Source organism: Argentina anserina, chromosome 5, assembly GCF_933775445.1.
Source record: "Argentina anserina chromosome 5, drPotAnse1.1, whole genome shotgun sequence".
NCBI classification, from domain to species: Eukaryota; Viridiplantae; Streptophyta; class Magnoliopsida; order Rosales; family Rosaceae; genus Argentina; species Argentina anserina.
The window spans coordinates 22217941-22290029 of NC_065876.1; the positions used below are offsets into that span (position 1 = coordinate 22217941).

At 37.8% G+C, this 72089-nt stretch overlaps 6 protein-coding genes across 6 annotated transcripts in view; 3 read left to right on the forward strand and 3 right to left on the reverse strand.

The window, feature by feature from the left end:
• LOC126794984 (pumilio homolog 12-like) overlaps positions 1-3636 on the reverse strand; it is a 6952-nt gene extending 3316 nt beyond the window's left edge. Inside the window, exons 1-2 of the mRNA XM_050521791.1 lie at positions 3374-3636; positions 776-1634 (exon numbers count right to left, since the gene is read on the reverse strand). Coding sequence (XP_050377748.1) covers positions 776-1503 — 728 coding nt within the window. The 5' untranslated portion in view covers positions 1504-1634; positions 3374-3636. The remainder of the gene's footprint in view (positions 1-775; positions 1635-3373) is intronic.
• Positions 3637-12129: 8493 nt separating this feature from the next.
• Positions 12130-17663, forward strand: LOC126794982 (BRASSINOSTEROID INSENSITIVE 1-associated receptor kinase 1-like). The gene is made up of 11 exons (XM_050521789.1): positions 12130-12511; positions 12604-12736; positions 12827-12898; positions 13028-13171; positions 14337-14408; positions 14554-14625; positions 14730-14809; positions 15600-15728; positions 15817-16158; positions 16329-16723; positions 17229-17663. The coding sequence occupies exons 1-11, from the start codon at positions 12424-12426 to the stop codon at positions 17541-17543; spliced, it is 1842 nt and encodes a 613-aa protein (XP_050377746.1). The 5' UTR covers positions 12130-12423; the 3' UTR covers positions 17544-17663.
• A 415-nt stretch (positions 17664-18078) lies between these two features.
• Positions 18079-24594, reverse strand: LOC126794987 (protein RAE1). Its single transcript, XM_050521796.1, has 11 exons — positions 24449-24594; positions 24248-24334; positions 23981-24058; positions 23215-23411; positions 22733-22874; positions 22390-22470; positions 20829-20957; positions 19873-19950; positions 19500-19571; positions 18480-18560; positions 18079-18385 (listed from the first exon to the last, which is right to left on the reverse strand). Exons 1-11 carry the CDS (start codon positions 24497-24499, stop codon positions 18335-18337), a joined length of 1047 nt encoding a protein of 348 aa, XP_050377753.1. The 5' UTR covers positions 24500-24594; the 3' UTR covers positions 18079-18334.
• Positions 24595-32695: 8101 nt separating this feature from the next.
• LOC126794871 (LL-diaminopimelate aminotransferase, chloroplastic-like) lies at positions 32696-36313 on the forward strand. Its single transcript, XM_050521664.1, has 10 exons — positions 32696-32827; positions 32952-32977; positions 33059-33126; positions 33567-33683; positions 34117-34179; positions 34428-34532; positions 34702-34752; positions 35201-35521; positions 35619-35825; positions 35969-36313. The coding sequence occupies exons 1-10, from the start codon at positions 32757-32759 to the stop codon at positions 36260-36262; spliced, it is 1323 nt and encodes a 440-aa protein (XP_050377621.1). The 5' UTR covers positions 32696-32756; the 3' UTR covers positions 36263-36313.
• A 460-nt stretch (positions 36314-36773) lies between these two features.
• On the reverse strand, positions 36774-39258 carry LOC126793923 (F-box/kelch-repeat protein At1g22040-like). Its single transcript, XM_050520554.1, has 2 exons — positions 39092-39258; positions 36774-38635 (listed from the first exon to the last, which is right to left on the reverse strand). Exon 2 carries the CDS (start codon positions 38575-38577, stop codon positions 37147-37149), a length of 1431 nt encoding a protein of 476 aa, XP_050376511.1. The 5' UTR covers positions 38578-38635; positions 39092-39258; the 3' UTR covers positions 36774-37146.
• Positions 39259-40760: 1502 nt separating this feature from the next.
• Positions 40761-44363, forward strand: LOC126795977 (uncharacterized). Its single transcript, XM_050522710.1, has 3 exons — positions 40761-41168; positions 42778-42853; positions 44095-44363. The coding sequence occupies exons 1-3, from the start codon at positions 40791-40793 to the stop codon at positions 44217-44219; spliced, it is 579 nt and encodes a 192-aa protein (XP_050378667.1). The 5' UTR covers positions 40761-40790; the 3' UTR covers positions 44220-44363.
• Positions 44364-72089: the final 27726 nt, after the last annotated feature.

Below are 72089 nucleotides of genomic sequence, written 5' to 3' on the forward strand. Positions count from 1 at the left end.
GAGCTAAACCTCAATCAAAGCACAAGTATTACAAAGAGGCAGAGCAGATCCATTTGCCTTGCAATGGTACCGAATGAAATAAAGCATGCAATAACAACAAGAAAAATTAAATACAGCATATAAGGCTTTTGAGCTTCCAAAAATAACTTTAATCTTAACAATTGGTTCTTAAACAGAATACAAAAACAAATGTGAGATCACTTCAATAACAGCTTGTCACAGCCACATTTTCATCACAGCAGAATGAACACGAATGATACAATGGAGTGCCAGAAGAGATACAAACACCTAAAGCTAACACTCTTGACGTTGAGAGTATATCCTCTAGTCACATAAAAACAGACACATTCGGGTGCAGATTGATTATCGTCCTTTGATCAGCACATTTAAATCTAGGAGATCCCATTGTCATGGCAAGATCAAATAAATAAAGCAGCATATAACCTGAAATTTTCAATGAAAATTAACTAATTAAATTGTAGAACTGCTACGCAACCCTGCCCAATGACATTATCTGATATATAAAAAGTTACCAAAGAAACAAATCCCATAAATGATAGTCTGACTGTAAAACGTCTCTCCATCGAAGCGGAAAATAAACTGCACCTCGAAACGATTAATGTAGCATAATAGTGATCAGGAAAGTTCTGAAAATAAAATACTACGCAATTTAGCAGAAATAAAGCAAAGTCACAGTTAACAACACAGTATTAACAAAAAATAAGGGAAATTTATTTCAACACGTGTCCAGAATAAGATATATTCAGAACAGTACCCATGATGATCATTGCACAGATCCTTAAGTTTTCTCTCATCACTCATGACCGCATCAAGCATTTTGGCCCGTCCTTCCCTATTAGTCCCCTCCACAAGTTTCTGAATAAAGTCAGTCCCAAATTGATCTACCATTAGCTCGTGCAAATGGTCATGGCCCTCATTCATAACTTCATTAAAAATCATGTCAATCTCTTCCGTCTTACCCTCCTCAATCTTCTTTCGCAAAAACCTACATCCAACGTGATCTTTGGCCACAAAAGCAATTTTTCCCCTCAACTCTTCCAAAGGGACAGAGTAATAACTTGGTATATGCTGCCGAGTTGACCCATTGCCGGGCCTTTGATTTTTGGTGGACATCAAGTTCAGGCCTTGGCCCCTCTCCTCTTGCCCGAAACGTTGTCTCCCCACCCCATTAGCAAACCTTGATCCAGTAGCAAATCTTGACCCCCTGTTAACTCCATTCCGCTGAGAAGAACTAGACCTAATTTGATTAATCTCACGACCCAATTGATCCCCAAAAATCGATTGACTACTGGTCCTACTACTATTGCTGTTATTCCGATTCCAACTATGGGGATTGAGTATTCCACTGTTAGCAGTATTGAGATTAGACTGCCTCATGTATTGCTCGGCCATCAAGAAAGCATATTGGTTTAACCTCTCCGAATAATACTCCTGCTCTAGAGTACTTAACCCACCATCGCCTACAATTGTAGAACTAGGCATGAAGTTGTTACTCTGATAGGATGTCGGCACTGAACTGCCATTATTGGATAAGCTCAGCCGATACAATGAAGCAGCCAGTTGATCATGATTCAGAGTCTGATCAGTAGAAAAATCATGAGGACCTCCCCCACCTGTTCCAAATCCCAATGTGGAAAAACCATTGTTACTATCAAACCCTAATGTCGAAAAACCACTAGTACAGTTGATCACATTGTTGGTACTGTTGTTTGCAGGAGAGAGAAGATGATCAAAGTTGGGATTAGTGTTTTGATGGAAGAGAGGGTTTTGCAAGATTGGTGGGTTTTGAAGAACGAGATTGGGCAACATCGGATCCCAATACATTTGATTTTGAGAGTGATGGGGAAGGTTCTGATTTTGAGAGGGATGGTATTCCGGAAAGGAATTAGTGGTATTGTTACGGCCACTCTGAGAATTCTGATTTTCTGGCAAGTCTACAGTATTAAACCACTGATGAAGTTGAGTATAGTCCTCCCATTCTCTCTTCCTTTCCATACCTTCTCTCTTCCTCTCCATTGATATCAGTGTAACCGATCCCAAAGCAATAAAAGAAAGTGATCAGATGAACGGAGAGTCTTCAATACGGAATTAAAGGAGAGGCTGAAGGGTTTCTGAGAGAGAGAGAGAGAGAGAGAGAGAGAGAGAGAGGGTTTAAGACTCTCAAAACAAGTTTGGCACGTTTTGATATTGAGATCATTAAGATAAAATATTTAGCATTGATGGAAAAGATTTACCGGACCAGAGAATATATGGGGAAGGTGTTAGAGTAATATAAGGAATCAGAAGATTAGAAGTGTTAGAGTAATATAAGGAATGTTTTTGGTCAAGAAGTTAAGAGAGGAGTGTGTTTAGGTTTAAGGTTTTATATAGGGAGCCACAGGGATCAACTGATGCTGTCGTGTTGGCATAACAAGCTCAGTCATAATTTAGAAAACAATTTAAAATTTATTAAGAAAGGATGGTGATTTGTTACGTTGGCGTATATAATTCTCTAAATTCCTAATACAGCAACTTGTGGGAGACCAAAGTAGAACGCTCGCAGTTAGTATGATCCTTCACTATGAGCCTACTGTTATGAAAGCTACAAGCTTTGTGGGGCTGGTGAAGCCTCTTAGAAGTCAGGCCTTGAACTACCTTTCAAGTCATCGACGGCTATTCGATCAGCATTCGCCCCTTGAATGTGTGCACTACAGATTTAAGGAAATACACTATATTGGCATAACAAGGTTCCATCATGCAATACGGATTAAGAAAATTTCAAATTAATTAAGATAAAGGATGAGAAGATATATCTAATAGATCTATACTATCATTTTCTAGATCTTAATACTGCAACTGTTGGGACACCGATGTGGCAATGTAGTCTAGCTTCGTGGGGTGTTGTGAAGGCTACAAGCTAGCTTCGAAGAGATAGTGAAGCCTGAAGCCAGGCACACTAGTCGATCATCAATGACTTTTCGATAAACATTCCCCTCATAGTTCTGATACTATCTGCGCTACACGGGCAACACGGCTCCTACACAGTTCTAAAATTCCATTCTCGAGCCTCGATCAGTACTAAAATTCCGGTAATTCCAATTGGAAACGGGGGAAGGTGGCCTGGGAATAAGAATGGTCCATTCTTATCCGCTTAATAAACCAATCTATATTCCTAGTCATTGCTCCTGAAATTCAGTCAACACTAGTGTCTTTCAAAGACTGACCCCGAAACTGACTCGGAATCTTTCGGGCCTCAGAATCGAATCAATAAACAGAAAATTTACAAGCTAGGCTCTATTATTGGTTTCAATTCATCATAAAAAAGCATGGAAGTGATGGAACAAGAGATGTGGGAAAGAAAATGGGGACTTACCATGATCAACTGGAAGGCCCAGTGGGTCATTGATTACCACATCTGCTGGCTTTGGCTTGAATCTGGCAGTGGAATACTGGGAAAGCCAGCTCTCAGCTGAAACCCCAGCAGCTTATTCTGAGGCATATTGCAGAGCTTTACTCTGTGCTGCTTCCAGACCCGCTCAAGTTTTCTGGGATTGGATTCCTTGCAGTGGGTCTTGACTCTTGAGAGACCACCATCCTCGTCTATGGTTCTTCTAAGGAAATGGAGCTAAATCTCAGAGTCTCGGAGTCTCAACTCGGTTCGCGTTTGATGTTTAATTTCCTTTTTCTGTCTGAAACTCTGAACTAGGTGGAGGCTTGCTTTTCATCACGTGGCAATCACATGTTCTTCTTTATGAAATCAAAGAGTTCCGTGCACGGCACGCTACCATCGTCTTACAGAGTTTTTCCACATACCACTATAACACAGGTCAATCCAAATGCTCAACAAATTTGATGCAGGGTCCTGCGCTCGATATGGCTGGCCTATCGATCGGATCTAAGTCTTCTCCAGGCAAACTCCCCTAGTTGGGAGTGAAGGACCGTGTTTTTGGTTCACATGTGGAAGAGGTGGAGGTTGCTAGGGCTGCCGAGGCTCAACTGGTTGTGCATTTGTTCCCACATGCTCTAGGTCTTGCGTCTTCTTCGTGTCATGAGATGGAGATGCCGGTTTCAGAGGTGGTTGGGGAAATGGAGGTGGATAGGAGTCTTGTGAGGTCGGAGGATAGGGTTTCTAACCCTAAGCCTTTTAGGATGCACAAGTGATTTTGGAAACCGTGGGGCCTACAACTTTTTTAAGGCTGTGGATCCGGTACCATCTTTGGTGAATCACCTCAAGCGGCTTGCTACCACGGTGTTGCGTCGTCCATGGAAGAGGTACATGTAGAGGATATGTCGATTGTGGTACAACACAAAAATGGAAAGCTTTAGGTTTCTCCCAAGGCCAAGGCTAAATGCGGCCGTCCCAAAGGAAGTACAAATCGACATAAAGTTGCCAGAGAATTGGTTTTGGAGGAAAAAACTGAAACCAAGACTTATAAGAGGAAGTTAGCTGCAAAGAAGAAGAGAACCAAGGTAGTATTCATGCCACTGGTGGTTGAAGGATCATCTAAACAGGAATGTGTGGTTCAGAAGGAGGAATATATGGTATCGGAAGGAGTGAAGTCAGCAGTGATTTCTCCGGTGGGTGTTACACCACAGCAGGAGTCCGCTCCTTCTACTGATCAAGCATAAATTGAATCGGGTCGCAGTCTTACAATGATATGGTTGTGAAACATTTATCATGTATTCTATATCATTTGTATTATGTTAGTTTTTGTGCTTCATCGCCATGAAAATATGGGTGAATCTTGGCTTTATTAGCTAGTTTTATCTAAAAATTCTAGTTGTTGGCTAGTTTCTTAGGGATAACTAATTTGTTTAGTCATAAGAGATAACTCTTATTGTTAGTCTTTGGGCGTGTTATCTTGGTTATGCTTGCCAAAATACATTTAGTTGGACCTTCGATTAAAAGAAGCATACAAAATATGGTACACCTTATAGGGCCAATAATAAGAATTACTTTTTATGATCGAGTACCCGGTAATTAGCTGCCTATATCCCAAATAAACAGACGTACATTCATTTTTTAAGACTGCTTATAACACCTTTATTTTAATAGTCTTGAAACACTTTGAAAAAAAATTTAAGATATTAGCCAAGCTAATCAAGACTACCCTGGCCTCCATTCAAATTAGTTATTTGGCTAGTTATAAAAATTCAGCCCACCCAAAACGTAAGACCACCTTTCAGCATATCAAGCCCAAACTAAGTCTATTCCACAAAAAACATACCAAACGCGGACCCAAAACTAAAAAAGACTAACAATAACATATCTAGTGGTTTAGCCAACTAGTGCCACCATTGAGAACACGTTTCGGCCAACCTTTGTCATCATCGACCTCAAAATTGTCGACAACATGATACCACCATAAACCAACACCCACATCTCCATCATCACCTTTCAGAAAGCTCGCCGATGATCACCACCAAGATTGCCGATCTAGTATCATCACATTGTCCAGATCAAAATGGCATAAAAAACACCAACTGATCTCGTACCCCCAAATCAAAACCAAGTCACCAAATCACCAATCTAGCCTTACTCAGCCAATTCTATCATCGACCTAACGCATCTCATTAGCAAGAGGGCTTGATGGTCTTCTACTGCCACCACCAAGAAAACTCCAAAATAAGGGAGGCCTTCTCCACCAGAGATGCAATACCATCCCATCAATCAAACAAGAATACGATAACTCTTATTTATATCACACATTTCTATTTTATTATATAGCATTTAGTCATATGAATTAAATTTGCAAACTTGGAAGTTATATTTCATTATATTGAGAGAGATGCAACTAAACAACCCACCAACTGTTGCTCATTCTAAAGATTCATACCTCACTTTTGGAAATTATCATGAGGTACTAATGATACTTTACCTCAGGTCTAGTTTGGTTTCTTCCATCCATTATCACCATCAGTTGTTTAATTTCTCATCAATTTAAGGGGTAGTTTTGTCTATTCAATTCCCTCCAATTTCAAGTGTTGTGCTAATTAGTGAGTCTCCAAACAAGTTATATTACCACAATCAAGTTCATAAATACTAATATTAAAAATAGTTGGATTCACTACTAGGATTATGCCAATACCATACATCATTTTCTGGCTGATGTTAATAAAAAAATTAATGGCTTAGAGGGTAATGTCTAAAATCATAAATATTGAGGCATCGATTTTTAACCAATGTTAAAAATGACTTTAGACATCAGTTTTTGAAGGCAGATCTCATGAACAGTCTCCCCAAAAGCAGTGGAGTTGTCTCCAAGGGTGATACCTCCATGTCTAGCACATGAAAATCTGCAGGAAAAATCAAGTGACTGACCTGCACAATGACATCCTCAACATACCCCTTAGGGTACTTGGTAGATCAATATGCTAATTGGATAATCACATTATCATTCTTCAAAGGTCCTAATCCTAGTGATTAATAAACATTATATGGCATGACATTTATCGAAGCACCTAGATCAATCATAACATTATCAGATAATGTGTTACCAATTTTACATGGGACAGAAAAACTTCCCGGATCCTTCATCTTAGGGGGTAGCTTCCTTTGGATGACAGCTGAAACTATCTCATTCATCTTCACTACATTCTCTTTCCTAATTTGTCTTCATGAAGTGCAAAGCTATTTAAGAAATTTCACATATTTAGGGATCTTCTTGATACACTCCAACAATGGAAGGTTAACTTGCACCTTCCTAAAGAACTCTAACACCTCCTCATCAGATTTATCCTTCTTGCTCTTTGCAAACTTAGAAGGGAAAAGTACATACGAAATATGATTAGTTTTAACTAATTCATTTGAGTTAGCATTTGTACCTTTGTGTGCTTCATGGATCGGCACACTCTCCTTCTTGGAGGTAGCTAGATCTTTCTCCAAGACATTCATCATAGTCATCTCGTCATCCTCCTCAAGAACATGGGCCGTTTGGGCCTTCCTAGCAACACTAGGCCGCTCCTTTAGGTCGAGCCCACTCCTTGTCATGATAGCTTGGGCTTGCTCATTCTTTGGGTTAGGTATAACACCACTTGGCAACTTCCCTTGCTCAGAAAAATGGCCCATGAAGTCTACTACCTGGCCCATATGCGTTTTTAGCTCCGCAATGTTCTTGCTATTCGCTTGTTGACCCATCACTAAAGTTTGAGTCACGTTATTCAATTGACTTTGTCCAGCAACTAAAGATTTCAACATCTCATCATAATTAGGAGTACTAGCCACGTTGGGAGGTGGAACATTGAGTAGTGGAGCTTGTGGTCTAAACACACTAGCCGGACGAGGCCCAAGTTACATAGCATTCTGATGTGGCCTTAGTATATTCTCATTATTGGACCACCGAAAGTTTCGATGATCACGTAGGCAGAGTTGTAGGTATTCGAAAATGGATTGTACCTCTGACCTCCTTGATAACCAAGGGTATTGACTTCCTCATACACTCCACTAGAAGCAACTTGAGGACACTGATCAATAGGGTGCCCATCCGTACAGATTCCACAAACTTAAGCTCCACTAGTCTTCATGAAATGACTCATCATCTTGGACAACTTATCAACCTTGTCCTCTAGAGCAGAGCTTGAACTCGAGTTGGTCTCATGTACCTGCCGAGTAGAACTATCAGCTGTTCCAAATTGTTGGTTGTTCATAGCTCTCTTCTCCAAAAGATCATTTGCTACTACATTGCTCTTGTCCAAAAATGATCCACCAGTAGCTGAATCAAGGAACTTTCTTTCCATATGTAGCAATCCTTCATAGAAAATACTGAAGCAACATACCTTCTCTAATCTCATGGGATGGGCATGATGCTACAAGAGATTTGAACCTCTTATAGTAATTATAAAATGACTCATCCAGCCCTTACTTGATACCAGTTATCTGCTTCCTTATGTGAGTCACCTTTGAAGATGGAAAGTATTTTGACAGAAACTTGTTTACCATTGTTGTCTATGAAGTAATCTTACTAGCTGGCACCTCAAATAACCACTTTTGAGCTCGATTCTCTAATGAATATGGAAACTCTCTCATCTTCACTATCTGAATATCAACTCCTCTGGGGTCTCACAGTTGAACTGGAACAAAGTGAGATGTTGATTGTGGTGATCTCCTGAGAGTCCATGGAACTTAGGCAAATATGTAGGAATCCACTCTTCAACTCAAAATCACTCATCTTGCCCTCCTCTGGAACAAGGTACGCTATGTTAGAGGATGATGTCCCCCCAACTGCTCCTTCTACTTGGCCATTCTACTCTCTGATCGATACCATTTCTGGTTTTGAAACTGGGTTTTCCTCTGTTCGGCTTTAAACTGTGGGCACTGGATCAGGTAAATCGAAATTCAATTGGCCTAAAGGACACAAACTTGTCAACAATTCTAACTCTGGATCCTCAAAGAACAATGGATTAAGCCCACTGCAACTTGATGAACCTGGAAATGGCGAAATGAACCCAAAGTCTCTCTCTTCGTGAAATGAATCTGACTCAATGGAAACGTTATCAAACTGAGCTTGAGGTTGAATTCTTTTCAGGCGTGCACTAAACTCTTTGGACCAACCACTAATCTTGGACATTCATGAGCTTGAAAAGAACAATTATTAGTAACTTTACAAAGTATGAAATACAAGTCTAAGTAAATACAAACTTTTCTTTCTTTCACTTTCATTTTTTTTCACTTTCGTTTTCTTTTCTTTGTTTGTTACGGATTGATTGTTTTTTTTTTGTTTTTTTTCCGAAATTTACAATTGTAAAGTATTACTAAGTCTAATTGATTTTATTCACACACAATCCTAACATTTAAGGTACGTAGAGCAGAGGAGCTAATTGTGAAATTGCTGAAACAGTCCCAAGTAATGGTCTTGCTTTATCCGATATACCTTAAAAGTTACAATATCATTTTCTTTTGAAACTATATACATCTATTTATACAAAGTTATTTTCTAAGTTATAAAGCGAGGTGGAGGTGCGGCCTAAGTACGCCATCTAGACACAAACTCATTACGTTGTTTCAGAAGGCTGGATAGTTATAATCAGAGATAGTCACAAGGCATGACTTATTTATTAGACACCACGGGGGCCACATCCTCGAAATGATGCTTTCCCAATCGACTCCATCACCGAGATGTATGTCAGTTTATGGGCCTCTGAGATCTAATTTTCTAAACCTTGAACCAGGGTAATGAAAATAACATGCCCCTTACTCAGTTTAGAATAACTGTGTGTTAGACTGGTCCTAAAGTGATAATAAAAGCCGCCCTCAACCCTAAGTGACCTTAGCAAGGTATAAATTGAGGCTTAAGACAAATATTAACAAAATGAAGTTTACTTATTCAGTTCACTTTATAACTTACAATAAACTAAGCATAAATAAACATTTAGCTTCCTTAAAAATGTATCTAAGTGTAACAAATTTTTTTTACAAAGTTACTGTGTGTATTTTACTGTTACCGATTACTGTTCACATAAATTTATTATTATTACTTTTTACCAATGTTCTAAAAATCGCCGCCTAGGTGCCCGGAAACCCTTGGCCGCCGTGATTTTGGAATAAACGGCGGTGTTAGGCGGCTGGCCGATTTTTGCCCACCTATGCGGCTGGGCGGATCCTGGACCGATTTTGTCCCACCTAGGCGGCTGGGCGAATCCAGGGCGGCTATGTTTTTTTTTTTTTTTTAGTTTGTGATTTTGAGTTTGATTCGGATACAAAAGAAGTACTTGAATGATATGGAGAAGAAGAATTTGATGAGCTCCGAGGGATTATGCTTGCAAAAATGCATTCCCGTTGTTTGAATTATTTTTCTTATTTTCCAAAGGGTTGGTAAATTGTGTTTCTTATTATTGATTTTCCTAAGTTCATTGTTGTTGAATTGTATTTCTTTTTTTTCCTAAGAGGCTAGGATCATTAGATCAATATTGTTGAACATTTCTAAAGATTAAGAACATATGTATTTTCAGTATTCTAGACATTATATATTTTTTAACATTTATTTCATGCATTATATTCTTATTTTAATTGTATTTATATAATTATTTGTTATTAAAAATTTAAAATATATACAAAAATACAAATCCGATTAATTCCCGATTAATCCTCTGGGCGCTGGTTTTTAGCTGTCCGCCCGATTAACGCCTAGCGTTTTTTAGAACCGCAAGTTTTACTGTACACAAAATTAATTTTTACAAAGATAAAGTTTTTTTATAATTTACAAGTATTTTTACATTTTTACACTTTATAAAAAAAAGTAAAAAAAAATTTACAGAGATTTACTTTTTTTTAAGATGTAAAAATACTTATAATTGTTTTTACTGGATTTCACTGTTCACCGTACTGTTCACATAATTTATTTTTACAAATATACAATATAGTACAAAATGAACACTTCAAAGAATTGAGATTTTCTCAATTCCTCGACAACGCGCTAAAATGATAGAACGTTAATTAAAACGTCTATAATTAACCCTGTAAAACATCATCGTTAGTATATAATAAGCAAGGATCGTTCAGTCCGGGGAATTGAAGGGAACTCTAAACTTTTAGTGTTAACAAATAATGGGGGGTTTGAGATTGATTATTAACTACTAAAATAAAACCTAAATTACTATTTACATGATCGACTTCTCTTTAACAAACTTAAATCAAATTTACCATTACACCACAAAATTACAAGTTCAAACCTATCATGCATTCTAATTTGACCAATTACATACTTTTTAGACACCAATACAATTAGAGCCTTAAGAGATCATCTAATCATGCAAGATTTCAATTAACATCTAGATTGACTTAGTGCCTAATCTAAATTTGCATGCAATCGAATTCAATAACACTTAGAGTAGAAATCAAATAAGATTACATTTAAGCACAAAATCTTTGTTTGAGACATGTTTCATGTATGACGTCACCCACCATGGTTTCACATGCAAATTCCAAAAAAAGGATTCCTAATGCAAGAAGGACTCTCAAGATATCGCCAATGAGACCAAAACGTAGAAAGATGAAGACTCATAATCCAATTAGGTTTCCTAGTCCTACAAAGATTCATACTCAAAGTAGAACTCTTTACAACAATAAGGGCTAAACAAAGTACAAATTGAGGTAAAAACATGTTAAAAACGTCGCATAAAGTGATTCTATCAAGTAGTGTTAACCACATATATGTTGTGGTGTCCTCTCGGGGTCGAGCCACATATATTATCAAATTTTGAGTTGACACCCTACAAAAAAATTGAGCAAAGGCCACAAATATTTTGTGGGCAGGGTATTGCTTAAAATCCCATAAAATTCATACAAATGTGACATTTTGATTATTATAATATTTAAATGCCACAATTGTTTGAGTTTTTGAGATTTTAAGCAATAATCACCCACCAAAGACCATAAATTGCTCTTTTGTGGCCTTTGCTCAAATTTTTTGTAGCGACAACATCATATGCTTGAGGGTCTCACACACTATCCCCGGTCAATGGTCAATTAAAGTTAAAACCAAGAGCTATTCTTGACGGGGCTGCAGTGCCGGGAGCTCCGCGACTCCAACCTCAAAATCAGAGAATTACTCCACCAGAAATCTGGGTTGAATGGTTTGATGAATCATTGGCTTGAAGCGGAAACACAAACAATTATGTCTACCGTCAGTGTGTGAATAATTTTGAAGTTCCGTTATAACTCTTTAGTTCATCTCGGTGAAAGCTGAATTTACCTACTCACTGAAGTTACAACTATGCCCTTCCGTCTAAACCCATGTCTTCGGCGCCGGAGTGTTGCGGCGTATTCTATAATTGTCCGTGAGTTTTTTGTGTTTTGATCTTTTTTTTTTGTAGTAGAATGTCATTTTCTAGCAAATGTGAGTGGTGTATCTCTGCACCACTCCAAGTAAACGAGACACAACGATAGTGAGAAGGCGGCGAGAGGGTGGTGCCCGGAGCCCTCGGCCAGTGATGTAAAGTAGTGGCTTGTGGGCCCCTCCTTGCTCGTGCGTGCTTCCCTGGACCCCCTCCCCCGGCTAGCCCAGGTCTTCCCCTTCCTTACCCGAAACACTTTTAAAAATAGAAATACCAACTTTCAACGAAAATGAAAAGTAAAGAAAAACCCGAAGAAGAAAAAGAAATTTCTAAAGCGGTGGGCGCTGCTGCAACTTTGACCCAGACCCATTCACCTCTCTCTCTCTCGCTCTTTACTTTTCTTACTTTCTCCCCCGAGCTCGAACTCGAAGTCGTCGTCGGCGTCGTCTTCTTCCTTCTTCTTCCACATCTTCACTCTCAGTCACCAATCCGGCGGCCCGTGGAGGACGAACCGCGGCGGTGGAATCTTCGAGTATCCGGTCAGCGAAGGCCGGCAGGGGTTTTGATCGGTCAACGCCGCCGCGATTTGGGAAATTTAGGGATTCGCGCTTTTTTATGAGGAGGAAGACGACTCTCTGAGCGCGGCGGGAAATGATGTTCTCGGCGAGCAAGGCCGGGGTGGTTCTACTAGTCTCGGCCTTTCTTCTTCAAATTTACAAGCTCTCCGCCAACGTCGAAGGTCTGTGTGCTCTTTCTGCTCTGCTCTCTCTCTCTGGTTTTGGTTATTGACTTTGTGGTGACTCGTTGACTCACACTCTCTGAGTTGAGCAGGTGACGCACTGAACGCGTTGAAGAGCAGCTTGGCGGATCCTAACAATGTGCTGCAGAGCTGGGATCCTACTCTGGTCAATCCCTGCACCTGGTTTCACGTCACCTGCAATAGCGAGAACAGCGTCACCAGAGTGTGAGTAGTACAACCTAGCTAGCCTTGTTTGTCTTGTTCCGTTGCGAAAAGAGATGTATTGATTTATATGTGCTTGTGTTCTGTAATCAGTGATCTCGGAAATGCTAATCTCTCTGGTACGCTGGTGACGCAGCTCGGCTCGCTCCCCAACTTACAGTACTTGTGAGTTTGTTTTCAGCTCTAATTGTTTGAATATGTGTTTTATTTTTCGAAATTATGTGCATCGGAGTCGATTTGTTTTGCTTGGAATGTGGAACTGATTTGTAGATTTGAATGGCTCTTGGTTGACAGGGAGCTGTATAGCAATAACATAACTGGACCTATTCCAGTCGAGCTTGGCAGTTTGCAAAACTTGGTCAGTTTGGATCTTTACTTGAACAAATTAGATGGTGGCATTCCGGACACACTTGGAAATCTTGGAAAGCTGCGTTTCCTGTATGATCTCACTTCCTTTCTCTCAAAATTAGAACAGATGCCATAAATATAGCTAGCTTATTTCCATTGTCATATTGCGTTAAAATTTATAATGTAAATGGCCAAGGATGCAAAGTTGAGTTGAGTAATACCAGCATCTCCCCTCTCTGTGTTGTAAGTAGAATTAGTGAGGAAAGTAGGCAAAAGTTGATGTGTTACAGAAAGGAAAATATTATTTAGAAAATCTGTTGTGAGTGGTTGGATCATACTAGATGGAATCTTAGTTTTAGGTCATCTCTATGGGGATCAATGTCTTCAGAATTTTCTGGCTATACCATATCTATATGTTTTGCATATTCGAGACCTGCCTTTCTTTGAAATTCAGTTTTAAACTTTGCAACTAGGGACTTTTTCTGTGTTACTGTCATTGGAGAGCTAGTCCATTATGACTGTAGCTTCTATTCGTGGTTTGAATTGTGAGAGCTTTACTGTAATTATTGCAATTCAACTTTGGCTGCGCTTGTAGCACATTGGTCAGGTTGAAGCATCCACTATTAATCAGGAGACTTGCTTAATTTTTCGTGTATTGATTATTTTTCCATAGAACATCTCTTCTGTTTTCAGTAAGCTATTGTGCCATGATCTTTAGTAGGCTCAAGCACTCACAATTACAACTCACAATTACAATTCCTTATTAGTAAACTCACTTTCTTTGGAACGTGTCCTAACTCCTAAGTAAAGAAGTTGCCTATTTAAGCCGTAAGCTCTAGAAGGATGGATATCTTGAGAGATTTGTAGGTCCTTATCCTTGTTTGTTTGGACACAATTTGCAAATATTACTCGTTTTTATGTTGTGACAAAAAAAAGTGAAATATCTAATGTAGCCTACACTATGTTATATTATCTGACAATATTTTTTCTTTTTATTATTTTTGTTTTTTGTTTTTACATTTACTGTGAAGAACTTGCCACTCGGTTATGGGATTATTTGAGTACTCAATTGAATATCTCTATGAACACCGATATATGTTTACTGGGAAAGACGAGTAATAATATTCTATAGATAGATGCTCAGTATAAGGAAAGAAAAGTAATTATATACAATCTGTTCATTCCCAGTACTCTATGGAATGTCTTTGTCATATTGTGATTATATAGGTATAACGGTTGTTTTTCTATGATTTAGGCGTCTCAACAACAATACTTTGATGGGGAAAATTCCCTATTCGCTGACTAAAATTGGATCATTGCAAGTCCTGTAAGTGGTGTATAATTCTATTTGATCTCCTTTCATATTTTAAAATAGAAATGTATGAGAGAGAAAGTGAGAGAGAGGGAGAGTTATAATTTGATCCTCCACTTTTAAAAGTAGGCTATTTACAGAGTTTTTACACACAATGCAGGGATCTTTCAAACAACAATCTTACTGGAGATATTCCGGTCGATGGTTCCTTTTCACTCTTTACTCCTATCAGGTTTGATGAAGAAAGTTTATTTTTGTCTACCTTTTTTCGACAGTGGTCGTCTCTATTTACCTAGCAAAATGATAAACTAAGCACTATAATTATTCATCCTGCAGTTTTGCAAATAATCCTAATTTGAAGGATCTTCCAGCTACTCCACCTCCTGCTGTTACTCCTCCACCTAGTTCTTTTTCAGGTTTTTACAATATTATTACTGTGCTTGTTTATTTCAGGTAGATGTTGAGATTTGGATCTAAATTGTTTCAGCAATTTGTTGCTTTGAATCTTGACACTATATTTTATTATTTGCATTATCATGCCCTTTTCCATCATTCATGAAGCACTCTTTCTTTGTATACAACCTGTTGAATCAGAGTGTAAAAAGTGAAGCTAGAAACGTCAAGGAATCCATTTTCATTTTGTCTGAAACTTTCTGCAGTTTGCCCCATCTGTGATGCAAAAACAAGTTAAGAATTTTGTAAACAATTTCATTCCCTTTACCTTAACTAATCTAAATTTTGAAACTATAGTATGTTGAATCAGGAGGTTGTGATTAGGTTTACCATTGAAATTCTTTGTCATTCAACTCTTTTTGGGGTATGTCTTAACTCTTTTGGCGTGGTAGTGGGTGAATTTTTTCTAAGCAATTTTATCATCTTTTGCACAATTAATCGTGTGTTTGAAACTATATTACGTTGAAGTAGGAGGTTGTAATTGGGTAATTTGTTGAAATTGCTGTAGTTTCTCATGTAACTCTTTGGGGATGGTAGTGGGTGAGTTTTCATCGTTTTTGCATCATTAATCTTATCTCTGAAACTACATTTCGTCGAATAGGAGGTTGTGATTGGGTTTCTTGTTGAAATTGCAGTAATTTGTCATTTAAATTATATTTGGGTGAGAGAGACAAAGTGATGAAGAGCTAAGTAATTAGCTATGTATATGATCTCTTGTGATTTATTTTTAAAACTAAGGTGGTTGAATCTCAGGTAACAGCCGTACTGGGGCTATTGCCGGAGGAGTTGCTGCTGGTGCTGCTTTGCTGTTTGCTGCACCTGCAATTGCACTTGCTTGGTGGCGGCGAAGAAAGCCTCAGGACCATTTCTTTGATGTACCTGGTTAGTGGTCTATAAAAAAATTTTCAAGTTCACACACATTGATGTGGTGGTACTGAATACAAGTTTCACTTATATACGCTCTTTGCAGCTGAGGAGGATCCTGAAGTTCATTTAGGACAGCTCAAAAGGTTTTCTTTACGCGAGCTACAAGTTGCAACTGATACCTTTAGTAATAAAAATATTCTAGGTAGAGGTGGATTTGGTAAGGTCTATAAAGGGCGTTTAGCTGATGGTTCTCTGGTGGCTGTTAAAAGACTTAAAGAGGAGAGAACCCAAGGTGGGGAGCTACAGTTCCAAACAGAAGTAGAGATGATTAGCATGGCGGTTCACCGAAATCTGCTTCGCCTGCGTGGTTTTTGCATGACACCCACAGAAAGACTGCTTGTATATCCATATATGTCTAATGGAAGTGTAGCATCATGTTTAAGAGGTAGTCCTCTAAACTATTTGGTGATGGGTCCTTTATGGCATGCAAATATTATTTCAGTTAATTTTGGGATTGATCAGCACCCTAATGACCCCCCTCCCCTCTAGGTTGTACATGGTCAATTTTAGTCATTTTGTTCTCCTACTCATCATAATGTGTAATTTTTTTTATAGAGCGCCCGGAATCACAACCTCCACTTGATTGGCAAAAGAGGAAACGTATTTCATTGGGATCTGCTAGGGGCCTTGCTTATTTGCATGATCACTGTGATCCAAAAATTATTCACCGTGATGTAAAAGCTGCAAATATTTTGTTGGATGAGGAATTTGAAGCAGTCGTTGGAGATTTTGGGTTAGCTAAACTCATGGATTACAAGGATACACATGTCACTACTGCCGTCCGTGGTACTATTGGACATATAGCACCGGAGTATCTCTCAACTGGAAAATCTTCAGAGAAAACTGACGTTTTTGGATATGGAGTCATGCTTCTTGAACTAATAACTGGACAGAGGGCTTTTGATCTTGCTCGGCTTGCAAATGACGATGATGTCATGTTACTTGATTGGGTATGCACTGGTGTATTCCTTTTCATTTTGTTCATGTATCTTATTTTCAGATGACACTTCTCCATTATGTTTGACATGCATCTAACCTCTGTTGACGCTTCATCATGCTAAATCCACCTTTATTTTTGTTCACCTTTCAAATAAGAACTGGTTTTGGAAATTCTGCTGCTACTTTGACGCACTGACACTGGTCTAGGAGTGGGAGTGGGGGAAGATGGGGAAGGGGATTTTGGGCATATTTAGTTGATTTGATCCTTGTTACCCCAATCTCGTTCTCTATTTTCCTCACCCTGCTCTTATCATGCTCTCTGTTTTCCTCACTCTGCTATCAGACTAAATGAATATGACACACACACGCACACACAAATCTTTCCTTTATAGCTGAAAGTGAATGCATATTTGAAGTCAGAATGAGTGGCTATAGAAATTTGTTTCTAAAAGTTCACAATCGTGGAAATTTTGTTTTCCTAGACACAGTTGCCTGACATTGTATTTAAATCTATAGGTGAAAGGTCTGTTGAAAGATCGAAGATTGGAAGCACTTGTGGATGGTGATTTACAAGGTGAGTATATCGATGAAGAGGTAGAGCAGCTGATCCAAATTGCTCTTCTCTGTACATCAGGCTCCCCCGGAGAAAGACCTAAGATGTCAGAGGTTGTTAGAATGCTTGAAGGTGATGGTTTAGCGGAAAGATGGGAGGAATGGCAAAAGGAGGAAATGTTCCGTCAAGACTACAATCCCATTCACCATCCAAGTACTAACTGGATCCTCGACTCAACTTCCCATATCCCCCCTGACGAGTTATCTGGTCCCCGATGATACCGTCCCGGGTTCAACTCTGTATACAATGTAAGAGGTAATTGGGAAAAGCCCCATTTTGTAATTCAGTGATACCACATTTGTGTATATGATATCTTTTCTTTTGCTTTTGTTTTCCGATTTTATTCTTCTCTAGTGTCCTGTTTATATCAAACAATGGAGCTAGTGCTGCTGTAGTTTTTTAGGGTGTCAACAACCATCAGAAGATTTGAGGTGCTAGCAACACAGCAGGACCTAGGAAAGGCCATGAAAAATAGCACCATTGTTGTAACATGTGTACCCCCCACAATTAGTCGAGATTCTCTATAAAATAAATTATTGTTTTCTGGTTCGCAGAGAAATTGTGTTGCGAGTACATTGTGCCATATTGTTCACATATTACTCAATTGCATAGTTATGGTAACATCAAAGGTCATGCTGTGGCTTTGAGCCTAACAAGCAGGTGTCTGAATTCCTCTTCGACATCATGTTCCAGAATGAAACTATTCAATCCGTGCCATTTTTCGTAGTATAAACATTGAAAGTGACAGCAGCATGGCATCAGAATAATCACAAACTGAGGGAGCTCAATGAAATTTACCCTAGATTACAGGGTATTCAGAACCATTTGCGGTACTAACATACCAATCTTGTACGTAGCCAGAACTCTGAAGTGTTATGAAAACTTAAACATAAGACCAGACACTGTCCTACCTAATCATCTACTAGGATGGGCATTGCCTCAATCATGTCCTATTTACAACACTACACTTGTACAATACCATGTCTGATCAGGATAATCATGATCAGTTTCATTTTCTTCCACTAGTTGAGATTCGCGGCTTGCTTTTGACCTCAGATTCCTGCAATCAGTAGCGTACATAGGTTTATAACACTAAAACTTTCATAGGTCATGATTGAGGAGATTGTTCAAGTATCTCAAAGATACATACATACCTGTGGAACATGAAGGTAGATGTAGTTCTTTGCTGTAGCCGGGTTATGATTTTCTGCACCCTTACTCCAGTCATAGCAAACCTGATAAATTTGCAGCAAATAATTTGAATTTAAGGGACACAATGTTTACTCATCGGGCTACAAAGTTTATCAGTGGCTTTTAGATCTTCATGCACAAATAAACAAAAACTGCAGATGTAAACCGAGGAAATTGATTGCTCTTGTGGATTGCAAGTGTGTAGCCCCATTACTGACATGCTTATACATAAGCAAAGATGAGAGCAAGCCAAGCAACTGGTACCAAGAACAACCTATTATTATTGAAAGATGGTGTACTAAAGTGTCAGTAGAGTGACAAGAGTCATCATTCCCTACAGACAATTTAAAAGGTAGTACTCTGTTCCCAAGAGGATGTAATGAAAGTCCGTAGTTCTTAAAGAAAAAAAAATCAATGGAACTGGATGTCTTGCTTTTCTATGCCTTAAACTCTGAAAATCAAGCATACAAACCACCCCCCCCCCCCCAAACACCCCCCACGCACACACAAAAAAGTTGAGGACATACCTATACTAACACAAAATATATAATAAAATACCCTTTACTGCTAAAGGCTGGGGGGGGGGGGGAGTTCAAATATCAGGAAAACCTACAATAAGGAAAATTTTTAAAGAAATAGTGGAGAATAAAAGGATAAAACTGATACTAATCGATGTGATGTAGTTGGGCTTTGGAGCTGATAAGGAAAGGAAAGGGGGCAGCCATGTTTTTGTTTCATAATTGAGGGATATCCGACTTTTCAATTCTATTTCAAAAATCAAAGCAACTTTGGTTTCATAAAATAATAACAGATATTTTGCTGTGGGATACTTCCTCTATTATAAACTGAATAGCACTTGTGACAAACAATGTATCATTACAATCACACTACTAATGATGTGCCAGTTCTGTTATTTTTATTGAGCACATATGTACACACACACACAGGTCCTGGCATCAGTATTAAGAAGCAGAGAAAATTACCGAGTATGCATATATGGAACCATCGTTGTTGAAAGTACTGCAAGGTATTGGTTGACTGCACCTTGCCATGGCCTAAAATCCCAAAAGCTTGTAAGACTCGTATATGCAAAGAGCTAGATATTGTTGAAGGTTCAGTCAAACACCAAATTTAACCAAGATACATAGAAATCATATAATTAAAAAATTAACATACAGATCACCATGGTTCTGCAGCAACTTAACATAGTGATACATATACAGGATTTGAAGCAATGATGATACATTGGGTGTATATTGAGAGATTGAAAAGAGATAGTACAGATTAGTGGTGTGTGCTAAAATGGATATATTTATATGAAATAAAAACAAAACAGTAAATAGATGTGAGCAAAACCTTTAGTCTCTGTTTGCTGTCCTTGTCCCAAAAGTTGAAAGAACCATCAGAACCAGCAGTAGCAAATGTGTGGTACACCTGTGAGAAGGAACACAGAATAAGTTCTCAAATGATGCATAACAGTGATCGAAAATAAAACCTTTTATCAGACAATGCTGCTTTATAAAAAATAAAAAAAAGAAGCCAAATGTTATGTTAAATAACACAAATAGTATCAGGAGAATACTTTGTATGCATGACATTGGTTACATGGACTTGTTCTATTCAAACAAACATGCAATATTGAATACTGAAAATCAACTATGTTTGTGGATTATTTGACGGAATAAGTCCATTCAAGCATTTGATAGTTTACATAATCAGTTATGTTTCATGAAACACCTGGGGTACTGAAAAGAAATTCTACTATCATCCTAATAACACAAGTACTGATCGCTAATTTCTAGAATGACTTTTGGTAGAGGCTTCCTTCCTGAACATTATGTATACTGATAGAACTGAGCATTATTATTATCATATATAGAAATTGACTCTTAGACTACCACTTCATTTTGGAACAACAGGACTGGGCTTAGTCTTGATCGTCCAAAAATAGGGTACTTTACCGACCGAATTGTGGTCACTGCATCACATGTACCCGGAGTGTCCTACTCTTTACAAAATTCCTTAATTATATATATTTTTAATCGTATTGGTTAAGAGTAATGCATACAATATTCTGACAATAAACAACTTAGAAATATTTTATGAGCTATTCTAAAGGATTTCTCTCCACACCTTCACCTCTGTCCTCTATCTATTCCTTCCTCCTTTCTTTATCGCAAAACAATAGAGAGAAATAAAGCACAGAAGAAAGAAAGAAAGAAAGAAAGAAAGAAAAAACAGAAACAAAATGACCTCAGTAATCACCCCACTAGTCTGAAGAACAAAAATGTAAAAGGAATGGTCAATCTTACAGGATGGAAGTTCAGTGAATTGACCGAGTATATCTCGTTCCCCTCTCTGTGGCACTTGAAGGTAAAGTTTTTACTTTGTTGTCCCTCATCCAGATGATGTACGCCAACCCTCCCTTCAATAGAGCCAACCTGGTCAGAGATAACATTAGAATTATGTTTACTGTATCAATAATCATAGAAGATGATACTTAATTACTAATCAAGTAAAAGGAACATGACAGTATCATATTTTACATATCAAATGATGTAACTCATAAACATATATATAGCAGCATATATGTGAAACTTGTGTTAATATTCAGGTCTAATGAACTATCTTGACTAATCATGGTTGAATAATTTATTTTTATTATATAGTTGAATCAATTTTACTTGTTGTTACATTATCAATATCAATATTACTCTGTAACTAGTTGACAACATAGCAGAGTAAACTATCAAGCTCAACAGATGTGATTAAATAAAATTACAGTGGCAAATGTATGAACATGTGTTATTATTGAGGTCTAAGTACCATCTTGACTAACCATGGTTGAATAATTTATTCTCATTATCTAAGAAATAGGTGGGGGGAAGGAAATAAATTACTCAAACTGGTTGACAACATAGCAGAGTAAAGTATAGAGCCATCCTTGAGACTCTGTGGAACTACACAACCCCCATCTCAATTGAGGAACTATAAAGAAAAGGGGCTAGGGAAAGCTTAAACCCAATTCCTACAATGATAAATAAAGCACAGCAAGCTGGTTCCCATTAACATGATGTACTTAACATTAAAAAATAAAATAAAAACCAACTTCACTTAAATGTGCATTTCAATGAGGAAAGCCGGCCCAAATAAACATTAAAGGTGTGGCTCAATATAAGAGGTATGCTTTTAAATTTGGTGCATCTGTCCAAAATTTAGTTAGTAAGCACCGAGTGTCAAACAATCAAGTAAAAGTGGAGAACAGACATTTGCAACTCTTCTCTGAATTTATGGCTATAGAATACAGCCAAAAAGAAAAAAGGTTGGCATGAAAGGGAAGGATCTGGATTGGCATGTTGCTTGTAATTTCAGTGGCTACTGGCTAGTGTACCCAATGTCAAATAATGTAGAGCACGAAGAAATATTTACTTCACTTCCTCACATTTATGATTAGCGAATAACACAGAAAACAAAGTGGATAAAGAAAAACCGATGCAGCTTGTAACCATCCCCCTCGACCCACCGGGGCACCAAACACACGTAAGGAGAAACTTAAAGGTTTCTGCTGTCACCAATTTTGAAGACTACAAAATATATGTATCCAATCACCTCAATCACACTGCTGACATATAGCTCTGTCTACCAAGCTCCACATGAATAAATATATTTATATATACCAAATAATGTAAGTAGTATAGAAGAAATCAAGTCTTATGTTCAATGAATGATTCATGCAAGAAAACATGTTTCAGTTTTTTGTTCTAAAACACCAAAAGAAAAAGAGAATCTCAAACGGGCAAACTAAAGCACCCGATAGAAAACTAAAAGGTCATTGCAGAAAAAAGTGCAAGGACTTCGCACTTAGTTACTTACCAAGAATCCTTGCTGGTCAGGAAATGCCGCAACACACCTTGTCTGATACTTTAGAGGTGAAATGATTCTCTTAAACTCAGCCTGTCAGTAATTAAAAAAAAAATTTAAAGTAAGACATAACCTAAAAATACACATGAATATCCTAAATATGAAAACCTAACAGAAATGTATTATGAAAAAGAGTGATTGACAACAATTGGAAACTAAAGGTTATTCCTCAAGCATTACATAATATATATAATAACAAATAGCACCAAGTGTCAGTTCTGAAACTCTGTAAGAGTAACTCGCGTGAGTCGCATCATATTATTTATCTTAAAACTCACTGAAAATAAAATGATACCTGTGGTGCCTGCAAGTTATAAACAATAAGATTTCGATCAGCAGTTCCAACCACCATCAGAGGGTGTCTCACTGATAATGCATAGCATCGTTCTGGGAGCTGTTGGGTATGCACTGGGTTTGGCTGCCTTGTATCCCAATACCTGAGGAAAGGCAACAACTATCGTACATGAGCAAAGAGCAAACTTCATGTCAAATGTAAAGAAGTTTTTTTAACACAATGAATAAGATGAAAGTGAAAAGGCAATAGAACAAATTAACATCTACATAGCTGTCAGATTGTTAAGACAAACAATCACTTGAAAGAAAAGATAGGAGCAAAATGATACAGACTGGTAAGAGAAGAGCAGAACATTTTTAACTGTATTACTATACGTAACCTATGGTGAACAAATTAAACACGAATATAATGTAATGTGTTGGGTTCTCACGCGCATTCTGATGTTCAAAATGTTGGGGAATGAATATTTATGACCGACTTACTTCAAAGTCTTGTCCCAGCTTCCTGTCACTAATACACTCATTTCAGGGATCCAAGCTATCTCCTTGATGGGCGCATCATGCATCGCAACAGTCATTGCTTGGTTTCCACCAGACATCAGAGGCCACATCTTAACTTGCTTATCACAACCTCCAGAGAACACAGTTGTGCCATCATCTTTCCAAGCTGAGCACAAAACCTATATTCACATATATGTATCAGAATTCAGGCTCCGCGTTAACCATCATACCATAAGTTGCTGACATTATCTGAAGAGCTAAAAAGTTACTTGGCATAATTTCCACAAATGAATAATTGTACAAAATAACCTGATAAAAAGTTCTCACTCTCACAGCCAAAGCGCGCACTCGTGTGACTTTATTTTATAAATTTCTTACGAATCTTATCTCCTAAATGAGATCACAAAAATGTAGCAGTCTACTAAATAATTAAAGCAAGAGGCATATGCATTATGCATGAGCCCCCTAGCCTTGTTGCCGAAGCTATCATTGATGATATTTTAGGAGTTGCTAAGAATAGGAGCTATAAGACCAGCTATGCTGGCTAGTCTCTGTTGTTCTTTTCTTTCTTAGGCATTTGGTCTCGTTTGTACCCAAAAAATAAATAAAAAAATTAAAACTGCTTCCATTTCCTATACATACGCTAAAGTCAACACTCTTGTAATTACTAGCGCGATCGGCATTGACGTATATAGAAACAATTACAACTGATCATTAAAAAAAACACGAAAAACGCAGAAACAAGTACCGGCTGATCGTGCGAAATGGCTGCCTTGGGCATACTGGCAACATTTCCTCCACTCTGCTGTATCTCCCAACATCTCACCTACACAAAAAAGCCACGTCATCATCATCACCATCACTCATTCCTAAATTCCAATCACTCTTATCTGCGAAACCAAAATCGGAAACAAACACACGTAACCGAATGTCCGAATCGAAATGTGGCACGTTCATCACATCATAATCACAACAATTCACACAAAAACAATGACCGCAGCAGAGGATAACGAACCTGATTGTCCCACGAGGTTGCGACGAGGAGATTGGCCTTGGGGCTGAAGCTGAGGCTGGAAACGGAGTCGGTTGGGGGCTGAGCGACCTGTGAATCGGATCAAATTTGAAGGATTCTGGTTTCGGAGAGAAAGAGAGAGAAGAAAAGAGATTGAGATTGAGATTGAAATTGAGAGAGAGAGAGAGAGAGAGAGTGTGTGACCTCGAATGATTTGTTTGGATTGGGATTGGAAGCGCCCAAGAACGTCGACATTGGAATCGGGTTGATGAGATTCTCTCTGGCTCTCTCTGTCTAGAAGAACCTACTTCTATTTTTTGAAGCCAGCAGAATATTAAGCTTAACTTTTACGCCATCTGGGCTTTTGGTGCGAGCTGAAAAATTGGAAATTTTACCTTCTACAGCAACGTGGCCAGTAGAAAGTAAATATTAAATAGAAACCTTTTTTTTTTGAGAAAAGGGTAATTTTATTGACTTATCCATGGTTAGAACTTAGAAGGCACATAGACTGCGTTGTCTTGGGTTCAAAAAGGGACGGGCTGCCTACAATCGTTGGATCGTAAGTGACTAAATCAAACGATTCTGATGAATGCACCCTGAATAATTCCCAACTCACCTGTAAATCCTCTTTTGGTCTCCTGCTCTCACATCTATGCATACCATGCACAAATCTGTTGAATCCAAATTGGGTCAGTTCTATGGAAGGAAGAGACATAATAGCACAAATACATGAATCATAAATAGGATGGTGAGAATTTGTGAGATGAAGGAAGAAGATAGAACCCAGAAAGGCTAGAAAGAAAAGCTAAGCAATTCGTTTGGAATTAATAGGTTCTTGTTGTAGGATTTAGTCACTTACGATCCTAAGGCTGTGGACAGCCCGTCCCTTTCTGTCTCGTAGAATTTGTTCCGTAGGTGAGCAGGACTGCCAATATTTCATCATGATCTAAACATCCATATAAATGATATTTTTTTTTGGAGAGATCCATATAAATGATAGGCAACCTTCATTGTAATTAGCCTTCCTGCATGCGCCAGGATCGCATCACGTTGAATAACTAATATTCAAGTCATTCATTTCTTATTTGATTTTGTATTTGACAATAATGACCAATTTAAATGATAACATATTTTTCCATTTTCATGAGTATTTCAGACAGATTCATTTATTGGTGAAACTGTTGACACCAAATGAACGCTTCTAATTATAGTAAATTAGTAGTGGAGACTAAGCACATTTACTAGCCTACAAAACTATCTATTACAGATGTAAACATCCTCAAATGGTGTACAAAAAATTAATATCACGAATAAAATAGGAGGACCTAACACTTGTAGTTTTTAGGCAATGATAAAAAGATCTAAGTGATCCCTTTATGATTGTCATACCGAACCTCCTTTGTAGCAACCTTGAGATTGACCGGGCCCTATTTCTTGCAAGACTTTGCTTCCTTGTTTTCGCTTCCCAAAGGGCTACCACCCTTCTTCCTATACGACACTAGAGGTGATTCATTCTAAATCATCTTCAGTGAGTCCGAGAGACTCCGGTCACAGAAGTGGGAAGTCATAAACTTCTTGGGCCGGGGAAGAAGAAGTAGTACCTTGGGGCTCACGTTTGCACTTTGTAGTCCCCTCAATTGAGGTTGTCAAACTCCCCTTAGTCACCAACTCACCCAAAACTTGAGTATTCTTAGATATTGCGTCCAGGTGTTTAACAATCTCATTCTTGAGGATATAGGAGCAGGGTCCGATTCCGATCAGGTAGGACCCCGAAGCCGAGGACCACCCTCCCTCCACCTCAATTAAGTCGGCGAATTGTTGGCTCTCTTTGTTTTCGGCACGGCAATAGGCCAATAGTAAAAGGTTGGACGACTCTTTGCTGTGAGCCCCTTAGCAAATTAGCTGAAAAGTATATGTATATCTAAGTTTTGGAACAACTCCAAATTACATACTTGATTAATTCCCGCCACTTCTCCCCGCTAGGCGTCAGAAGGCTACAAAGTACAAACATAACACATTTTCCTTGCAAATAACAATAATTGAACTTGAGAAGTGGTTCGATCAGTACTATCATTCAAGTGTATTCGACACTCCAAGCCTCCAAGAGAACCGGTTTGGTGATATCATGCATGAACAGGATTTTCATAACTATATCATCATAGTTATCTTTATCATAGGCTAGTAAACCTCCAAGATGATTACCCACCAAGTTTCCCGACACTTCATACCTAGGCGGCATCTACATGCCAACCACCCAAATCCGAACATGCTTCATTGAGACCTGAGCCATCGGAGTGATTCTATAGTAATCTTCCAAGAAAACCAGATCACGGTCATAGCACCATGCACCTCCTTTAAGGATCGGACTTTGACCCGATCTTTTCACTGACTCATTTGGAGCTAGCTCCTCTTTTGTTATATTCGACTGCAAACATTGTTAGCCCCTGAAGCTTCCACAAAGCAACTGTAACCCAAGTCGAGGGTCGAGTTAAAAGTTAGTTAATTTGGTTAGGACTTTCCCGCTTAACTCATGGATGTCAATGTGGATGAACTGTTAACTAAAAACGATAGTGTCTATTCCCAACTCTAATGATGAAGGAAAATGTTTTGGTGCCCGGCACTAAAATCTCATGTGGTATGTTTTGTCACCTTGTCATGTAAACAATTATAATAAGTACAAAATGTCATTTATAAATGAAAATACAATCCTATCATTGTTAATCTAACGGTTTTAGATTATTATAAAAAAATTGTGTTTCTTTTTTTATCATTTATTTTTTCATCACGATATATAATACTTTCAAAATTAAAAAAAAATTCGATATATATAAAAGTATGCTTGAATATATATATATATATATATATATATGTGTGTGTGTGTGTGTGGGCATGATTGACTATATGGTAATTGTAGTATACTCTAAAAAAAGTACCATAAAAATATTGTATTTATATAGTAAATATAAATATAGTATTAATTAAGATATATATATACTCTAACTATGAAAAATAACATTTGTTACCTTACATGTCCTCTATAATTAAGAATCTTACCAACAATTTCCATCTTTATGGCTTTCTGTCACTAAATATGTCAAGAGTTTTTTTTCCAAATTTACTTCAACACTGTTTTCAATTTTTCAATTTCATTTAAATTTACAAATTATATTAATGGCTATAATTAATGAATGCAATTACCATATATTTTCTATCACAATATTAATTAAATTAAAAAATATGAAAAAATTATTTAGTAAAAAATAGTTTTATTTTGAAAATATTTTTTGTGCATTTATATTTCGCGCGTGCACACACAAATATGTCAAGCATATTTATTGTAAATATCAAAATTTTAATTATATTTTAGAAACATTATTGTGATGAAAAAGAAGAAATAAATGATAAAAAAACAAAAAATATATATTTTTAAAATAATTTAGAACCGTTGGATTATCGATGATATGATTGTCTTTTCATTTAAAATGACATTTTTTATTATTTCAGTTACGTGGCAATGTGGCATGACACGTCACATATGATTATGGTGCCGAATTTAGTGCCAAAATATTGAGAATTTTTTCAGTTTTTCCATAGTATATGCCACGTGGTCCTCCTTCCACTGATATTGAAACACATATCTCTACTAACTGAAGTTATTAAAGTCGTTTATTTCTCATTCTCCATGTTCAATACTAGTGCTCATCCATCAAAAGAAAAAACCATTCTTGCAGAGTTTTCTCTATTCTCCAACTCTCCCATCAATAGCAATTAGTCAATTGTCCCTTTATAGTAGAAATATCTTGTTGAGATGGACTAGACCATAAACTTTGCTTTTGAGATTTAATTCAAAAAAATTTCTTCTCCAATTCCTTGATTTTCTTTAGTGTCAAACCAATATAAGTTTTGCTTATGAATCTCAAGTGTAACCCTTTATTCTGGATTGGAACAAGTTCGACAAGACCTAACGTTTAATTATTGGGCAGAAATCCATGAAGGTTGTTAAAGGTATTTCATCACAAACTAATATCTCAACATATATTTCTGTGCAAGTTTATTTCTTAAGCCTAGACAAATCAATGAAATCATACGTATCATCATGTTTAAGATTCAGAATCCATAATCAAAAGCGTAAGGAGAGAACCCATTGAGGTTGATTATGTATGAGATTGCAAATTTGCAACCACAAAATGAACCCAGGCTGAGTCCAAGTTTAACAATTATGTAAAAACCTACGACATCCTCTTCGACCCCACCAAGGAAGATCTACGATCTCTACGGTGAGAAGACTTTGAAATCTGGCCAATTTCCCCTCCCCCCACCCATCTTCCTGCTTAGGCCGCGCCCCACCGACACCAGCGTCACCCATTCAACAGTTGTTGGTATCTTTACTTTTAGCATCGAGGAAGATGAAGCCAGCTATGGGAAGCTGAATTGCGATAAGAAACACCATTTACACGTTTTTGTGACTGTACCTAATTTTCCACATGTTTCAATGTCAGTGGAAGGAGAACAACGTGGCATATACTACGGGAATACTGAAAAATTTCTCATATTATGGAATGGTGAAATGCTTTAACATAGAAATAATCAAATGCTTACCTAAAATGAATCTAAAGAGACGTACTACATGCATATCTATAAATATCATAAGACCGTACGTATTATAATTTGTTTTTTGAATCTAATACTATTACAGTTTTCAAATTAATTGGGCACAAGTACAACTAAGGCCAGATGCATCCATTATATACCCTTCTACCACCATCTTACAGACAGAACAAGAAGTTGTGAGAACATGCTCTGACAATGGTACATATGATAGACTACACATTGAGAATGAAATCACTTATTTGTTTACCTATGATCTACAAAACATGTGTCGACCTAGGAAGAATGTAAAACTAAAGAGATCAAGCAAAAAAGTTGGGCCTAGTGATGTAGGATAAACCTATTTGAGAATAAGAAAGAGAACAAAGAACACAACCAACTTTGGAACAATGTTACCAGATCTGATATTTCATTCAAATGATGTCTAAAACTATCTATTCTTCTCTATAGCTGAACTATATTAAGAAACTAAAGATAGTAAGAGAAATAAAGACCGAGAAAAAGTTCCCAGCCAACTAAAAGATTTTTAATGTTAAGAGGTCTATTTTTATTGAAACCTGATAGGTCTCTTTATGACCCTCTTTGACATGTCTCTTGCAAAATTATAATCCCTTCAATTATTGAGCATTTGAAACGGTAGTACCACATGTATCAATCAATGACTCTTCATCACCCAACACCAAACCCAACTAGCCCAGGCCCAAAAATCTTGGTTCTAGCTCGGATCCGAGAGGCCCAACACCACCAGGGAAAATGTCGGCTACCAAATTTCGGTGCTCCAACCAAGCTCCTCCCCCGCTTCCAGCCATCATCAATCAGAGAAGATCGGATCTTCTGTACACCGCCAAGCTCTAAGCATAGGAGCCGCCCCAAGAATGCAAACTCTGCCGAGCACAAAGAGACCCGACCATATTGTCTACCAATATGCACACCTCTCGGGAGAGCTCCGCCAGAAGCCACCACCGAACGTAGATACATTCGGCCTTGCTGACTAAAGCCCTTAGCCGCTACTGTCAAGAACCACAACCCCGAAATCCGACACAGGCTCCTTGGATTATCATCTAAGAACAACTAAGTCGCCACCAAAACTGGCCCAAACAACCATCGTCCAAGGTTGAAGGCAACGTTGAGGGCTTGAGTGGGGAGGCAAATATGAGAGTAGAAGGAGGGTAGGGAGAGGCAAACGCCGATCGGCGTATTATGGAGGTAGGGTTTTGATACCATAATAGGAGAGCGGCGTGTCACGGACCTAGCCATTCGGTTGCAACACTCGGTCCATGCGGCGCTCCATCCTCATAGAGCCATCCTTATCCAACGGTGCAATGCACTGGTTTCACCCTGCCTTGGGCTTATCAGGGGATCAGCTCCAGACCCCGACCAATGTGTAGGGCGGTCTACTCTCTTCTTCGACGTTAAGTCCCTGACTAGCGACAAGCTCCCCAAACTTAACCGGGTCGGCCTGCCTGAACTCATAAGAAGGGGGCATCCATATATCTCCCACACTTCTGATCTTGGAGCAATCCCATGAAGCTCATATAAACAGCGACGCCCACGATAGCAACTCCTGAAAACGGGACGTGACAGGCGGCTCTCATAGCAGGAGATAAAAACTGTGTTTCGTGAGAAAACATAAAAAACGCTGAGATATACTTCAATCAACTTGGTGGTTCCATTCCCACTTCACAACCATTCAGTTGATAATGAAGCACTGCAGCTTTGCCTTTGTTCTGCAGTTGTAGTTTCCGCACGTGGTATAATTAGTAGTACACTTCAAACGAATATTATGACCTGTACGTAAACTATTGTAAATTATATCTCCAAGAAATCATAGTCGACATTGCCCTTTGTCCTTGACTATGAAGGTTGAGAATTTGAACAGATTGATTGATCAACTTACCCAAAATTTCCTTGTTTGGTGTTATGTTCTTGTCTCAAGCACCATGAAAATTGATTACATTATTTTCAAGACTAATTGAAATGCTGTACTACTCAGTACTGAGGTCGCTAACACTAACAAGTCTACAACTATATCTACAAGATCGATCATGGTGTAATATATGAAGTTTGGACACTTTACTGAAACTCAGTCTTGCAGGGATTCTGTAAAAAACTCAAGATTAGATCACCCGGTTCCAATAATAGTAGTCAATCTTTTTGAAGAGATTTATTATCAAGGCTACCGACAAGCTTCAGAAAAGGCTTCGACAAGGTTATTTGCTACAGACACTTGTTCATAGACAAGCAAATTTTTCTACGTACACCTTAGTTGCGCTATGTTAATTAATTAACATTCTGTTGATTAGTCCTGAATGCACCAAATATCCTCTCACGGCTTCATCTCTCTACGACTCTACCCTGAGCTGCTCTCATTTTGATCAATTGGGTGAGGGATGTAAAATCACTTTCGTTTGAAGCTCTTGTTTATATTTTTATCATCTCAAAAAAAAAAAAGGAGAGGAGATTTCTACTATATAGTCAAAACCATAATAATAAATTTGAAGATACCAGTTCTTTATATTCATACGTCTGCCCTTTCATACCATACGTGGGAATAAACAAGAAGAAAATTGTTAGGGTTCTCTGGTCTGTGGAAACCAACCAAATATTCTTAATCGTTTTCTTCCAGTCAATATTGGACATTTCTGGCATGTAGGTTAGTTGGTTTACAATTTCCTCGAATAGTTCCGGTTCATGCATGGAATTGAGTTAATTAATTGAGTATGAACATGCATTATGATTTATGAGTAAACACACGTGTTGGGATTCAAAGTGCTATCAATACATATTGTATCCCATTCATGGAGAAGAAGTTGATGAGAAATTTACGTACTGTTACTTTTATGACATGGTGTGATGTACTTTTGGGGCACCCACCAGGTGTTTGATGAAAGTCCTGACTAAATTTCCAGTCAAGGAAGTTAATTGAAAGGGGGTAATAAAATACATCCGTTGAGTATTCCGAATTGATGACACTCTAGTTTACGTTGAATGTATGCACGATTTTTCGATCAAATGCTTATGAATCTGTAGTTATCGAGCTGACTAGTTATTCCAATGCAAGATATATACATGCCGGGGTTGAGCTGTATTTGACCTGCGGTATGCAGCTCTTAACTTTACATGTATCTTTTCATATGTCATTGAGTGCGTTTGATCCAACTTTTCTGCACATTTATATTATTAAACACAGGTCTTAGAAGATTTCGAGAGCATGGAGCCTGGACCTGGGAGTGCGTTTATCGAGCGACACAAACATGTATCAGTAAAGAAATTAGTGACAGAATTCTTTTATACCGTGCCCCCTTTTGCCATACATGATAAACTTTTACTAGTTGAATAAGGGAAGACTACTCGTAGGGAAAACAGCATTTCCACAGACCTTGTTATGTGAAAGAGTGAAAGAATGAAAGACACCCTGACTAGAAATGAACTGAATGTTGAATCAAGGAAAACAATTTCTATGTAATTTCCACGCATTGGACTGTAGAACAAGTCACTATATATGGTCACTGGAGAAAATGTTGCAAAAAGAAAATTAGGTGGTGTGGAAGATAGAGATGTCATGCTGGAGATGCTTAATAATTGAAAGAAATCTAGGATATACTAGTCTAACAACTACCATCAAGAAAATAAATGTTGGATATTAACATATAGTATGAACCAACTGATCACACATACCATTGCTTATCAGGACTGACTATACCACTGAAATCATGCATTGGTCCGTTACATTTAATATGGATCAAGGTTGAGCTTGACGTATACTTTATATTTTATTGTAAAATGGATGCTATATATATGCGCTGTTGTGTACCAGTATTTTTACCATCATCTCAAATCAAAGGAAGATCTATACTGGTTTGTCTCTAGGAAAAGAATCTCATATCAGTAGGCCAAATCGAAAATGTTTAAGCTTCCTACTCTTACGTTAAAGTCCCAAGAAACCATATGGCAGCCTATGATAGTTCATGCCAGGTACGGCAATGGCTTTCAAAATTATCAACTAGAGTCAGTACTTCTGAATTTTATCACTTATCTGCAAAACATGTAATTGGTGTTCATGACATTTGTCTTAATCTGTTTGTTTTATTTTCCACAGTATGAGGGCGGAAAAGGAGCGACTTGGTATGTTGTTTACTGACGTTCCCTGTTTGTGCAATCATCTACATTGTTAAACTTGTAACTATCTTTTTTTTTTTTAATCAGTTTTCTGCACAAAGGTACCTCGCAGTGTAAACATGGAGAAATTGCAAAGTGGTTATTTGTTTCCTGAGGTGACTATATGTTCATTCCTTGAATCCTCTTTCAGCTTGGATCTCTGTATGGGTGCAGTTAGACTGAAATGGTTATTAAATTTCAGTCTTTGTTGTTATTTTGCATGAGTATAACTATCTGATAGATACCATAATTCTTATATTCTATTAAGCTTGGTTTGATGTCAAACTTTCTGTACTCATCTTATTATTCATGTTTCATTAAAGCATAGGCCTTAAAGCATTAAAATGTTTACATGTTTTTTTCTTTTTTGGGAATTCATACCTTTGAATTATAGAACTGTTCTTGAGCTCTAGCTCAATTCTAGTATTGGTTTATACCCTCAAGGAATCTATGTTTGCTTTAATTGGCTGATAAACAATTTTGCGTGCCCGATTGATCAAGTGGTATGAGAATTTAAGTATCATCGAGGCTCACCATTATTGTGGCATTTATTCAGATATCAAAGCTCGAACTTCAACACATTGAGAAGTACCCAGAGGCAAAATTGATAAGCCTTGGGATTGGTGATACAACAGAACCACTACCAGAAATCATAACCTCAAGCATGGCTAATGTGAGTAATTCTACCTGAATTTACGTTTAAGCATGAAGGATTTTCTAATTTAGATGTTGATGCTGTCTAATGTTTACCAACAATTTCCTAGATAAAACGAATGAAGAATAAGTACCATATCCTTGTGAAACTGATACTGAGGCTTTAGTTTCGGAGATAATCCCCTCTATCTAAACCTAAGGTTCTCCCGCTTGTAACAACGGTCTTCGTTAATCTATCTGCTAAAGAATTAAATATCCTTAGTCAGATCGAAAAACTTACAAACTCTCGAGATAAGTGGGGAGCTGTTGTTGTGTATATATGTTCTTTTGCAGTAAACTGCTGTTGTATATCTGATTCTATGATTGATATCTGTTTCATTCGTATACCTATTACTAATTTCTATCTACTGTAGCCCAAGGACTTGCATGTCTAATGTTTTTATTATTTCCAGTATGCACATGCTCTTTCGACCACTGATGGTTATACAGGATACGGACCGGAGCAAGGAACCAAGGTACTCTAGTTATCATCTATCCTTTGCTGTGTAATATGAATGTTTTTACCTGCATATCTATGGTGAACTTTGTTCTTCAAATGTATTTTAGTTTCTTCATGTCCAAAATACTATATATTTTACTTGAGTAATTATTGGCCCGTTCATCTATTGTCATTGTAAGTCAAATCTTCATCTAAGAATTATGTGGTTTCTTCCATTACTTTCGTTGTTGCATTCGCTATTAATGTTTTTTGTCTTTAACATAGGCATTGCGGGAGGCAATTACAAAAGCATTTTATAAAGATCTACCAGTAAAACACACAGAAGTTTTTGTATCAGACGGTGCTCAGTGTGATATAACTCGCCTTCAGGTATGATACTGTTAAAGTTTTAGGTGGATGCTTGATATATATATTTAACAACTTATAGTTTTATCTTTCTTATGCTTTCTGAAACGTTTTTGGTTTTAAGATTCATAAACGGGTACAATGCTTAATACAGTAAAATAGTCTTTATGATTCTTTTCCTTTTATCTTTCAGCTGCTTCTGGGTTCACAAGTGACAGTAGCTGTGCAAGATCCGTCCTTTCCGGTAATGTTACATCTGTAGACACTATCAATGTTTTGTTTTTGTTTCAAAGTTTACTTTCATACTATTACATTTTGCATGGAAGCCCTATCCAATGTTCTCCAATTCTGAGTAGGATGCTACATAGAACTTTGATGATTCATATTTGGCTTTCCTTGTTATCACTGTCAGGACATATAAATACGCTGAACCAGAGTATTTCTTGTATATTTTAAAACATACAGCCTTCATATCTAATTTTAGAATCCAAATGATTACCATACTGGGAAATTCTTACGAGAATCTAATGAAGCAGGTAGTAAATGCTTTTCTTATTCAGAATACTGCCTAATTATATGGAAAGTGATCTTAAAGAAACTGTCACAGCTGTTATGCTTTATTCCAATTATGAGATAGTCTATTAGGTTCATATCCAATTTTAAACTAGATTATTCTTTTCACAAATCTGCAGGCTTATATAGACTCAAGTGTCATAATTGGTCAGGCCGGTGAGATCAAAGATGAAGCTGGGAGGTATAAGAGCATAGAATATATGAACTGCAGCCCACACAATAACTTTTTCCCCAATTTATCAACCACTTCAAGAGCAGATATTATATTCTTTTGCTCTCCAAACAACCCAACTGGTCATGCAGCAACTAAGAAGCAATTAGAGCAACTTGTAGAGTTTGCAAGACTGAATGGATCAATTATTATATATGACTCTGCTTATTCATCTTATATCAGAGATGATAGTCCTCGATCAATATACGAAATTCCTGGTGCCAGAGAGGTACACAAATGCAGTTATCTTTTTTTTTTTTTTTTGCATTTTATCTCAATTAATCTTTTATATACTTACTTTTCATTTTTCAATTTTTTTTTTGCAGGTTGCCATTGAAATTTCATCATTCTCCAAATTTGCAGGGTTCACTGGCATCCGTTTAGGTTGGACGGTTGTCCCTGAGGAGCTCTTATACTCCAACGGTTTTCCTGTTATACACGACTTCAATCGCATTGTGTGCACATGCTTTAACGGAGCATCTAGTATTGCTCAAGCTGGTGGATTGGCATGTCTTTCCTCAGAAGGATTCCAGGTATAGGAAGGAGACCTATCTGTTGTTTATGTGATTCCAAGCTCATTTCTCTTTTCACTGAAATTTACTTTTATACTTCCACAAACTCATGGATTTACTATTTTGATCTTCTTTCTGACGACATGGAAAACTTACTGCTTCAGGCTGTGCATTCTATGGTTGACTACTACATGGAGAATGCAAGGATATTGGTTGACACATTTGCTTCTCTTGGTTACCAAGTATATGGCGGTGCAAATGCTCCCTACGTTTGGGTGCATTTTCCTGGTTCAAGTTCTTGGGATGTATTCGCTGAGATTCTTGAAAAAACACACATCCTTACAGTTCCAGGTTCTGGTTTTGGTCCAGCTGGTGAAGGGTGCCTTAGAATTAGTGCTTTTGGCCACAGAGAGTGTATCCGGGAGGCCTCCCGTAGGCTCAGAACCCTATTTCAATAGGAAGCGTGACACTGATATCCTTCATATTACTTTTCCTATTCGACAGTACCAAATAAGATAGCTTAATTGGGTTCAACTTTGAAGTTACCCATTCCAGTGTGTCATTATCCTGTAATAAACATACAAACTTGCAGACTTGCTGTGTGGTCATTACAAAATCGCTTAGAAGGTGTCTGCTGAAGTTTTCACCTTCGGTGTCTACATTAGGCTCTACAGTTGAAACTGAAACGAATTTCTTGTAGACGGCTGCTAGAAAATAAAACTAATCAAACTTCCCTCAAACAAGATCCGTGATGGTGTGAATGGATTAACAAAACTAGAACTTTGCTCTATTCAGTTTTGTTGTCTATTCAAAATAAAAAATTAGCAAAATATGCTAAGAGAATCCAAGCCCTTTTCCTCGAAATCCAGTAGATGCTTAAATAAGAGGCAAGTCAAATTGACCGAACTTTATGGCTTTTGTATTACCCAGCATCCTATCTCAGTAGAAATGAATATATGACCCACCAAATGTAAAAGATATAATACGTATTTATGTAAGCCATGAATAATCGAGTTACCTACAGACATGGGGAAATCACAAAACTACATATTTGAAAAGGAGACGTGAAAAAAGAACGATACACTACCCAGCTAGTAGCTTGAGCTTACAGCTTACTCTAAAAATATATCCTGAACAGTATGGTTTTGGAGAGGGAGAATATATAACTAGTCTCATAATATATCTGTTATGATTTTGCTTCTCCTCAATCACAAAAGCAGGTAATTAGATACAGTAATTGGCTATCACAATGCACAGCTAATGATATAAGGTACCAAAAAGCAAACACACCAACCAACCAACCAAAAGTTGGATCTGTACGCTATATTTTACGTGAAAATCTTCACATATCAAGGACAAGACAGCTAACCAGTTCAGCAGTCCGTGCACTCCTCGTGGCAATTACCTTCCAAAGATCTACGTCTGATTCTGCTGGTCGTTCAGAAATTTCAGATGTACTGTCTAGTGATGAGGATGAGGATGAAGTTACTGAGATGGAGGCAAGACGGTTCGGCACATATGCCTGCAGAACTGCAACATTATTATTCACATCCTTTGTGATCACATGAAGCTTCCCAAGGAAACCGGCAAGTAAATAAGGAGACTCTGATTCAGTGAAGTCCCGTATTGGAACATCTTCTGCAACAGTTTTCCAAGCATCATCTTGGTAATCGTATAACTTGATTTTGGCACTATCAAGAGAACCAGAAGGATCCAGTGCATACAGTTCACCATCAACAGTGACACTCATTTTCGTCCCTGCTTGCCTTGCAGGCCAACCTTCGCCCATTCCAGTTGGCATTTCACCCCATGAATTCACATCTGGATCATACACCTCACCTCCAACATCAACAAAAAAGGGCCAGCAGTATAAACTTTGTGGAACAAACAACCTCCCCTTGTATGAAGTCATCCCGGTAGCAATAGGCTTGAGCAGATCAGCTAAAAATGCAGTTGGTAAAACCTGAGCTTTGGTAAAGGGCATACTTGGCAGTTGGGACCATAGACCTGTTTTTGGATCAAATACTTCAGCTGATTGGAGAGGGGCCAATCCACCACGTCCTCTAGTAACCCCTCCAACCACATAAAGCTTATTGTTTAAAATGCCTGTCTTACAATATGCCCTACCCATTGACATTGGAGTTGATTCACTCCAAGAGTTGATGACTGGATTATAATGCCAGGCACATGATAGGGCTGTAGCCCTTGAAAATCCACCTAGGACGTAGAGGCAACCATCAACAGCACCAACGGCACAACCACAAAAAGGCATTCGATCCAGTGCATCCTTCCTCCCAAGCCAGCCCATGATAACATCTGCAAGTCTGATACTTGAACCTACCATTTTCCACATTCTACGTGCAGCTAAAGCCCTCCTAGATTCATCTTCAGGACAAACACTAGGCATTGGTGGCAACTTTTGCCATTTTCCGGCCAGAGGGTCCAGAGCATGCCATATGAGCTTATCGCTGTCAACCTTTGTTAATACATAGAGCCATTCCTCTGTTGTTCCCAGCTCTTTCCTCAAATTGAACAGCTCAGAAGTCATAATGGTGGTTTTCCAGGTACGTGACACCATCTTCAACTTCAAATAGTGGATCCTAGGTATCCTGGCAATAATCTGAATAGATATCTCGTCCGGAAGACTGGGAATCAATCTCAGGTTTTCCTCATAAAGACATGAAGACAACCTCTGCTTCTTCCGTTTCTCACTCTGCGAAACCTCATGAGGTCCACTCTCCCTAGTCCTCGAATTACTCAATATCGCCCCCATTAAAAACCTTCCTCTAACTCTTCAAAATCACAGTTCTACCCTCATAGCAACAAACAGACTGAGACACAAGGAACGCAGTGAGAAATGGGGTATCGAATTCAAACATCAGCCTTACCAGAAACCAAATCGACCCCACAAAAAACCACAATGCTTCCCATCCAATTCAACAACTTGACAAAACCCAATAACATAAAATCACAAGCAATTATCACAGCAGTAATGGGTACCCAAATGCATATAAGATATATCAGACGGCAACAGTTCATAACATACTATCATGTATCAGACAAAATTTGGGTAAATAGAAAACAGGGTTCAGAACTTGAGTAGCTAGCAATTGAATTCAGAGCACAAATACAACAAACCCAATTCCTCCACACACCTAAATTCACCCACAAATTAACACCCTTTACAGTTATTATGCCACCTAGTTAAATTCCACAGTGGTTTCATCACAATCAAAACCCAAGCAAAGACATCAAAAATTAGAAAAGGGCAAATCGGGAAAGCTCACCTGAGCATGTCCTTGGTGAGTTTCGGTCGGAGTTTCTCTGGCGCCGGCCCTCAGTGGTCACTTGAATTGGGTTCATTGTAAAGATGGGTTTGGCTTTTTGTTTGCGTGCGCTACCTAACACATCCGATTCCCTGTAACGCAGTCCAGGGATCATGCCCGCCCTCATACGTCGGTAGACGTTAAAGTCCACCCTACTCGCCCCACAATGCCAATTTATACATTATTATGGGACCTTGTATTTTGTCGATCAATTATCTGGTTAGCCTTTTAATTAGTTGAGTAAAATAGTGGTTAAGTGAGCTATTCTCAGACCACAGTCAACCACACCCAAGTTGGTCTCATCTTGTCCAACAAACGTTGTAGGGTATTGGGGTTTGAACTAGATAGACATGCAGCTATTAAGAGAGTCATCGACCCCTAATTGCAAGCAAGCTTCCGCTAGACCAGACCAATCATATCTGATTAAATCAATCCGGTAAATTTTGTTGACCCGAAAGCTTCACATGTTTATTTATTCCTCTATTTACTATATCAGATTGATCCTGAATGTACAAGTGGAAGTTTGTTGATTGATTGCGTTTGCATTTACTTGTCACCTTACTGCTTGCGATGTTCTTGATTGCGTTGTGGTATTAGCAAGGATGGCCAGTCGACCTGTGGCGATCTAGTGGTGACTTGTTGAAATGACTCAAATGAGTACTGGTGAAGACCATTGGAATGAGGACTAGTTCAAGGATCAATTATGAGACCCCCTTTTTCAAACTATAAGTTTTAGGGTTCTTGGTTAGCACCTTCATATGTTAAAATAAATCAGTACGTATTTAGTACTTTTATCGAGCTTGAAACTTATCGAGAACATATGTGTAAAAATGAATCCAAAAAGTCGTTTATTACGTACATACATGAAGAGCAATACTCAGCAAGTAAATGAATTCCGAAATACATACTGAAGAGAGACTCATCAAGGCATGACCGGTATGGTTTTATAGCTCTAGTGCATAGTTGGATGGAGAGATCGTCTTCAATACTGTCGCCGTGTCACGGCGGTAATATGGTCGGCGAATCAATACTCAGCTACGTAGACTCTATCAAACCGAAATACGCAAAACACTTCTCACTAGTCACTAGTCACTACCCCTCTGCAAACCTGCATGTTAGTAGTCGTATAATACATGTGAGTGACGCTACAATTTTACGTACTGAAAGAGCTAGCTCCTCGGGAACGAGAGACTCCATTAGAGTGGTTGAAAGACTCCATGTAGAGTGACATACTGACATTGCTCGTGAAGGTACTCATACTTCAATAACCAAGGAGGGCACATGGTTGTAGCTGAGCTAGGTTTCCTATTTATGTATGAAATTAAGAATTTGTTCGCTGCAGGTATAGCATTTATCAAGGATGAGGCAATTGTGATGCATGTGATGATGATATGGGGTATTGGATGTGGTCAATTAACTAGAGTCGTTTTCTGCGATAAATTTGTTAGTATTTTTCTGAACAATAGCTAGGAGAAAATGACAGGATTGGTGAAGTCATTCAAAACATGAGTGCAGATTGAAACTGGCAGCCCCAGCCAAACTACCTCATAATAAAGACAGCATGTCATTATAATACCACACTCACTCCCTCACTCACTCACTTGAATTCACTCCACATCTCTCACTTCTCTCTATCTTTGATCTCATCTCTCTTGCTACCATGATGAACATGAAGAGCAGCACTGCTCCTAAGAAGAAGATGACGATGATGCCGAGGGGGTTCATGTGCCACTCTAAGGCTACAACCGCCGTGTGCTTGAGCAGTGCCGATGCAGCTCGGTCGGCGATCATTCCCGCTGCTAGAAATACAAGAATCATCAGCAATAACCACAATGCCAGGTACTCAAGGATCGTCGAGCCACGTAGGTTTGTAAATCCAGCTGATCATGGTAACAAACCAGTCTTGTTGTCTTCCATTCTCAAGGGACAGCCGGCTTTGAACTACCACCATCACCACCATCACCATCACTACGCGAAGCCGAAGATTTCATTGCAGAAAACACCATCAGTTCTACCCTCTGCAGATAATGTCTTCCAGGTAACATATATTACTTTCTACCAATATAGGAAAACGAACATTGATGATAAACTATGAATCAGTACGTGTATACATGCCAATATTGTCAGATGAGAATTGTATGGATCTTTTCACATTTGCAAATGGAATATTGAGGAACCATATGCTTTTGTCTCATTAACTGTCTGTCTCTGCCATATTTGTTAAATCTGCAAGTGAGACTTATATATAGAATATAGATACACTATTTTGTTTCCACATTTTACTATTTATTCTGACAGTATGAGTATCAAAATTCAATGGGAGAATTCAACAAACACTACACAAACTATTGGTTATTCTAACTTTTAATATCTCATATTTGAAAACTATCGCATAAGTATTTTAAAATTTTATTTCAGCCTAATTTTAGTTCATTCCATCGATTAACACCGTTTGTGGCTTCATTTCCCACCAATTTTGAAGGACAATTTTGTGACTTCATTATTTTTCGATTTCATCTTTCATTTTCCTCCAATTTCAACTTCTATTTTTTTTTAAAACCAAGTTAATTAATTCACATAATTTCATTATAAAATTAATAAGCATTATTCATTTACCACAACTATTACAAACAAGCTAAAGTTCGTCAATTACAAAATAAACTAGCATATATTTCATATTGTATATGTCCATCAACCAACAACCATATTGTTATAGCAATATAATCAAAAACTCTATCATAGGATTCATAGGTATTTAAATATTTCAAAAGCAAAAGAAAATGCTTATATAATAATTGGTTAATTTGAATGATATAAAATGTTGGCTATAAATTAAGTGAAATCAGTGAAAAATAAAGTGACGAAAATGCCCTTAAAATTGGTAGGAAATAAAGCCACTAACGGTGTTAATTGACGGAATGAACTAAAATTAATCTGAAATAAAAACTTGAGGTAGTAATGCGATAGTTTTCAAATATGAGGTACTAAAAGTTAAAATAACCAATAATTGAGGTACTATTTGTTGAATTTACCCAAATCCAATCTACATGAATCTTGTCTACTAATAATTCTAGCTCTCATGCACCTAAAATCAGATGAAATATTCCTTGTTGATCCATTGATTAGTTTAATTTTCAAACAATTATTTTGGATCTCTCTCTTTGTCAAGCAGCTCAAATGAGTTATGGACTGTAATATATTTATGTATCGATCCAAACTAGTGTTCATTGTAAATCTCAATTACTTAATTGTTTGAGTTGAAATATTAATAGACAAAGCTTCTAACTTCTACACAGTCACATTACCTGATTAACATGCAAAGAATTCAGTAAATAAATTTTAGTTCGAACTAGCTAACAATAATATTGTTCATAGAATCGAGCATGCTTAAGAAGCTACGTGGTAGAATACGTACATATATAGTTGGTAGTCGGTACCTATACACTTCAATTCCTTTCTTGCGCCAAATTTGTAGAAGGAGATTCGTGGCTAGGCCTCTCCTAACTGATTTATTGATTCTAACTTCCAATTTAGTACTGCACGTACTGGCAAGCTTTCTTAACTTTGTCATAGCTATATATGTAAATTCTGGTCAGATATAATGATAATATATATAGATCATCTGTTTACATGTGTTGGTTTTGCAGGTGGTTGTTATGAGGGTTGCTCTTCATTGCCAAGGATGTGCTGGTAAAGTGAAGAAACATCTTTCTAAAATGGAGGGTACGAATTTACTATCCGATATGCTATGAGTAGATAGGAATAGGTAAATAATCTAGTACATCATTTTCATGGAAGCATTTAGAAAAAAGTGGGTTCGATATATATATATACATATTTTCTTTGCTAAGGAGGTCCGCACCAATTGTTTTGGTGCGGATTTCTATTTTTCCACCACTTTTCGATTGAATTTGCTCATCTCAACCATTTAGTATCTAGATAATATTATGTAGATCATCTCTTTACAATTTCAGCCAAATTGGTGATCGTTAAGGCCTTCAAAATCGAAAAACAAATGGACGGACTAAATTATGTCAAAATGAACCATTCATGTTTTTGACAGCAAAACACAATTTTGAGGGCCTTAACGATCACCAAATTAGCTGAAATTTCACAGAGATGATCTATATAATATTATCTAGATACTAGACGGTGGAGATGAAGAAATTCGATCAAAAATTAGTGCAAAAATAGAAATCTGCACTAAAACCATTGGTGCGGACCTCCTCAGCCAAGAGACCCTCTATATATGCGTATATATATGCGTCCTCGACAGATGCCTCTCGATTTTCTCTGTTCTTTGCTCCTTGTTCTTGGTTTGCCGTCATGCATCATGCATGTTGTCACTTGTGTCGTTGAACATAAATGAACATAAATGATATAATGGATCTATATTATTAAGTTCTAAAATTATAGGAAGAGTAGTCGACTGTAGATAATGGATGTTTTGAACTTCCAAACGAAAAATTGTGCTAGCTCTATTTCTCCTTTAAAAGAAAATGAAATGATTTCATTAAACGCAATCTATACAGTTACATCAAATATTAATATTAGTACATCAGAGTCATTGTGACGCATTCTCACTACAAAAAATATGAGCAATAAGCACAAATCAATTGTGGTACAAGTGTGGGTGTTGATAGTGTGGTTAACCCCACAAATGTAGCTTTTTAATTATAATTATTTGTGAGGATTTTGTTTGATTTTAGGGGTTAGCTACACCATAAACACTCACACTTGAGTCACAATGATATGTACTCATTACTCATATTATTTGTAGTGTCTTATCATAATTGTGCTATTTCTCAAGTTTGAATTATTAGATTATTTTCTGATCTAAAATAACCAAAACACGTATACACGACCATAAAAATCATTGAATAAAGTAGATTTCGGTTCTTGTTAATTTTCTTTTTATCAAAGACTATTCACTGAGTAGAAATTTTTTCTGGTTAATCTGGCAGGGGTTACATCCTTCAGCATAGACCTAGAGACAAAGATGGTAACTGTAAGAGGACACGTGTCACCTGTTGGAGTCGTGGATAGCATTTCTAAGGTTAAAAAGGCAGAGTTACTACCCTGCAGTTGATTGAGTGAAATCGATGGATCAGGTTAAAAATATATTACGCATATGGGAGGATAGGCTGAACCGAATGCAATTAAATTCTTTGTGTTTAATATTTTGTCTATCAATTTGCATGAAACTAAGGTGGTCCTTCCATAAATAAATGGATTCGGGGGTGCGGGTTGCATATTTGGTCATGTAAGGTGTCTCTTATCATCTGAGCTGTTAAGATGTTGATATATCATGGTTTAACAACTAACTCAAGGACAATGATTTCTTATTTTCATTTTCTTTTCGTTTTCGTTTTTTTATATTGTTTAATGTTCTAATTTAATGTATTTTCTATAACTTTTTTTCGATTACAAAAGTAGAAATACTACATTTTAATTAAGAAACAGATTTTGCTACAGACGAGAGGCAGGTAGAGTACGTACTCTAGCAACCAATCCCCACTTGATGGACTATATGAGCTAAAGCATGTTAGTAAAATTTGCGTCTGTCCAAATTAATAAGCCTAAACTTAATGGCCTAGCACTATAAATAGAAGCCGCGTCTTGAACCATAGCACGAATCCGCCAAAGGACCCTGATAACGTACACCATCTATATACAGTCTACTGGAATTTTTGAGTGTCCTTCTCATCACTTCAGCACTGTCCCATGTCAAGAAGGATTCTAAGTTGATTAGTACCCTCTTTGATTAAAAAAAAAAAGTTGATTAGTACCATGTTTGATGCTAAAATACACCATGAACTTGGCTCAAATTGTCAATTTACACTCCGAACTTGTAAATGCGAAAATTTGCCTCCTCAACTTGGTAAAAACTGTCGATTTGCACCTTCACTGTTAAATTTCACATTTTCATCCAATTTGTGGTCATATATCATGCAAATGATGAGCATTTTTGTTATTAAATATATAACAAATCAATTATATTTGTACAATTATTTGAGTATTTAATAACAAAAAACACAAGGAATTTAATATTTGTACAATTATATTTGTTCACTCATTTACTTCATGATTTTTTTTTCTTAATATTTTTCCCCGCTAGTACACTTTAACATTCATCATCAGCTAATTAAGTGAGCACACAAGATAAAACTCAAAAATCTGAAACGACAAAACCTTGGAAGTAAATTTGACGATTGCTAGAGACTATAGACATAATTAATTAGTTTTAGTTCTTCACTTATGGTCGTAATTATGTATCGTTATTTTGGAAATTTTTTTTATCAAGAAAGATAAATATCGTGAAGTGAATGAGTGAGCAAATATAATTGTACAAAACTTAAATTCCTTGTACATTTTTATCATTAAAAAATAAAATAAATATTAAATGACAAAAACGTTCATCATGTGAATGACATGTGACCACAAATTGGATGAAAAATGTTAAATTTAATGGTGAGGGTGCAAACCAGCAGTTTTTGCTAAGTTGAAGAGACAAATTTTCGCATTTATAAGTTCGGGGTGTAAATTGACAATTTAAGCCAAGTTCATGGTGTATTTTGACACTTTTGCCTATATTAAATGGGCTTAAGTTGGACCTATTTTTTTTTCAGTATTAATTGTTTTAAATATTGGGTTCCAGATTCTGGGTGTTGTGGGAATTATGTAAAAGCTTTGGTTTTCACTAAACCAAAATATGGATTAGATAATACCGGATAGACAATAATTACTAAAATAACCATTGTTTGAAATTATCAGATAATGATACCAGAATAACCATTGTCTGATCTTTCAAAAATAACAATGGTTTTATAGTGACCATTGTTTGGCAATAATATATACAATGGTTCAAATTGTACATGAATACCATTGTTATAGATTCCACTTCCAACAATGGTGTTTTTGTTTACTATTGTCTGTATGCTATGCGTAGACAATGTTTTTCCATATATATGTAGTATTGTATAAATGACTTTAAGACTATATATAATAGACATTGGTCTTTATATTTACTCAAATTACATTGTCTTAGGTGGAAAGAGACTATTTTTTTCAAAATGTTAAGCAATACTATCAGAAACCTAGCTAACTATGGCGCCATCTAAAATATTTTCTAAGTGTTTTTCAGCGCCATCTTAAATTGTTTGAAGTGTTTTCCCTCTCTCTTTTAGAAACCCTAACTATTAACGGTGCCATCGAGAGAACTGAAATGAAACCCATAACTAAAAGAACAAAAACCTAGAGCTCCCATTTTCTCTCATTATTTCAGAAACCCACCCAGACTGTGCTCCCCTTTTCTCTCGTTTGAATTCAATCCCGTATTCACTCTATCATGTTAAACCTAGAGCTAAACCCCTTTTCTATGTGTCTCTGTCTCGTAATCCCCCTTTCTCTCGTTCGAATTCAATCCCCTTTTCTCTGAGCTATGGCCTGTCTCAACAGCTTCGAAGTTGTTGCAGAAATGTAACAATTCTTCAAGTTGGGATTAGGGCTCTCTGTTTTCGATTTGGGAATTAAGCTTTTCGATTTGGGGATTAGGATTTTCGATTTCTAAGCATAATTTTGGTTTATGAGGTTGTAGGTACAACTAAGAAGCATACGTTGTGGAGTACAAAGTTAAGGAGCATAGGTGTTGCAGTACAAAGCTAAGGAGCATACATTTTGAAGCACGGGTACGAAATCTGAATCTTTATTGATGGAATTGTTGTGTTTAATGGAGCTTTGATGAAATTTCATGGAATTTACTGTGTGGAAATTTTGTTGTGTGGACATTGATAGATGTCTGTGTAGTGATTGTTGATGAAATTTTGATGAAATTAATGGAATTTGTTGTGTTTAATGGAAATTTGATGAAATTTCCTATGTGGAAATTGTTAGAAATTGTTGTGTTAAAATTGATAGGTGTCTATGTAGTGATTGTTAAAATTGATAGATGTATGTGTAATGATTGATTAATATTTTGAATGGTAGATGGATAAGTCTTGGATGCATGCCGATAGAAGATCAAAAGAGTTTGAGTTAGGAGTTGATGAATTGCTTATGTTTGCCTTAGACAGTGGTTGTGATGTTAATACTGTGTCGTGTCCGTGTTTGAGATGCGCACATGGTAGGAGTTGTAAGGCAAGTGTAGTGAATGATCATCTAACTGAGTTTGGGATAGATAAGACTTATAAGGAATGTATATGACATGGGGAAGGTAATTCTTAAGGACGTTATTGTGCCTTTAACATTTTTTAGTGTTTATTCATAGAATGAAAAAGAGCAAAAACAAAGCATTTGTGTGAATCTGCCCATTCTGAATAGTCAACTTTGCCGAATTACTGGGAGTAGTCAAGATGGAATTAGTGAATGAGCCTTGTACCTTTGGAAAGGTATGGATGTTAGCTTTCCAGAGCATTTTACGGTTCGTTATTTGGAGCTTCGAAGAGGAAGTTATGGTATTTGAATCACTGGAAGGTCAGCTGCGAGAAGAGTTACGAAATTAGATAATCATGGGCTGATTGAAGATGGAGTTGGGTTATAAAGTTGAACTTTTAAGTCCAAGTGGTGCAGCCAACTCATTGATAATTATTTAAACAAAAAGAGCAGAGAAACCTTTTCCCTTCTCTTCCGTTCATCTCCTCTGCAACCATCAAACCATACCACTGCTGCTTCTCTTCTCTTCTCAAAAACAGCCACACCAATCAGTCTTTCACTTAAAGTTTGATCGGTTAGAGAGAGTGGGGCAATTGGGTGGGTTTCCAACTCAAACAATTGATGAGGAATTGAAGACAAGTGTTACAAGAAGCTGAAACTGACGAAAATTGAAGAGGAAAACTTAAACTTTCATGGTGAATGCATGGGTAGAAGTTTAATTGCAATTACTCCACTTCTTTACTTCATGTGTGCATCACTTCTATATAATCAGAGTTTTGGGAGGCAAAGAGGAGGAGAAAAACAGACGGGAAGAAGAAAGAAAAGCTTCAAGGATTCCGGGTTCTTATATTCTTCTCATCTTTCAATTTCTTCATTTTTGATTCATGAATTTGAATTCCATTTAGTCATGAGTAGCTAAACTCTTTTGTAGTTAGGGCTTTACTTGAAGCCCTAGACATGTTTTCAGTTCATAATTAAGATGAATTTCAATTTTATATTCGGTTGGTGATTTTGATTTCTCTAGATTAAATTGCAATCTTGTTTAAGTTTCTATGTATGGACGCATCTTAGAAGCTTGAATTAGATTAATATGGGAAAGAGTATAACTAAATATTCATGTTATTATGCTCTATTCTGCAGCAATTGGATTGTTTGTAGCATTCATTGGGAAATAAATTCTTGAATTTCAATTACAGATACCATGTATTAGGGTTCTTGTGACATTCAAATTCTCTTAGAGCTTAATGAGTTTTCATTTGCTAGCTTGAGTAAATGCCATGCTAAGTTGCATTTGAAGATCTAAATTCTGTTGTAGATGTCATACACGGAATGTATGAAGCAAGAGAGAATAAAACAACTATAGTTAGATGCCATGACTTGGTTGTGAATGTTTTGACCATAAAGATATGTTCTGATTTTCACTCTTATTGTGACTAATTACAAGTCTGGTGGTGGATAGAAGTCCTAGCTAGTTCACTTTATTGTTTGCGAAGTTTGACTCACAGTTGAATTCGTTCATCTGTTTGTTCATTTGATTTCTTTTCCTTTTTTTTTTCAAGAACTTAAACCAAACCCCCCAGATTGTGTGTGTGAGTGCGTTAAGTTAGTCGCTTGGTTAGTTATTAAAATTGATTAGCACAATTGATACGAAGTCTCTGTGGATTCGACCCCTGCTTATTTGCTATATTATGCTTGAATCTGTACACTTGCAGGATTTAATTTGTTGTAATTCGCTATCTTTTGATTTCTAGATAAATGACCAACAAGTGTACATGACCAGCAGTCTGAAACAGTGGACCAAGATTCTATTGGTATATGGCAGAATCCATATGATATAGGAGGGTCTGATGATGAAGAGTTCTCCGATGACTCGAACTAGTTTTTAAGGTTTGTTGAGGATGGAGAAAAACCTCTCTATACTGGTTGTACACGTTTTACTAAGTTGACTGCTCTTGTAAAAATGTACAATCTAAAGGCAAAGCATGCTATGACTGATGCTTGTTATGAGGACATGTTGTTACTCATGCAATTATTGCTTCCCGAAGGTAATGAAGTCCCTAGTTCTGTCTATAGTGCCAAAAAGACATTAGATGCCTCAGGAATTGAGTATGAAAAGATACATGCATGTCCTAATGATTGTATCTTATATAGGGGTGATGATATTGATGCCCTTAGTTGCCCTACTTGTGGTAAGTCTAGGTGGAAGTTGAATGATGATGGAGTAGAGAGGGTGAATGTTCCTATGAAGGTATTGTGGTCTTTTCCACTTATACCGAGATTTAAGAAGATGTTTCAGTCGGCTAGTACATCGAAAACTTGATGTGGCATGTTGATGAGCGAGTAAAAGATGACAAATTGAGGCATCAGGCTGATTCCCCTACTTGGAAATTGGTCGACACTCAATGGCCTGCTTTTGGTGCAGACCCTAGAAACCTAAGGCTAACGCTGTCATCCGATGGTTTTAACCCCCATAGTACTCAATCAACTAGATATTCTTGCTGGCCTGTTATATTTATAATCTTCCTCCATGGATGTGCTTTAAGAGAAAGCATATGATGCTCACCTTGTTAATTTTTGGGCCTAAACAACCTGGAAATGACATTGACGTCTACCTCCAGCCTTTGATAGATGATTTGACGGCTTTGTGGAAGGGGATTGAAGGGGTATATGACTGTTATAGAAACAAGTACTTTACTCTTAAAGCAATACTGTTGTGGACAATTAATGATTTCTCTGCCTATGGAAATTTGTCTGGCAATGTTAAACATGGATACAATGCATGCTCGATTTGTTTAGATAATACAAAACCAGAGAGGTTGTTCCATGGAAAGAAGATGTCTTATCAGTGACATTGAAGATTTTTGCCACGTTACCATCCATATAGAAAAGAGGTAGCTGCTTTCAATACAACTGAAGAAGTTGAAACTGCTCCTATTCCATTAAGTGGAGAGGAGATCTTGGAGAGAGTACAATCTTTTGAATATTAAGGGGAAGACAAAAGATAGTGTCTCAGCTTGATAGATATGGCTCGCATTGGGATAAGATTCGGTTTGCAGCCTACTACCACAGGTGGGAAAAATGTTAAGTTACCTTTAGCTAGTTGGAATTTAAATTTGGCCGAAAAATAGATTGTTTGTAGTTCTCTTTTCAGTATGAAGCTAGCTGATCAATTTTGTTCTAATGTAAGAAGTTTAATGTATATGGACACTCTTCAAGTTGTTAGGATGAAATCCCACGATTGCCATACAATGCTGCATCACTTACTCCCCATTGCAATTTGTTTGGTATTAGCGAAACCAGTAAGATACACAATCATTAAATTTTGTCACTTCTTTAATGCCATTTCCAGTAAAGTCATATATGTCAGCAAACTAAAAAAAATGCAAGCTTACCTTGTTATTATAGTCTGTAACCTTGAGAAATTCTTCCCTCCTTCTTTCTTCGACATCATGATACATCTTTCTGTGCATCTTGTAAGAGAAGTAGAGCTTTGTGGCCCCATTTTTTAAAGATGGATGTATCCCTTTGAAAGATACATGAAGACCTTAAAGGAGTATGTAAAGAACCATAATTATCTGGAAGGATGCATTGCTAAGAAGTACATTGCTTAAGAAGCAGTAGAGTTGTTAGCCGAATTGCATCATGCTAAGGATATTACTGTCGGAGTTCCATATGTTGACAATGAATCTAGACCTTTATCTGGTGCATTTATGATCAATCCGGCATCGAAGCGGTTGCAATTGACACATTTGTGTGTGTTACAAAATACAGAAGAAGCGAGACCCTACTTTGAGTAAGTATTTTTATGTTTCAATTTGAATAGTTTTGTTTTAATAGTTTTGTTTATCTAATAAGTTACTAAGGGATTGCATTTTATGTGTCATTTGCAGAGAACACATGGTGCTTTTAAAGCGCTACTTTCCAGACTTTGAAGATGATGAGAAGTGGTTGAAGGAGAAGCAGAATGCAACATTTGCTGAATGGATAAAACACAAGGTAATTAAGGGCAATTTAAATGGTTTATTTAATTATATCTCAGACATTTAACTTCATATGAAAACTTATTGTGTTTGTAATTGTGTATGCAGGTTGCAGCTGAACTTGTGGATGATGATCATAATGTGTCAAAACCTATGAGGTGGCTTGCTGATGGTCCTAATCCTGAAGTATTTTGATGGATACAAAATTGATGGAGTTAACTTCAACACAAAAGATCGAGACATTAATCGCCAAGTTTAATGCAGTGGTGTTTCATTGTTGGCTAATACAATGCTGGTCTCTAGTTCGAAGGATAAGAACCCTGTTTGCAAAGACACGACCTCTTATGGAGTAATTATAGAGATATGGGAGTTAGATTACCATAGCTTTAGGATACCAATATTTATGTGTGATTGGGTAGATCTTGATAAGGGTATTAAGATAGATGACCTGGGCTATACACTTGTGAATTTAAACAAGTTAGGTCACTTCAATGATCTCTTCGTGTTAGGTATTGATGTGAAGCAAGTTTGCTATATAGATGATCCTTTAAATACACATTAGTCAATGGTTATACAATGTCCGAAAAGGGATTACCATCTTGATATTGATGAGGATGGAGAGATCGAGCTTGAGCAAGATATGGGTACATGAGTATTGCCATCCATCAATGCTTTGGATGTTGGTGGCCAGAGCACAAGTTATATACGACCTGATGATGAAGGCATACTCTTCGATTAATTGTGGTGTTCACAATGTTGAACTGAACCATGATGTGTTTTTCTGTTGAAGCCATTTGAGCTAGGAGTTATGTAATGTTTCAATATTGTTTTATGAGACTGTTGAATATTTGGTTTAAGTATAATTACATTTGGATTTTACCTTGTTTACTTGTGTGCTTTCTGATTGAGTCCCTTATGGCATTTGTGTGTAGTTTTTTTATTCAATTCTTAAATGCTAAGTCTTGCTGCAATATATATTTCCTAGTTGATTCATGATTAACTAACCGCCTTTTTGTTGTTGTTGTAGATTATGGCTGTCCAACGTGCATTGGAAAAGAAGGTGACCAGAGCAAGGGAGAGAATTGCTAGGGCAATCAAAGCGGTGCAAGCGAGATCTGCACCAGATGTAGCACCAGCTAACTTTGTTGGATCCGTCCACACAAGTCCAAAGAGAGCAATGTCTGTACCTATGAGAAGGTCATTGCCCAAGAAAAGGAAGATACCATCTAGGGAATGCATTAAGGAATTGATGGGCTTGAAGCTACTAAAGCGTGGCGTTGTTACGATGCACAAGATTGTATGAAGAAAAATCCTTGGAATCAAGCTGAAGGTCTTGTTTAACAAAAGTGGAACTCCTTATGGAAAGGCATCAAAGGAGATGCAATCGTATATCGGAGTACTAGTAAGGACAAAGGCACCAATTTGGAGACCTACTTGGAAGCAAGTGCCAAACGAACGAAAGAACAAGATTTGGCAATGTGTTGGGGTAAGCTTATGAACTCAGCTTATAAACAATGGTATTTCTTTAGTGTCAAAACTTTGAAAATTTCATGAACTCAGCTGAGGAATGATTTTCTTGTGTTAGATGGCATTTATGGTACCCCAAGGTGCAAGAAGAGTGGTACTAGCTTCAGCTTGCCAAAAGTGGAGAGAATTTAAGATCAAACTGACTAGAAAGTATGTCCTCTCATATATGGATGAACCAGAACTGATAGTGAATCCCCCAGCAGATTACAGTTTCATCAAGAGGTCACATTGACGCATGTTTGTGGCTGATCGCCTGTCAGATGAATTTTTGGTATATCACTTGCATATTTTGCTATATTATTTCAATTATTGTTTATGTTAAATTTGGTCAGGCTGGCCTTGTTTTGAGACTTATGATAATTTTATGTTTCACAGGAGAAGCGCAAGGGGCTAATGTGTAAGCTGAAACCGAATCCTTACCCTCATCACATGTCACGATTGGGGTATACAAATATGTTTGCTGAGATGGTAAGGAGTGATCTCATCAAATAATTTTAACTATTTTCGGAATATTTTTATCTCTAAATTAACCTTATGTTCTGTTTGTAGGCTGAAAAGATGGATGAAGAGTTGTTGACACGTCGATTTTTGTGGGAAAAAGCGCGACAGGACAAACATGATAATTATAAAGATCCTGCGACAGAGAAGAAGGCATTAGAAATTGTAAGTTGACCATATTTTTGTTTTTTAGATTAGAGGCACTTTTCCAATGTGTGCTTGTTAATATCTCCAACTACTGTAAACATAAATATAAAACTTATTTATATCTACCAATGTTTAATTATATTTCAGGATGAATTGGAAAACAAGGAGAATGAGGCTGATCCTGCCTATTGTGGTCCTGATGATGCATTGACCAAGGCTCTGGGTAACCCTAAAAATCGAGGGAGAGTACGTGGTATTGGAGGTCATGTTACTCCTTCAATTTATTTCCACCAACCTAAGCTGAAAAGGAAGTCTTTTGACCAAAAGATTGAAGCACGTAACATGGAATTAATTGCCAAGGAGACAAAAAAAGTTGTGGAAAAAGAGAGAGAATATTAGATGGAGAAATTAAGAGAAGAGTTTGATGTAGGGGCTGTTGGGAAAACTATGGCTGAGTCCCCTGTGGCAGCCCCCAGCCCTGAGGTTGGTTCTAATTGTGGAAGTCATGTCAATATGAGGGAGGAGGATGATGTTATCCTTGCAAAGAAGCGATTACGATTATCAAGCGATGTTGTAAAAGATATTGGAACCAAGACCGTTGTGGAAGAACCTGTTCAACTATCTATTAGCCGACAAAGGTAAATGGTACTGAACCAGAGGTAAACACACTAGAACTGAAGTGCAAAACTTCTAAGAAAGTAGATGATGCTCCAGCTGTTTCATTGGAAGTTATGCAACCAGTAAGGGTTTTTACTAATTAATATAGATTTATTGTTGTATTGTGACACTAATGCAGATTTATTTTACACTAAGTCTTGATATACCTTTGCATTGCCTTGTTTTGTTGGCCCGTGTATCAGCTACTTAAGCCATCATGGTGCAAATTGGCATTAGGATCAGTGGACAATATTGTTGCAATTGGGAGTGTGCCTGGATTGCAAGACAACAACATTGATAATAAAGTAATTCATGGTGCTACAGTGCCCGAATAGAACATTCGAGTGATTGTTATTCGTGCACTTGTTCCTGAAGCCAAACTTCTATTCCCAATTGGAGATGAAATAACCATTGTGCATGAAGCAATCGAGACTTTCATTTGTTAGCCAAATGATATGATAATTGAATCTCATCTTATGTAACAGATTAAGAAAGTTCAAAATATTGACAAGAGGCTTGTAGCATCAAGAAAAAAAGATCAGAAGATTTACAAGAGGCATGTAGCAAATGTTGAATATAAGAACCTCACACTTGATCCAGAGAAGACGCCAAAAGGCTACCCTGGATCTCTAAAATGCTTGTGGATATGTGTGACATAAGAACTAGATGGTAAAGCTATGGAATTTAAGCTGACACCTTAGGTTTGTGGTGTTGACAGGAATCAATATATGTACAAGAGCGATATGCATGTTGTGTGCAACATGGGATTGGTTTCAGGTGGCATACTAATCATGTATATCTGGTAAGTGTCCTAACTCAAATAATTATTGATTCGAATGTCATTGTTATCTTTTGTTTTGTCTCAATTGTAGCTAAAAATGCTGAATATTATTGTTGTTTGCTATTTAGCTACTTGTATGAAGTTTTGAAGAGAACGAAGATGTTGGACATGGTCACCTTTGTAGACCCTTAGCAGATTACTTCACTTGGTTATGGAGATACTGAATAAAGGTCGCGCCATCGTTCAAAAAGGTTCAGCACAACAAAGGGTCCACTTTTTATAGTGTCGTACAACACTGGGTGAGTGTCTTAAATTATCTTTGTCTAATTATAGTTGAGTTATGAGTTGATGCAAGTATTTTTTTGAAAATATTGCAGCAAACATTGGGTGCTAACTGTGATCAACCCTGATGAAGAAGTTGTAGATAGGTACGTGTATGAATTTAAAGACTGTATGTTTGCAAAAGTGACACGAGAATATGTCAAACTTATTGCTTCTTTGTTTGTTGTTGAAGTGGTGTCAAGATTTACAAGTCTCAGACTGATAAGCCCGAAAGGAAAAAAATAACTTAGGTGCCATTGCTATTACGTGATGTCGATCTATTCCATTTAAGTATACTGTGTTATACTTGGAACTGCACTATAGTAGATTGTTGATATGTTGTGTATTATTCTTAGGGTATTCCCCAGCAATTTGGCACTAGAGACTGTGGCTTTTTCATCATGCACTGTATGAAGGACATTATTGAAGATAAGAATCTGGAATTTGCATCAAAAGTGTGTAAACTCTAGTTTAGATAGAGTACAAGTGGTAGAGGTATGTTGGCATGCTGTGTACTGTTATAACATCATTATTTTTGTTATGCATCAGTGGAAGCTGCGAGAAACCACTCCTCTTGAGTACACCTCTCAACACATTGATGAAGTCAGATCTAAGTGGGATAGATTTGTGATGAAGTTTCATATCAAGTAGCTTTGTTGATGAAGCTCAGGGCTTTTGTTGATAGTTTGTTGCATTTTGGGTTTGCACATATGTCTGACCACAAATTGGAAGTACTAGCTAGGTATGTGGTCTTTTTGCAGTAAACTTTTAGGCATGTGCAGATTTAGCTAGGCTAATGTTATTGATGGTCAAGTACAATATATTATTGGTCGTTTTGATGTAAATAAACAAGGCATTTGATTCTAATGTAGCAACAAATGATGGAGATCTTTTTCTCATTATATATATATCATGAATTGGTAGTAGTTTGCAGTTAATGGATTTATTTTATGGAACATGTCTGAATTAATTTTGATTGTGTCAAAATGGCAAATAGGAACTGTTGTCTGCCACTTCCATTTTGCCCAAAAAAAAAACCATTGTCTGTGTCTAAGGAGAAACAATAGGTTCCCTAAACTTGTAAACCAAAAAACATTGTATGATTAAAACTGAGACAATGTGAAAGAAAAAAACTATTGTTTTATACAAATACAGACAATGGGAAATGAATGCAGAAATAATTGTCTAGACTTATAATGTGAACTTTTCTAGCAAAACACTATGGTATAAGGAAATTACGTATAATACTTACTGGAGAAATACGTTGTGTGCATACGATTCAATCAATGTTTGAAATGTAAAAACATTGTTATATGGTAGTATAATACAATGTTAAGTTTCAAATATCCATTGTCAGAAAATGCGTTATACAATGGTTTTTTCAAAGTAGACATTGTGTGTTCTGGATATCAGACAATAGTTGTTTTCTACCCGGGCATTGTGTACAAACTTTATAGACAATGGTTTCCCAACCATTGTCTGAGGCATGTATTAGACAATTGTTGAATAGACAATGGGCAAAGGCAATATCAGACAATGGTCAAAAACAGTTGTTAACTTTGATTTTTGGCCTAGTGTTTAATTGGTAAACCATGAAGAAGAAGAAATCCAGGAGGAAGAGCCCTTGTGATCAATTTTATCAATTTTATCAATTTGATCAATTTTATAAGAGGCAAGGTTCGAACCTAGCACCTCCCACACACCAACCGTACTCCAAACTACTAGAGCATAAGATGCTTTCATTAATTATTGTACCATTATTATATTTATTAGGGTACATAGAAGACATTATCTAAAAATAAAAAGTTACAGAATCCTATGTCTAATTTGAGAGTTCCTACACCCTTCACAGCTACACGCATTCCATTGCCAACACATACGTTGGCTTCCTCATTCCTTGGTTTTCTCTTCTTTATGATGCCCTACAAAGAGTTGTAACATGTAAGGGACTTCCTGAATCTAACCAATAAGTATGAGGTACTATGTTAACAAAATTAACTTCTACTAGAAAAAGTATTTATCCGATTAAGAGAATTAATCATACCCTTTTTCTCTAACCAAGCCTTAAATCCAGAGCAGTCTTTCTTCATATGTCCTACCTTTTTACAAAAGTAGCATTTGAATCTAAAAGGCTTGTTGGCTTTGGTTCCTAAAGTGCTAGCTGAATAAGTTGAAGGCTTTCCTATGGTTTTATTGACCTTAAGCTTATTCTTTTTCCAATTATTCTTCTTTTGCACCATGTTGGCAGTTGTTGTAGGCTGCTTCTCAATTATCATCATATACTCCTATACAGTGCAGATGGCAATACGGTCATCCAGTGACCAGCTCTCCTAGGCCTAACTGGTTTTGATTACACTTAAGTTGGGTGGCAAGGTTTCTAAAGCATGATGAACTAATTGATCATCTTTAACTCCTAGGCCTAGCTTTTTGAGCCTACACTTTAGCTCAAGGAGATTCATAATATGATTCATGACACCTCCAATATCGTTGTACTTAAGCTCGTTGTACTCCTTTCCAACCCTAGCAACTTCAGCCTTATTGCTCTCCTTGTACTTTGCCTCAATGTTCTCTATAAAGTCATGAGCAAGAACTGGTTCTTCTATACTACCTCTAACTATAAAACTTAAAGAGTTTCTTATTAGTGTTTTGGCTCTATGGTTTGACAAATACCATTTTTCCTTGTAGGCTCTATCCTCAGGTGTGCTATTGATATTAGTGGGCAAGGGCAAGGGAGTATGGAGACAAAAATCCATGTTTTCATGAGACATCATATACAACTCTAAGGAATCATTTTAAGAGTTATAATTAGATCCAGTGAGCATCTGGATGTTTGTTCACGTTCAAGTAAGTGATTTCGAAGGAGCAGACAAAAGAAAAACATGAGTTTTGACAGTTCTTGAAAATTTTGCAAAAAACAGTTTTCAAGTATGTGAAAATTTCTTAAGCAGTTCATGTTTTCACAAAGTTTCATATAGAAAATAATACAAGAAAACACCCCAAAAATACTGAAGTTGACAACAAGCATCACTTTTATAGCAGAAGACATTATATTCTTGAGTTTCTGAATCATCAGACCACAACCAGTGAATCCAATTTATACTAAAAACAATCAACATCTTTATGACAGTAGAAAAGTTTTAGTATCCGGATTTGAATCCAAAATTGAGTTTAAACTATATTCAAAACTTCTTTGGAAGACAATAGGTACATAGCTTAAAATCAAACAACACAAGTTTGGTCTTTTAAATCAATTTTAATTCACCTACAGAAATTACTTTGTGCAACATTCAATTTCAGATCTTCCCGACCACTGAAATTTTATGATAATCTTCCTTATTGTTCTTCATTAGTGATTTGTTCAATTATTAAACAAGCCCTTCCTTAATACAGGGAGATACTAAAACAGGTCATGAACAATCACACAATCACAAAACTTAATCACAAGCATCAATTCAGAAAACTTATGATATAACATGCATTCCCACAAACAATAACATGCATCGAACTTGCTGAATTGAAATGTCATCCTGTCTAAGATCTTCTTAACTTAGGTGCACGCCATGAATGCTTCTAGAGTTCTTCAATTTTCCAAAAAAAAAAAACAAAACATGCTCATAATCGAAGAACGTGAAATTGAAACAACAAACCTTAATTCCAGCAAGCATAATTATTTAAAACGTGGAATTCCTTAGAGATCGCAAGATCCTTGCACCATCAAGCCTAAAACTGAAAAACCCTAAATTCCCAAATTGGATATGACAGTTTAGGACAACGGTTTGTTGGATTTAATTGCTGGAGCAGGTTTGGGCCGGTGCGGCTACGGGTTATTTAACCCGTATTTGTTTTTCTCGATCTGAAAAATTTTATCGATTTTTAACTTCAATAAAAATTTAATTTTGAATTTTTACAGTTTGCAAAAACGAAGAACAGAAGAAAACCCAAAAAATCCCAATTCATGTTTTGATTAGTTTCTGAAAAGATTTGTGCTTGCACTTGAGCAAGCTCTGATACCATGAAAAAATTCTGAATGAGCATCAACCAAAATCGAGTGCAAGAAACACAAACACACCATGTACTAATCACTGCACCATAAATTATCCAAAAGGGAATAAGTTCGCATATTCAGCTTGATTGATCGACATTGTTCCAAGTTGTGCAGTTAAGCAATCGATAGCAGCAGTTGTTTTGATATTCTATTCACCTCTAGACTTAGATACCATTTATGGGGTAGCAAACTAAATATCTTGTTGTAGAGGGAACATGGACCAACAATCCTATATCAACTCAGCATCAAGTTTCTTCCTTAGAGACATGACTTGATTCCTAAGCTAACTCTAATTAGGTTTCCCGATGCAATACCAACACAATTACCTTATTACATTTTAATTATGGATTCACTTACCTTTTAGGACTAGATATATTTAATCCTAAAACAAACCAGCATGAACAAGAATTATATCTCCTACAATTTGATTCTTGTTCAGATTAATACTTTACTGAATCATGATGATGAGTTCACTTTGGTTGTAACAATACTTTACATGGCTAGTTATGTAGGATTGTTTTGTGAAATTTGATGGATGTAATTGGCTTTGCTTATGTTTTTGCTACATTTTGTTTATGTGAATGCATGTAATTGACTAAGTAACTATGGAGTAACTAGCATGTGTGAATATATTAATAAACTAATTGTCAAAATATGCTAAAATAAATGATTTGCCCTTTCTTTTCTTATTGGTAACTGTGTTGGTAACTGTGTTTCTATTTAAATAAATGTTTGATGTGGATATTATGTTTTTCAATGGTGCGATGTTAGGAAATACAACAAAGTAGAAGAAAGGTAACCATTCCGCAGTGATTTCCATAAAAAAGTCTATACTTGGAGTACTGAGATTTTAACAGTTACCTAATATTTACATGTATATGTTGTCAAGTTCTCATAATGTCACTTCAAGTGACTAGTTTGTGAGTTACATGGTAATTAGTCTTCTAACTAACTATGTAAGTACCTAATTAATCATGTAACTAGATTACTGAAGTTACTTCTTATGTAACTATTCAAGTAATTGAACACTACTTATGTAACTAGTATTGTAACTATAAACTTATTGTTCATGTAATTGATTATTTACAGAGTATATATAACCAGTCTTCTAATTACTTAAGCACCGCAAAACCACTAAGTATGTAACTGATTATTTGTCGGATATAATAAGTCTTGTAATTACTCAAGCACTGCAACAATAGTGTATCTCAACCATGTAAGTAAGGCTTGTAACAAACGAAGTAACTAAATATATAACTAACCATGTAACTACTTAAATACTAGCTAGGTAACTACCCAAATTAATATGTGGTCAAGTAACTAATTATTTGCAATGTGCAACTGAATGCCAATATTATACGATTTATCATGTCACTAGCCCGTATAACTGGTTATGTAACTATTTAAGTAACTAATTATGTAACTAGCCACATAACTATATTGTAACTCTATAGCTATGTGATTGTATTAGTAACTATTACTATTTAATAACTGTGTTAGTAACTTTGTTGGTATTGAGTAAATGTCATGTAAACTATATTGACATTGCAAGCGACAGTATGTATAATAATGTGTTAACTTTGTTTATTTGTCTATCCAAATAATTAGTTACATGATTAGTTACCTGAATAGTTACATGAGCAGATACTGATGATATTTAGTAACTGTATTGCTATTGTGTAACTGTCTTAGTAACTATATCATCTCTGTGGGAATTGAGTAACTGTCTTAGTAACTATGTTGATATATATATATATATCTATTGAATATTAAATTTGGACTATTGAATAATATAACATAGGAAGATCGATAACTATTCGGTAATGTGTTAGCGTTAACAAGGTACAAGAGAACCAAAGTTTGATATAGAAAGAACTAAATTTCTAAATCATATGTAACTGGCAATGTGATAGACAATGTAATTAGTAGTGTATATTTTTTTTGGTAATTATTTGTGTAATTATCCAGTAACTTTGTTGCTATCAAGTAACCATCTCGATAACTAACAGTTTTCACACGCCTACAACACCTCAAACTTCTGACATTTAGAGTGACTCAGAGATTCCCATCCTTTTGTTAGATACATCTTTGGTTGTTCCCATCTATAACAACCCAAATACTCATTCTCATCAAGCATCACACTTGACTCGCAACAACTATCATTGCTCACTACACTTGAAGAATAACTAGCATCCAACAATCCTATATCTACATCAACATCAACAAAATCAGAGTTATACTGCTCTAAAATTCTAAACATCATCTTCATGTCAACTTCATTTCCCAACTAGTAAACAATATTATCATGATGAACATTATACTTGAGCTTCAAAGCACATCTACACAAATATGGAAAACGATCTCGTACCCGGTGACAAAAATCGAGGAAAGAACAATTATATAAAAATGAAATAGCTGCTATGTCACCAAAATAAACAACTCTCCATTGCACCTACAAAGAAATCATGAATCATAATAAGATGGATAGTACATATCAACAATGGGTAGCTATACAATCAATGTAACTAAGTGTTAGACCTGTAACAACATCAATAACTATACAAGCTGGAAATCAATATAACTATGAATCAAAGACCAAAAGCAATGTATGAAATCATAGAGTAAATTGTAATCTAACAACACCAGAACCCTATCTAAACAAACAACAAACAACAAAAGCCCAATAAACTATGATGATTTGAATGATAATTTGAAGCCAATTTGAAATCAATCAACCAAATTATGAAATCACACGAGAAAACGATGACCAAGGTGGGGGACATTGATCGATGTGAGGCAGTTATTACCTGAGAAATCAAAAAAGAAGCTTCAATGGCATTGCAAATGGAGAAGAATAAGTGACGAGGTCATTTTTTCAGATTCAATGTGTAGATATGGCCAGATTCCTATTCGTATTCATCTTCTTCATCGTTCATCGTCTTCAACAGAGAGAGAGAGAGAGAGAGAGAGTTTCGATATGGAGAGAGAAAAAGAGTTTCGATCGAGAATGAGAGAAAAAGAAGGAGAAAATTAGGTTAGTTAGGGGTGAAATCAGGAAAAAAAGAAAAAGGAAATGGTATAAAAATCAGAGTGAAAAAACAAAAAACCCCTCTTTTATCATTTTGTAAATGAATATATACTTTTTTATCATTCACACTATTGACACAACCTTATGCCCAACCATAATCAGCGTGACTATTAACACACTTAGGCACAAATAACCCAACCCTGTAGTACTGGCAGAAAGCCAGCCACACTAGCTGTGTAATGAGCGGCGCCGCGGCTCGAACTGACTACAAATGCGCCTCACACACATCTTAAAGGGAGCTCCAGAAAACAACTCAACTGGACTTAGTCTCACATCGGAGGATGAGTGACTGATCTACCTCAACTCAACCATAAAAGGTCAAACCCTTGACCTCATGAGGTAAGAAAACTAATCCACTTACTATTACTCTGCATAAATTACTATCTATCTGACTTAAGCATCAGAGAGTTGAAGACCACGCCGCCATGGTCTTCACTCTGACAAGTTGTGCTACTTGTGAGAGGAACGAGAACAAGGAGCACGACATATTCAGTGAACGAGTAGTGGAGCGTATTGCCAAAACGCAGTACACTACATTAACATTGGCACTGTCTATATGAAACCGTAACAAAAAGTTCCTATAATACACATGCAACATTTCGTAAAGCAACCGCATTTCGAAATGAGCACCCCCAACTCTCTGCCCCCCCAATCCGGCTGACGGTCACGTGGACGACATGACATACCTTAGCTTAAACCATCCCCTACCCTCCAAAAACGATCTCATAATTCTCACCCCCACCCCGGGACGGTTGCGAGCACTAGCGCGACGCCCGACCCTATGGCTGCTGCAAGGTTAGAAACATGCCAAAGGACATTGCCGAGTGTCAGCAGCGCAAGGCAATCGAGTGTGAGGCTGCAGGTTTGCAGGCCAAACTTGACAAGATGCGAGCGCAATTAGCAAGGGCTGAACGCAGTCGACAACAATAGGAGTCATAGCGCGAAGGTAGCGCGCAATCAAAAGGGCAAGAACAAGTTAATTTGAGCGTTAGCTTAATTCCCTCCGAGCTTGCTAGGAAATGGCCTCCATCCCCCAAGCGCATTCGTAACCGCGAAGAAGGAAATATGAGCGTCACTTCCCGCTCACGATCTCATATTGCTGGAAACAATACGAACCCCATGCTCGCCTTAATATTACATCAGCTAACTGCTATAGACCAGCGGGATGCCAATCCGCGTTACCAGCCAGTTTCGCGGCCTGGCCAGGTCCCTTCACCACGCGCATCATGAACACTGTGCGCCCACCATAGTCAAAGAGCTCAAATATAACGCCGTACACGGGTGAGGGTGACCCGTTCTGGCACATCGATAATTTTACGAAAGTCATTGCTAGTAGAGAATTCAATGACGCCACATTCCGTCAACTGTTCAGCGAAACATTGGATGGGGACGCCATGAATTGGTTTTTCGAGCAGCCAACAAATTCCATGGACTCGTTCGCACAGTTGACTATGGCGTTCCTTAACTGGTTCATCCTCATGGCTGGCGCAGCGCACACCACAGATGGTTTGTTCCAGGTGAAGCAGGAAAGCAGAGAGACTTTGGGCGCCTTTGTCATGCAATGATAGAAAGCCGCATCCAAATGCCGCAACCTCAATAATACACTTGCGCTCACTGCATTCAAGGAGGGATTGCAGTGTGAGAATTTCCTTTTCCACAACAACATGGACCTACGGATGTGTGACGCCACCTTTGATGAAATAGAGTAGTGTGACGCAGTCGTCCGTACCTCTAGGCACGATCTTTTCCCTGGCAATGATAACCGCAGCAAAGGAAGGAAGAGAGAGTGGCACCAATCAAATCGCCACGACGGGCGTAATCATGATCGGCAGGGAGGCTAGGACAAACACAGCGCCGCGACAATAAAGACTTTCGTCAAGTAAACGCGACAGGTCGCCGCGGTGACTAGACTCCGCCGAGAAGAAACCCTAGAAGACTTCTTACACAATCACAAGGAGACGTTGCGAAAGCCAAGGAGACAACAACACTCACAAGCCGAGGCAGATACAGGTAAGTGGTGTAAGTTCCATGAGAATGGGAGCCATAACACGAATGATTGTAGAACCCTCCGTGCAATGCGAGCCAACGGTGATACAAGAACTAGGACAATGCATCCAAGAGCCCAGCAAAACGTGGTGGCAGCCGTTCAGAACTTGCGTCGCATTAACGTAATTGAGGGTAGAGCCCTAATGACAAGCATGTCCAACCGTGCTAAAAAGTGCTTCGCTCGCAGCCATCACTCGAGACAAGTGTGCGCCATCGGGGTGGGAAATGTCAAAAGGAAGAAGTATGGATGGAAGCACATCACCTTCACTGAAGAGGAGGAAATCAGCATCTCCCTACCCAACAACGACGCATTCCTCGTAGATGCAGTCTTGGGTGGACAGTGGGACGTGGGCGAAATGATGATCGATAGGGGATCCACAGTTAATGTTCTATTTAAGGGATGCTACGAAAAGATGGAGCATTGTGGTAAGAACTTAGTACAGGACCACGAACCACTGATCAACTTTTCCGGAGACATGACCTAACCTCTGCGTCGAAGCCGAGTTCATCGAGTCGATGCCTATAGTTCTTACAATGGGATCATCGGTCGGCCTTCTCTCAACCAAATGTGAACCTTCATCGCGAGATACATGATGCTCATCAAGTTTCCAACCCCAAACGGAACATGGCAGGTCTGGGGATCACAATCTGTGGCGAAGGAAGGCCAAGCACGCGTAGTCAGACGCGCGCACAATCGGCACTAAATCTTGGTTGTACATGCTACATCAAACTTAACCGATAAATTCGTTGATGTGAGAGATAACGAAGACGCAAAAAGTAAGGGCAAGAAAAAGACTACGACATACGAAACCAAGACACCGGCGAATCCCGAATCTTCCTTGAAGAGCATCACACCCTTCCCACACCACCCAGAGCAAAAGATCAAGATTGGCGCTAGCCTTAGCCCCACAGTAGAAAGGGATCTAACCAACTTCTTGGGAGATAGCATGGAAGTATTTGCATGGTCATATGAGGATATGTCTGGCATCTGACCTGACATCATCATGCACGAGCTACACATTAAACCTTCTACATATGCAGTCAAACAGAAGCGCCACAGCTTTGATGACGAAAAAAGTATTACAATACGCCAAGAGGTCAACAAATTGAGGGGCATGAAGTTCATTAGGGAGGTCTAGTATCCAGGGTTGATTTCAAACTGTGTCATGGTCCGAAAAGCCAACGAAAAATGGCGGATGTGTGTTGATTAAAAGAATGTGAACAAGGTATGTCCTAAAGACAGGTTCCCTCTACCCAGAATTAACCAACTAATTGACGCAACAGCAGGTCATGAGTTGCTAAGCATGATGTACGCCTACTCTGGGTACAACCGGATACACATGATTCATGCGGATCATGAAGCTACGACCTTAGTTACGAACATAGGCATTTACTGTTACAATGTCATGCCCTTTGGGTTAAAGAATACAAGGGCTACATACATACGATGTGTCAGACAAATGTTCGATAAGCACATCGGTAGTGAGATTGAAGTATACATAGACGATATGTTGGCCAAAAACGTCAAAGTTGAGGACCATGTGGCCAACCTCAGAACCATCTTCAACGTGCTTAAAAGTACAAGATGCAGTTGAATCCAGAAAAGTGTTTTTTCAGCTTAACGACAAGTAAGTTCCTATGCTATATCGTCAGCCAACGCGGCATAGAAGCAAATCCGGAAAAAGTGTAGGCCATTTTGGACATGGCGCAGCCAGTGCTTAAGAACGATGTAGAGGCCCTTTAGGGAAGACTTATGGCGTTATCACGATTGATCACAAGGCTGACCGTCAAATGTGAAACAATCTTCAAACTATTAAGGCGTTCCAAGAGCAAATTGTTTAAGTGGACACCTGACTGCCAAGAAGCCTTTCAGGGGCTAAAAGGATACCTCTCTACAGTGCCTTTATATTTTCTACTCCACAGCCAGGTGAACCACTGTACCTTTACCTCGCAATATCCACAATCGCGGTTAGCAGTGCACTAGTCCGCTGGGACGGAACAAGAGAACTGACAGTCTTCTACGCTGGTAGGGCCATGAATGTCCAGAGACAAGATACTCGACATTGGAACAGTTAGCCCTTGCGCTTATTGTTGCAGCTAGACGGCTGTGCCATTATTTTCAAGCTCACAGTATCCACGTGCTTACAACCAACCTCTGAAACAAGTACTGCAGAATCTAGAGCACTCGGGGCGACTCAGAAAGTGGGCTATTGAGCTGACAGAATTTGACATCGGCTACAAGCCACGACCCGCAATAAAGGGCCAGGCCATAGTTGATTTTATTGCAAAAATAGTTCCCTGATAATGTAGCCCTTGTCCTAAAGACAGGTTCCCTCTACCCACAATACAGTTCATTCCGGCACAGCACCGAGTGGTGTTATAGCGAACACCACAGTTTTCCCATGGAGCTTACATGTGGCCGGTTCCAGCTGCGCCAAGTCTAGCGGTGCATGCATCATTCTGAGCTGACCGGAGGGGGACTGGAGCTGGAGTACGCTCTCAAGTTCAATTTTGCTACCTCTAATAATGTAGCGGAGTACGAGGCACTGATTGCAGGACTACATTTGGCCCTCATCACTGGCGCAACTAGTAACAGTGTATTCAGTGACTCTCAGTTGGTAGTTACCGGGTCTTTCACTGCCAAAGACGGGCAATTAGCAGCTTACTTGGCATACATCATGGCGCTATTAAAACGATTCGAATTCTATCACATCACCTAGATGCCGAGGGCCAGTAACGCAAGGGCGTACTCCTTAGCAAGGCTTGCCACGGCGCAGCCACATCAGTGCCATAAAGATACCACGGTCGAAGTGCTTCACTATCCTTCCATCTCCAAGACCTTACAGGAGATATTCCAGATAAAACAACAACACGGCTCGTGGATGGATGAGATCGTAGCATTTAAATGTGATGGCAAGCTACCCGAGGAAAAGGATGCCGCGAGACAGTTAAAGAAGCGCGCGGTAACATACCACTTACAAAACGGTACACTCTATTGCCAAAGCTTTCTAAATGCCAGCTTAAGATGTGTCACAACTGGAGAAGGCAAAAGGATCTTGCAAGAAATTCACATTCGCGACTACGGTGATCACTACGACAGTCGCACACTAGACGGAAAGACACTGCCGACAAGTTATTAGTGGTCCACACTTGCTGCAAATGTCAAATTCATGGACCTTGCCACAAATGTCAACTACATGGACCTATACCGCGACAACCCTCAGAACCACTATCATCATAGTCAGCCCATGGATCAACTGCCTCTGGGGCATGGATTTAATTGGCCCACTTCTCGTCCGAAAAATGCCAATTGAAGTGGGTCATCGCGTGCATCGACTATCACTCGAAGTGGATTGAATTTGCACCCTTGGCTGCAATAACAGCTGAGAACGTTTAACATTTTCTACAGCGTAATAACTTTTACCGCCATGGTACGCCGGAGTCCATCATCACAGACATTGGCACCAGTTCAATAATGACCTCCTGATCACGTGGTGCAAAGCAAAGGGAACTACGCTCAAATTTTGCTCTGTCGCGCACCCCAAGACTAATGGGCAAGTGGAGGCCGCCAACAAACTAATCTAAGGTCTCCTAAGGAAGAAGTTTGATGATGCAAAGAGGCTTTGGCCTGAAAAGCTTGACAAAGTATTATAGGCAATCCGAACCACGCCAACAGAGGCCATGGAAGAGACACTGTTCTGTCTAATGTATGACACATATGATAGGAGCACTTTGTGCGACGTTCATAACATGTTTTTTTACCTCCAATTGTACTTTGCTTAGCTCTTATTTTTGTAATATTGAGTCATTTAGTCAAGTTAGGAGTCTATGGTGACGTTTTGTATTTTGGTGCTTAAACAGGTTGATAAACACAGAAATTGTCGAGTCATATTTAGAGTAAGATTCCTTGTGTAACTAGGAAATCTAGTTAAATTAGGAGTCTTCATTAATCGGCATTTCTATAACATTTGTGATAATTTGAGAATCTTATTTGTATTAGGAGTCCTTTTTAGACTAGGAAACATACTATTTAAGGAAAGTCCTACTTGAACTGAAATGTTTATTCCAGAACTTTCCTAATCTTACTCTCTTATTCTAGTAACTTACTTGATCTTTTTATATGAATTATCTTGTCTTTATTCTTGTCTTTTATTATTTTCAGATTTTAAAAGATGAGATTGTATAGCTACAATGAAGGAAAAAAATAGAGGAAAAGTCAAGCAAAAGAGGAAAATAAAGAAAGGAGACACCTAAAAAGGAGAAAAAGAATGAATTGATCAAATGAGATTGCACCCACCAATGACAAAAATAAGTGAAAGAAAAAGAAAAAAATAAAAATGAAGAGAATAAAAAGAGATAATGCAAGAGAGAAAGAAGGAGACACCTAAAAATAAGAAAAAGAAGGAATTTATTAAAGGAGATTGCACCCACCAATGACAAAAATAAGTGAAAGAAATTGAAAGAGAAAGAAAAAGGAAGAAAATAAAAGAGATAATGCAAGAGAAAAAGAATGAGACACCTAAAAGGAGAAAAATAATGAATTTATCAAAGAAGATTGCACTCACCAATGACAAAAATAAGTGAAAGAAAAAGAGAGAAAGAAAAATGAAGAGAATAAAAAGAGATAATGCAAGAGAGAAAGAATAAGACACCTAAGAATGAGAAAAAGAAGGAATTTATCAAAAGAGATTGCACTCACCAATGATAAAAATAAGTGAAAGAAATGGAGGAGAAAAAGTCCAAGTTATAATATTTAAGGAGTCAAAACTCTTCTATAAATAGCACATCATTCACAAAGAAAAATCATCACTTCTCCTTAGTATTCAAGAGCCAAAACTCTACCAAAACACCACCATAAACTTCCCTCACAAATAAGCCAAGCCGTCCACCCCAAAACCATCATCATCTCCACCGAGTTCCACCTATTGCAGCCGTACCTCTAAGGTTCATACAACATGTGATTCTCGCAAATCATCTCCATGACTTCGTTTATTTGTGTTAATCTACAATTATTTATCTATGAAGATTGTAAGTTGTTGTTTATATGGAAGTATTAGTTTTGTATTTGTTTTAGAATTTTCAGATTGTATTTGATATGTTTTAAAGACTATGCCGAATCTATGTTCTTATAATTATTGAAGTTTCTATTTCTATTGTTGTGTTCTAGTCTTCTTTTACTTGCTCTTATATAATTTTCAGATATGTGCATACAAATTTAATGCTTGAATGCAATCCCTAAGATTGTATTTGAGTGATATCTTCATCATCCATATTGACACAAATCGAATCATACCCTAAGTAGGTTCGGTTTATGTTAATTAAAGTGGGAAAATCTTGAAATTTACATGTACCCCATAGTGAGTGATGCCACCGTGAAGCATGGCTCCAATAAAGATTTGGTGCTTAAATGTAATCTTGTTTGATTTCTACCCTAAGTGTTATTAAACTAATCGCATGCAATTTAGGTGAGGCCATAAGTCAACCTAAACGTCAAAAGAAATCTTGCATGATTAGATGTTCCCCTAAGGCTCTAATTGTATTGGTGTCTAAAAGTATGTAATCAGATTAATTAAAATGCATGATAGAACTAAACTTGTAATTATGTGGTGTATTGGTGAATTTAGTTTAGTTTAGTAAATAGAAGTCGATCGTGTAAATAGTATTTTATGTTTTATTTTAGTAGTTAATAATCAATCTCAAACCCCCTATTATTTGTTAACACTAAAAGTTTAGAGTTCCTTTCAATTCCCCGGACTGAACGATCCCTACTTATTCTATACTAACGATGACATTTTACAGAGTTTATTATAGACGTCTTAGAACGCTCTATCAATAGAGGCAATACTCCCCATCCAAATGATCCAACCAACACAATGGGTTACACTGTTTGAACTCGAGACCGATTCAGAGAACATGCAACTAGAGAAAGACCTCTTGGAAGAGAAACGCATTGTAGCGCACCACCACAACATCCTGAAGAAGCAGCGTGTGGCACGTTTCTACAATTCTAGGGTGAAGAGCAGAACACTTCAGCTCGAGGACTAGATCCTAAAGAAAGTTCAAACAAAGGTTACCAGACTACGCCTGAGATGGGAATGACCATATAAGGTTGTGGAGATCATTGCGCCCAACGTACTACCTGGAAGACAAGTACGGAGAAAGACTAGCCCACCCTTGGAACATAGAAAAACTGAAGTACTACTACAAGTAAAGGTCTGCGCGTAGCGCAACACATAGGGACTTGGACTGTTTTAAGTACTTATGGCACACTGCCAAAGCTATCTTTGTAAATGTTCGGCTACGACCAAGCTATCAATGAAATGAGAAATTTTTCAAACCATTGATTCTCACTACGCCAGTACACACTGGCACATTATGATAATTAAATTCGTTCAACATACTATTTCATTGTGCGCACAACAAAGTAGTATTGAGCGTGTATCCAAAATTATAAAGCACAATCACACAAAGTTTGCTACGGCAATAAACACATGGGAAACAGAAACTTTAAAGGCCCAAGGGCTTTAGTTCATTAAATTAATCGACAGCATGGCACAAGGCCCATTACAGATAAAGATAGATAAATACAAGGAAAAACGCTTAAAGAGAGCACATCAAGTACAAAAGGAGGTTCTTCCCATTCGCCCGCCTCATTCTTCCCCATGTACCATCTCTTTGGATATACTCTCTTCCCGCTCTTCTCTCGTAGCTTGGACTACGCCTTATTGCCCATGCCGCGTCGTTTGCTCGCGCCGTATCTGAGTCTATCGTTTACCCTGGTTCCACATGCGACAACTGTGCATCCTAGCGCTCTACGAGGAAGGAGTATGAGAAGTAGTCTCTAGATTAGAGTCAGACCTGTCATTATCGCACGATAAACCACTAGATGAAGAGTCAGAGAATTCCTTAGCATTTCCCTCATGCGCGTCGGCGACCGGAACATAAGGTATTTGCAAGAAGGGTGGTACTACCTGATGCGGCATGGGTGGCGCCTCCAACCCTTTCTCCTTTAGCCGCACCTCATAATCCGTCGGGTCCAGCATCTCCAGCCCTTGAAGCTGCGCCACCATGTCGCCCACGACCACGACATAATACCCTTCCAGGTATTCCATCATCTCTGGTGACGTCTTAAACACTTCTACTGTGCTGGGCAAAGCCTCTTCAACTGTGCGCGTCTTCTCAGCTGCCGCCTTCTCCGTCACCTTCCCAAGTAGATCCTCCGCTTTTCCTAAAGCTGGCTTCGCTGCATCCCTCTATGCAGTCATCTACTTGGACAAAGATTCGGCTACCTCACATCAGGCAACCTCTTGACGAAGATCTTCTTGTAGGTTCGCTGCGTTCTCTAGCTTTGCTCGGGCATTCACCAAGTTGTTCTCTAGCTGCAGAACATTTGTAGCATGCCCGCTATCGCGCTCTGTTACTTCTGCGAGCAAGCGCTGCTCCTCCATGACTTCTTGCTCCACGTCAAGCAGGTTAAACACCATCTTCACCGCCCTGGTCGCAGCTAGACCTAAGGGACTGCGCACATCCAAACCTGATCCCTCAGACCACCGCAGTCCCTCGATCTTGGCGCGTTGGCCTATCAGCACCAACTTCTCTAGATCTACCGCGCCGGGTTGGTTGAGAGGACTGCAGTCGAGGGCCGAGAGGTCCTCATATACCCTGGAGTCGGTGAAAGTGAGAGGCCCCTTCTCGGTGGTGTTTTGCCTTTTGGGCTG

Coding starts and splice junctions, on each gene's coding strand:
- LOC126794982 (XM_050521789.1), top strand. CDS start 12,424: ATGATGTTCTCGGCGAGCAAGGCCGGGGTGGTTCTACTAGTCTCGGCC. Junction 12,737..12,826: donor GAGAACAGCGTCACCAGAGT/GTGAGTAGTACA, acceptor TTCTGTAATCAG/TGATCTCGGAAATGCTAATC. Junction 16,724..17,228: donor ATGTCATGTTACTTGATTGG/GTATGCACTGGT, acceptor TTAAATCTATAG/GTGAAAGGTCTGTTGAAAGA.
- LOC126794987 (XM_050521796.1), bottom strand. CDS start 24,499: ATGTCGACGTTCTTGGGCGCTTCCAATCCCAATCCAAACAAATCATTC. Junction 19,951..20,828: donor ATTCACTGAACTTCCATCCT/GTAAGATTGACC, acceptor TCCTTCTCACAG/GTGTACCACACATTTGCTAC. Junction 18,386..18,479: donor TCTACCTTCATGTTCCACAG/GTATGTATGTAT, acceptor TACTGATTGCAG/GAATCTGAGGTCAAAAGCAA.
- LOC126794871 (XM_050521664.1), top strand. CDS start 32,757: ATGTTTAAGCTTCCTACTCTTACGTTAAAGTCCCAAGAAACCATATGG. Junction 34,533..34,701: donor GTGATATAACTCGCCTTCAG/GTATGATACTGT, acceptor TTTATCTTTCAG/CTGCTTCTGGGTTCACAAGT. Junction 34,753..35,200: donor TGCAAGATCCGTCCTTTCCG/GTAATGTTACAT, acceptor ACAAATCTGCAG/GCTTATATAGACTCAAGTGT.
- LOC126793923 (XM_050520554.1), bottom strand. CDS start 38,577: ATGGGGGCGATATTGAGTAATTCGAGGACTAGGGAGAGTGGACCTCAT.
- LOC126795977 (XM_050522710.1), top strand. CDS start 40,791: ATGATGAACATGAAGAGCAGCACTGCTCCTAAGAAGAAGATGACGATG. Junction 41,169..42,777: donor CTGCAGATAATGTCTTCCAG/GTAACATATATT, acceptor TTGGTTTTGCAG/GTGGTTGTTATGAGGGTTGC. Junction 42,854..44,094: donor ACATCTTTCTAAAATGGAGG/GTACGAATTTAC, acceptor TTAATCTGGCAG/GGGTTACATCCTTCAGCATA.